This window comes from Cryptomeria japonica, chromosome 2, assembly GCF_030272615.1.
Source record: "Cryptomeria japonica chromosome 2, Sugi_1.0, whole genome shotgun sequence".
Taxonomy (NCBI): domain Eukaryota; kingdom Viridiplantae; phylum Streptophyta; class Pinopsida; order Cupressales; family Cupressaceae; genus Cryptomeria; species Cryptomeria japonica.
Window position 1 is genome coordinate 161,044,682 of NC_081406.1, and position 72,089 is coordinate 161,116,770.

General features: G+C 35.9%; 1 pseudogene; it reads left to right on the plus strand.

The window, feature by feature from the left end:
- Positions 1–32,425: 32,425 nt before the first annotated feature.
- Positions 32,426–46,804, plus strand: LOC131070556 (polygalacturonase-like; annotated as a pseudogene).
- Positions 46,805–72,089: the final 25,285 nt, after the last annotated feature.

Consider the following 72,089-nt stretch of genomic DNA (forward strand, 5'->3'; position numbering starts at 1 on the left):
GCACAAATATTTATTTCCTGAAATTTTTTTAATGAGGTATGCCTTTTGATAATTCCTTTGATGTGGTTTCACCTACTCTAGAATTTGATTATGCATGTCAATAGTTAGATCAATTTATGCTTATTGATTATTTTATTTGGAGAGTCCCCTTGAAAACATGCTTGAGGATTGGGCTACCAAGGCATGGACCCCTAATGGGATCCACCTTGTTGGTGTTCAATATCTTACCAAAGGCGTTTTTTGTTTTGTTTTATTTTGTGGAGGTTATTTTTCATTTGTTTTGCAGAGGTTAATCATTTCCAACTTATTTTTAAGAATTGTCCATGGTATGCTAGGTCATGCTTAATTTATTTTCAACCTTGGTCTTGAGACTTCATTATTTGTGATGATAAGAAACTCTAGGTCCTAGTTTAGGTTGATTTCATGGGTTTTTTTTCACCTTGTTGAAGCATTCTTTCTTCCATCGTAGCATCTCTTGGGAGGATGGTTTGTGTAAAACTAGATTGGTTCTATCATCCTAAACCCCATAAAAAGGGTGTGTATTGAACTACATTTGGCTCATGATATAAAGGACATGATTGATATTTAGATAGGAATTGTTCATCACACTCATGTGTTCTCTATTGAATCTACCTAATGCATGCTTTCATTGTCAATCTATTGAGGAAAAGGTTTAGGACTACCTCCTGACTGCTTTGAGAGCTAAAACAAGTCACGAGGTTGTATATCCTTCGAGTGCTTATTTAAAGGTGACCAATTCAAAATAAAAAAGGATGATGATGATTCTTAAAGGAAAGGCCACCTCATATATAATTTTGGCACCCAATCCTTAAGAACCTATGGTTTCTAACATAGCACGTTCAGTTCAAGGAAAGATTTTATTACGACCAAAACTATTGAGGCTCCACTTTGTCAACATATGGTTCAAACTCATCAACTAGCCTCAGTGCTTTCAACTAAAGTTAATTGATTATGTCATTCTCGTAGCCCATATAAGAGTATGGAGGAAGGCGAGATTGTTCAAGAGAAACAAAGTGGTGGATTGCCTAGGTTTCCACCAACTTCCACCTTCTTACATAACTAATTATCTTCCCTTGAGGATGATGATGGCTTGAAATAATATATTACATGATTTTTCTCTCATGGAATATAAGAGGTTTCACTAACCTTGCCAAGCAGTATTATATGTGGGATAATTTGAAAAACTATATTGGTATTGGTGTGATATCTTTAGGAAATCAAAATTTCTTCTTTCATACTTTCAGCTACATGTCAAGTTATTTGGCTAGCTATTTTGGCTTTCACTTCCAATCATGATACTACTCATGGAGCTATTGTTACTCTTGCTACTCCATGGTGGTATTAGTGTAGGAGTACCTTGCAATTTTTGAGGATCCAATATTTTGGTTTTGTTTTTTGTTGTTTTTCATGTTGTAATAAGGTCATGTAGACCATATCATATGGATTTGATTCATGATGTAAGGCTTGATGCAACTTTTTACTGTTTGTAGTCCATTAGGACCTAGTTGGTTAACTAGGGTCATATGGATATGGGGTGCCACCTATAGAAATGGTGTTTTTGAGGAATATGTTCCCTATATATAATGGTTATAGGGTATTTAGATTGTTTTTGTTCATATATGTTAAGATTGCCAAATATTGTTAAATTTGCTTAAGCAACTTTGCAACTTTTGTTGTCAAAACGTACCAATATTCTGTAAATCATGTTTCCAACACCTAACCAATCCTCTTTTTGGATGGGGAAGTTGGAGGAAGGTTTTCCATGGTCTATAAGACCTTCTGGATCAAATTTGTAATGTTGGTTGTTGAAAGCAAAAGACAAAATCACTTTTTTCCCTAGATTTGACTGCAAATCATGCGTTCTAGACATTTTTCCTTTCTTGTGTGGATTGGGGCTTGCTAAATATGTATATGGGGTGTTAGTAATTTGAGTTAAATTTTCTTTGAAACTAGTTTGAATACTTTTGGTTCTTATTTCAAGGAGAAACACTCAAATTTGTTCAACTATTTCAAGAAAACCCACAAACCTGGGGTTTTGAATAAAAAATGTAATAGCCTGACGTTCCCTCACCCAAAATTCATGAAACCTGGGGGAATGTCAGTTCCAAGGATATATTTTAAGATTATTTTGGTTTCAAGGAATTTTGTGGAAGGGGGCGTGAAAACCAAGTAGATTTAACCTGGCATCTCAATGTGACAAGTTACTCTTTGACTGGAAGTTTGTGTGCTGGGCAAAATCTTGAGAATACAGACCCCAAATATTGGTAGATTTGGTGTTTTGGAGTTATTACAGAGGTTTTACAATTAGTGGGAAATTTATTTGAGTGAGTTTTGTTGAAATGTGGTGATTGATCAGCAAAGCACTGTACACTCAACACGTATCCTTGCACGTTATAAGTGGTCGGGATGCTTAAGGCATTGTAAGGTTGATGTACTATTTTTGCTAGATAATAAGAAAGATTGGACGACTGTGTATGGTGGACGTAACCCATTATGGGTGAACCACATTAAATCTTTGTGTTATCTGTGTCCTGTTTTATTTCTGTATCTTTTGTATTTAAATCTGCATATAATTGTTAGTTCATATTTGCTTTGGATCTGCTTGAAACCCTAACAATTGGTATCAGAGCGAGGTATTCTGTAAATTGGCAGAACTCTCAGATTTGAGTGGGAGCAATGGAGGATTCCAAATTAAAGGTCAAAAAGTTTAACGGCCAGAATTATCAGTTATGGAAAATGCAGATGGAGGATTACCTGTATCAAAAGGATTTGTGGTGGCCATTGGAAGGAAAGGCAAAGAAAGTGACCACAATGTCAGATGAAGAGTGGGACATTTTAGATAGAAAAGCATTGGGATCCATTTGATTGTGCCTTGCACCGTCTGTAGCATTCAATATAACAAAAGGAAAAATGGTTGTAGATTTGATGGCAACATTGGCTAAGTTGTATGAGAAACCCTCATCTTCGAATAAGGTATTTCTTATGAAGCGTTTGTTTAATTTGAAAATGGGTGAGGGAGGATCTGGAGTGGAGCACTTAAATGAATTTAATACAACTACCAGTCAATTGTCTTCGGTAAAAATTACCTTTGTAGAAGAGGTTAGGGCTTTCATGATTTTATGTTCTTTGCCAAAAAGCTGGAATAGCTTGGTTATGGTTGTAAATAACTCTGTCTCTGGTAAAAATAATTTGGTATTTGATGATATTGTTGGTGTTATCATAAGCGAGGAAATCCAAAGGAAAAGCACAAGTGAGACTCCAACATCATCAAGTAGTGTTTTGAATGTGGAGAACAGAGGAAGATCAAAGGAAAGAGGAAAAGGCCCTTGGAATGAGAAGTCATGAGGGAAGTCAAAGAAAGGATGCTCTTAATCTAGAGGAAAGAAAGATTGCTGGTACTACAGAAAGCCTGGTCATCTAAAGAAAGATTGTTGGTCTCGGAAAAACAAAGAAGGAGACAAAAATGAAAATGATAGTAAGGAAGCTAATATTGCAAGTAATAATTTACAAGATGCTTTAATCTTATGTTTGGATAATGTTAATGATTCCTGGGTAATAGATTCTGGGGCTTCATTTCATACTACACCCCATAGAAAATATTTTCTAGATTATGTTCAAGGTGATTTTGGAGAGGTATATTTGGGTGATGATGAGCCTTGTCAAATTGTTGGAAAATGAAAGATAAAGATCAAGTTGCAGAATGGAAATGACTGGTTTCTGCAGGAGGTAAGACATGTTCCTAACTTAAGAAGAAATTTAATTTTTGCAGGGCAACTAGGTAGTGAAGGTTGCATAGTTACCTTCTCAAACAGTATCTGGAAGGTCAATAAAGGATCATTAGTAGTATCTAAAGGTGCGAAGGTAGGCACATTATATCTGTGTACTGGTAATAGTTACTCTACCTTAGCTGCTATAGATAAAGTTACTATAGGGACAACAACAATAGATGTTGCAAGAACAAATTCGATAATGTGGCACCATAGGATTGGGCACATGAGTGAGAAAGGGATGAAAATCCTTCACTCCAAAAATGTATTGTCGGGACTAAAGAAGATTGATTTAGAGTTCTGTGAAAAATGTGTTTATGGCAAACAAAAAAGAGTCAGATTTCTCAAAGTTGGGAAAGAGAAGAAGAGTGAGAAGTTAGAGCTTGTGCATTCAGATGTATGGGGACCGGCTTAGGTATCATCTCTTGGTGGCTCTTGTTATTATGTTATTTTTATTGATGACTCAACCAGAAAAACATGGGTATATTTCCTAAAACAAAAATCAGATGTTTCTGAAACTTTTAAGAAATGGAAAGCTTTGGTTGAGAATGAGACATGAAAAAAGTTGAAGTGTCTCAGATCGGATAATGGAGGTGAGTATTGCAGCAAAGAATTTGAAGATTACTGCTCCATAAATGGGATTAGAAAGTAGAAGACAGTTCTAGGAACTCCATAGGAAAATGGTGTGTCAGAGAGAATGAATAGGACTATCATGGAACGCGCGAGGAGCATGAGATTGCATGCTGGATTGCCCTTACATTTTTGGGTAGATGTTGTACATACTACTATCTATTTGATAAATAGAGGAGCTTCAACCCCTTTGGATGGTGGTATTCCAGAGGAGGCATGGACTGGTAAAAAGGTAAATTATTCTTTTCTAAAAACCTTTAGTTGTGAAGCTTTTGTCCATGTTGATAAAGAAAACAAAACCAAGCTTGATGTTAAATCTTAGAAATGTACCTTCATTGGATATGGGATAGATGAATATGGCTATCGGTTATGGGATTTTGAAAATAAGAAAATAACTAGAAGTAGAGATGTTATATTCAATGAGAAGGTTATGTATAAAGAACAGATGTAGGAAAAGAAGCATGAACAGGACAAGCAAGAATATGTGGTGTTGGATGAGATTCCTAAAATTGAAATGCTATAGGTACCTGATGCTCAGCAACAACAGAATGTCCCACAAACTCCTGCAAGTGTTAGATGTTCTACGAGGTCAAGTAGACCCCTTAAAAGATTTTCTCCTTCTTTGTATTCTATATTATTAACTGATTCTGGTGAACCAAAAGAATATAAAGAAGCAATGCAGGTGGATGCCAAACAACAGTGGGAGCTAGGCATGAAAGAGGAGATGGACTCCTTGATGAAAAATAAGACTTGGGACTTAGTCACTTTACCTGCAGAAAAAAGAGCCTTGCCTAACAAATGGGTTTATCGATTGAAGGAGGAGGAAGGAGGTCAAAAAAGATATAAGGCCAAACTTGTGGTAAAAGGTTTTGCACAGAAAAAGGGTATAGATTATGATGAAATATTTTCTCCAGTTGTAAAAATAACCTCAATTAGAAATGTACTTAGTCTTGTGGCTGCAAATGATTTACATCTTGAGCAATTAGATGTGAAAACAACTTTTCTCCATGGAGATTTGGAGGAGGAAATTTACATGTCGCAACCATAGGGATATGAGGTCAAAGGTAAGGAGAACTTGGTGTGCAGGTTGAAGAAAAGTTTGTATGGCCTAAAGCAAGCACCCTGACAATGGTATTTAAAATTTGATAGTTTCATGGCTGAACACGGTTATCATAGATGTTATTCTGATCATTGTGTATATTTTAAGAGATTGGATAATGGCAATTATATTATCTTGTTGCTTTATGTTGATGACATGCTTGTTGTTGGTTCTAACATGGAACACATAAATGATCTTAAACAGAAATTAGCTAGGTTATTTGCTATGAAGGATTTTGGTGCAGCTAAGCAAATTCTGGGTATGAGGATTACACAGGACAGAAAAAATAGAACCTTGAATTTGTCCCAAAGTGAATATATAAAGAAGGCGTTGAAAAGATTTAACATGCAAGATGCAAAAGTAGCTAGTACACCTTTGGCTAGTCATTTCAAATTGACTAAGGAGATGTGCCCAAAGGCATAGGAAGAAGTAAAGAAAATGTCTAACATCCTGTATTCATTAGCTATCAGCAGTCTGATGTATGCAATGGTATGCACAAGGCCAGCTATTGCACATGCAGTGGGAGTTGTGAGCAGGTTTATGAGTAATCCGGGTATGGAACATTGGAATGCTATGAAATGGATCATTCGATATTTGAAAGGAACCACTACGAAGGTATTATGTTTCAAAGGATCTAATGCTGCTCTGAGTGGATTTGTTGACTCTGATCTGGTAGGTGATATTGATTCATGAAGGAGCACTATAGGGTATGTTTTTACTATAGGGGGAACTGTAGTCAGTTGGATTTCTAGGCTATAAAAGGTTGTTGCACTTTCAACCACTAAAGCTGAGTATGTTGCTGCTATAGAAGCTAGCAAGGAGATGATTTGGTTACAATGTTTTCTAGAGGAATTGGGTCAGACACAGGAGGATCGCCCATTGTATACTGATAGTCAGAGTGCCATTCATCTTGTGAAGAACTCTTCTTTTCATTAAAGGACAAAGCACATTCAGCTTAGGTACCACTTCATCCAGACTATTTTGGAGGAGGGTCAGTTACGGCTTGAGAAGATTCACACAAGTGAGAATCCTGTCGATACGTTCATGAAGGCAGTTCCACAGGAGAAGCTATTTTCTTCATCAGTTTTTGTTGGTCTTCTTGACTGATAATTGTGGAATTTATACCAGTTGAGTCCTAGAGTTTTATCTAGTGGATGTTGCATGTACAATGGTGTCATGTAGTATCAGTCTCCAAGTGGGAGATTGTTCGGTGTGGAGCTTGATCAGTCTCCAATTGGAAGATTATTGAAATATGGCAACTGATTAGCAAAGTATTGTACACTCAGCACGTATCCTTGCCGAGTATCAGAAAAAAAATTTTGGGTATTTTTTTGATGAAAACTGACATTGTAATAAAACCCTAAAAAGGTCGACTTTGTTTTTGCCCTAAAAACGCATGTTATAAGCGGCTGGTATGCTTAAGGCATTTTAAGGTTGATGTACTATTTTTGCTGGATAATAAGAAAGATTGGACAACTGTGTATGGTGGATGTAACCCATTTTGGGTGAACCACGTTAAATCTCTGTGTTATCTGTGTTCTATTTTATTTCTTTATCTTTTGTATTTAAATCTACATATAATTGTTAGTTCATATTTGCTTCAGATCTGCTTGAAACCCTAACAAATTTTAGCATAGTCCCTTCAGAAAATGGGCCTAAAAGGGGCTTTAGGCCTAGTAGGATAGTCCATTTAACAAGGAGCAATACATAGTTTCAAGGTCTACAATTGTGGTGAGTTTTAGGCCTTGTGGAAACACTTCATAAGATGTATTAACGTTGGCATTGTCACCTTGTTGTTGGCTTGTATTGGTATTATCCCATTGTGAAGGCCTATTGGGCCTAATAGGGGTGTAGGGTGTCAAACTACACTTGAAGGGTTAATGAATGGAAAAGGGTTTCATTTGGGGTCTAAAATGTTGTCATAAACATGTTCCAATGTCCATTAAAGGCTTTCCTATACTATCCCATGTCCTACTCACTTTGGTCTTGTGAATGAGTAGAGAAACCTTGAAAATTTTGGATGATGATGGAACGTTGAATTAGTCCAACATGTTTGGTGTTTGTTCACTAATGTGTTGAGTCTTGTGAGAGGTTTGGAGTCTATTGTTTACTACCCAAAGTGGATCCAAGAGCTTGGTAATTATGTCAAAGTAGGTTCTTGTTTTTGGTGGTTGAACCTAGTGGTTGCCTAGTTGCCTCAAACCATCATAGGGCTCTTCATCATATTGGTATCAGAGACAATATTTTGGTGTTACAGTAATGTATGTCAGAGGAAGAGAAGAAACTGAGGCTAGTACAATGCCTCCCAATACAATGAGTCAAGATGCCATCAAGAATATGGTAGAAGAAATGCTAGCAGAGAAATTGAAGGAGACAAAGAAGTCTAAGGGTGAGGACAAAGAATAGGAGTCTGACTCTGAGGTAGAAGGGGGTGATGGTGATGTAAAAGAACCTCCTAAAAAGGAAGAAGAGATACCTACAGATCAAAAGGCATTTGGAGATGCTCTCAAATCAGTGGGTTGAGAAAATATAGAAGGATTGTTGGTATAGGAAGGAAGTATGGTTGCAGAAGAGTTGTTTTCTTGGATAGAGGCACTTGACAACTATTTTCAATACAAGGAGACCCTTGATGATAAAAGGGTCCATTTGGCTAAGTCAAAGTTGAAAGGGAGAGCCTTGGCTTGGTGGAATTACCTACAAGAGGAAAGAGTGAATGATGGCAACCGAAAGATAGTCTCATGGGATAGAATGAAGATTAGAATCATTTCTCGTATCCAAAAATGGGAGGAAGTATAAGATGGATCCTTTACTAGATGGGGGTACAAAGAAGAATGTTGGGTCAAGTCTTATGGTGGTGAGTGGAAAGGAGTTCATAGGCATCCTAAAAGTGGAGGGAACCATTGGTTATGCTCTGATTTTGAAGCCTAAAAATAGTCCTAATGAACCTAGTCACGATAAGGAGGAAAATCCCAAGGAAGTGCAGAAATTGTTAGAAAAGTATAAGGGCATAAAGGTGGAATAAATGCCCAAGAAATTTCCACCTATTAGGGACATAAGCCATCAGATTGAATTCATACTAGGGTCTACATTGCCAAATAAACCAACCTACAAGATGAAGCCTTCTCACAATGATGAAATTGCCGAGAAAGTGCAAGAGTTGTTAGACAAGGGTTTGGCAAGGAATAGTCTCAGTCCATGTGTTGTCCCAATAGTCCTAGCACCTAAATCATATGGCAAATGGAGGCTTTTGTACTGATTCTAGGGCCATCAATAGGATTACCATAAGATTTACGCTTCCTATGCCTAGAATAGAAGACCTAATGGATTGTTTGGGAAAAGCTTGTTACTATTCTAAGATTGACCTCCAGAGTGGGTATCATCAAATCATAATAAGGCAAAGGGATGAATGTAAGATAACCTTCAAAACAAATTAAGGTCTCTATGAGTGGATGGTAATGCCATTTGACCTATCTAATGTCCCAAGTACCTTTATGCACCTCATGAATGAGGTATTGAAATATTTCATTGGCGAATTTGTTTTTGTTTACCTTGATGATATTCTTGTGCTTAGCAAGACAAAGGAAGAGAATTTGGAGTACTTGAACTGGGTTTTGAGAAAGCTAAATGATGAAAATTTAATGATCAACATGGAAAAGAGTGTGTTCATGAAGGAAGAGCTTGTCTACCTTGGTTTTGTGATTTCCAAGGGTGATTTGAAGATGGATCTAGAAAAGGTGGAGGCTATCTTATCATGGCCAACAACTAAGACAGTAGGTGATGTGAGGAGCTTCCATGGATTGGCAACATTCAATAGGAAATTAATTAAAACTTCTAGTTGCATATGTGAACCCATCCTAGACACAATCAAGGGAGGTAAAAAAGGTAGGTTTTCTTGGACAAATGAATCAAATGAATCCTTGGAATATTTGAAAAAGAAGAGTAGCACAACATCCCATTCTTGTTTTGCCTGATTTTAACAAGTTATTCACAGTGGAGTGTGATGCTAGTAATCGAGCCATAGGGACTATTTTGAGTCAAGAGGGCAGATTGGTGGCCTTCTTTAGTGAGAAGTTAAATGATTCTAAACGGAAGTATTCTACCTATATTTGGATTTGTATGCAATGGTACAAGCACTAAAAAAATGTAGGCATTACCTTTTACCTAAAGATTTCATTGTTTATACTGAGAGTCATGCTCTCTATTTTTTGAATGGGGAGGAGAAACTCAGTTACAAACACATGAAGTGGGTTGAACATCTTCAATCCTACACTTTCACCATTAAACATAAAAAGGGGTAGGCTAATAAGGTGGCAGATGCATTGAGTAGAAGGGTGTGTATAGTGCAAGAAATTCAGTTACAAAGTGTGGGGATTGACTCCCTCAAGCATATATACAAGGATGATGAAGATTTCAATGAAATATATGAGGTTTATACTCAATTTTCAGTTTATTATCATTCTGATTTTTCTGAGTTTTTGTTGCAGCGGGGGTTGTTGTTAAAAGGGAGCCAATTGTGTGTTCCTAAATGCTCCATGATAGAATACATTATAAGGGAGAAACATAGTGGCAGTTTGGGAGGTCAGTTTGGGTTGGATAAAATACTTGAAGAGGTGAAGAGGTATTATTTTTGGCCAAAGATGCAATTGCATGTTAGGAAGTTTGTTGAATGTTGTAGCATATGCCAAAGGGCTAAGGGAACATCATAAAATATAGGTTTATACCAATCACTTCCTATTCCTAACAAACCATGGGAGAGTATCAATATAGATTTTCTTTTGGGTCTTCCAAGGACTCAAAGGGGTTTTGATAGCATTTTTGTTGTGGTGGATAGATTTAGTAAGATGGCTCGCTTCTTACCATGTAAATGCACTAATGATGCTTCCTATTTTCCTCGTTAGTTGTTCAAGGAAATTGTTAGGATACATGGTTTGCCTCTTAACATTGTGACTGACAGGGACTCTAAGTTTGTGGACCAGTTTTGGCGCACTTTGTGGAAGAAGTTGGGTACTCAATTGTCCTTTACATCAACTTACCATCCTCAGACTGATGGCCAAACTGAGGTGGTGAATAGATCATTGGGAAATATTCTTAGATATCTTAAGGAAAGCATGAAGAATTTTGGGACATGATCATTCCTCAAGCTGAATTCACTTATAATGCCTATGTTAATAGGAGCATAGGAAGCAGTCCTTTTGATGTGTTCTATGACATTCATCCATGGGGTATTCTTGAATTGACGGAACTCCAAGGATTGGACAGAAGAAGTGCTCAAGGAGAAGATTTTGCATTGGCTATGAAGGACATCCATGATAGAGTCAGAGAGACATTTCACAAGAATACTGAAAAATACAAAGAAAGGGTTAATGAGAAGAAGAGGGATGTGCAGTATAAGGTAGGAGACTTGGTGATGGCATATTTGAAGAAGAAGAAGAGGATTCCCAAGGGGCAGCCCACTAAGCTACTTGTGAAAAAGATTGGTCCTTGCCGGATTGTGCATATATTTGGTCCTAATGCCTATGAGATTGAACTTCCTCAAGGCTTAGGCATATCTCCTATTTTCAATGTTTCAAATTAATTTCCTTAAAAAGGTGATGTTTCAAGTTTATATGTACGTTTGCAACCAAATGAAGAATGAAACGATTCCCAAGGGGCAGCCCACTAAGCTACTCATGAAAAAGGAGAGGCTTCCCAAGGAGAATCCCACTAAGCTATGCCATATTTGAAGAAGGATAGGATTCCCAAGGGGCAGCCCACTAAGCTACTCATGAAAAATATTGGTGCTTGCCGGATTGTGCATAAATTTGGTCCTAATGCCTATGAGATTGAACTTCCTCAAGGCTTAGGCATATCTCCTATTTTCAATGTTTTAGATTTATTTCCTTAAAAAGGTGATGTTTCAGGTTTAGATGTAGGTTTGCAACCAAATGAAGATGGAGGTTGGCTCAAGGATCTACCCCCTACTCAACCCTTGAAGTTGGAGTACATTTTGGATACTAAAGTGCTCAAGAAAACTAGGAAGAAGACCTACAAGGAACACCTTGTCAAATGGGGTGGCTTACCTCCTAAAGATTCCACATGGATGAGTGAAGATGAAATTCTCAAGCATGGTGTTGCTATTGCAAACCTCCTTCCTCAAGAGACCTGAGTTTTCTATGTCCCCAAGAGTATCGTGCAGGAGCACCTTGCAATTTTTGAGGATCCAATGTTTTTGTTATTTCTTTTTTTGTTTTTCATGTTATAATAATGTCATGTAGACTATATCATATGGATTTGATTCATAATGTAAGACTTGATGCCACTTTTTACCCTTGGTAGTCCATTAGGACCTACTTGGTCAACTAGGGTCAAAAGTCACCCAAATGTGGATATGGGGTACCACCTATGGAAATGGTGTTTTTGAGGCATATGTTCCATATATGGAATGGTTGTAGGTTATTTAGATGGTTTTTTTTCATATATGTTAAGATTGACAAATATTGCAGAAGTTGCTTGAGCAACTTTGCAACTTTTGTTGTCAAAACATACCAATATTGTGTAAATCATGTTTCCAACACCTAACCAATCCTTTTTTTGATTGAGGAAGTTGGAAGAAGTTTTTCCATGGTCTATTAGACCCTCTGGATCAAATTTTTAATGCTGGTTGTTGAAAGCAAAAGAAGAAATCACTGTTTTCCCTGAATTTGACTACAAATCACGTGTTTTAGACATTTTTCCTTCCTTATGCGGATTGGGGCTTGCTAAATATGTGTGTAGGTTGTTATTACTCTAAGTTAAATTTCCTTTGAAACTAGTTTGAGGATTTTTGGTTCTTATTTGAAGGAGAAACACTCAAATTTGTCCAACTAGATCAGAAAAACCTACAAACTAAGGGTTTTGAATAAAAAAACATAATAACCTAGCATTCGCTCACCCAAAATTCATGAAACTTGGGGGCATGTTAGTTACAAGGATTTATTTTAAGATTTTGGTTGCAGGGAAGTCTTTGGAAGGAGGCATGACAACCAAGTAGATTTAACCTTGCATCTCAATGTGACAGGTTACTCTTTGACTGCAAATTTCTGCGCTGGGCAGAAGACAGACCCAAAATGTTGGTGCATTTGGTGTTTTGGAGTTGGTGCAGAGGCATTCCAACTAGTGGGAAATTTATTTGAGTGAATTTGAGCATAGTTCCTTTGTAAAATAGGCCTAAAGGGGGCTCTAGGCCTACTAGGACAATCTATTTTCCAAGGAGCAATACAAAGTGTCAACATTTGCAATTGTGGTGAGTTTTAGACCTTGTGGAAACACTTCATAAAATGTATTAAAATTGCAATTTTCACATTTTTGTTGGTGTGTATTGGTATTGTCCCATTGTGAAGGCCTACTAGGCCTAATCGGGGTGTAGGGTGTCAAACTACACTTGAAGGGTTAATGACTGAAAAAGGGTCTCATTTGTGGCCTAAAATGCTCTCATAAATATGTTCAAATGTCCATTTAATACTACGCTATAGTCTTCCACATCCTACTCACTTTGATCTTCTGAATTAGTAGGGAAACCTTGAAAAGTCTGGTTAATGATGGAACGTTGAATTAGTCCATCATGTTTGATGTTTGGTCACTGATGTGTTGAGTCTTGTGAGAGGTTTGGAGTCTGTTGTTGACTACCCAAAGTGGATCCAAGAGCTTGGTAATTGTGTCAAGGCAGGTTCTTGTTTTTGGTGCTTAAACCTAGTGGTTGCCTAGTTGACTCAAACCCTCATAGGGCTCTGCATCAGGTATTCATATATTATTGACCATGGATATAATCCTATCCATCAACTAGTTGGGATCCTCATGTCAATCAAAAATCATTATGTTGGGATAATTAATGTTTATTCTCCTAATGATGTTGTTGAAGATCTACCCTTTGACAATTGATCATGGATTTAATGCCTCCCAATACTTGGGTTAGGTGTAGGGATTTTAATATGTTGAGGTGGAATCTGACAAGGAAGGCTTAGTGCATTTTTGAGGTGTGGATTTACATGCATAATAAATTGGGGATTTATGATTCCAATTCTTATCACTACAATCCTCAAATTTTATGGCATGTGGAGAAATTTTTGAGTCAAAAATGATAGTCCTTAAATGACTTTATCATGCCATGATTATGGCTCAGTGATCTTTTCATTTAAATCTTATCAAGATCTTCCTATTGTACCTCTCCTTGAGGTCACTCTCTCTAACTAGTACCCCATTATGTTAAGTATTGAATGGTGTGTGGCACCAATCCAAGCCTCCAAAACACAATTTTCCTTGAATACCACTTAGATGAGTCACAAGCCCACATTGACTCACATACAATGGGTTTGGAATCTTGATTGTTATCCCACTCAATAGTCTGGGTGGATTGCATGGTGGAACAATGATATTCAACACAAATCATGCTTTCTTAACATTTATGGGTGACAAATTTCTATTTTCATTGATGATCCTACAAGTCTAACACCTTCAATCTCTAGCATGCCACTAAAGATCTCTTAGTTGATCCACTGTCGCTAACCTTGCAAGCCTAGTTAACCCAGTTATGGTAGCAAAAGAAAATTGTTGATGCTCATGCCACTAGAGGTGCCTAGATCATAGCCAAACTTCACTAGTTAAAAGTGAGTTAGCACACATTCTCCAAGATTTTGTACACCATTATGAGAAATTTTTTACAATACATGAAGCTTCTCTTAAGAAAGATAGGGCTCTCCAGGATTGTCTCAAAGTTGTGCCCTGTCAGTTCTCTAGGGCCTAGTTCAACTTCTATAATAGATTTCTCACCCTATAGGATTCAAAGGAGGCTATTAGTTCCATGGTAGATGATCGTTGGTTGTGATTTTTTCCCATGTGAATTTTACAAGGTCCTTTGATCATGTGTTGGTTCAAATTTATATAAGGTCTATTTGGAGGCTTCTCATAACTAGTCATTAAGAAAGTGAATCAAAAAAGGCAATATCAGATTTATACCTAAATGCAGTGACCTAGAAGATATTTGTAACTAGCAGCCATTCACCCTCCTTGACATCTCTTATAAGATCATGTGTAGCCCACACCTTATCTCCAAAAATATGGCATCTACTTCCTCAAATTGTTTGCCAAGAGTATATAGATTTTTTGTGGACAATATTATTGCTATCTTTTAAGGTATGGAATCGGATCACCACACTAAGAAAGCTTCCATCTTCCTCAATTTTTTTTTTCCCATATTATTCTAGTGGGCTTGGTCTCCTCTTTACGTGAAGACAAGGTTTTGTCCTTTGTGCTAAATGGATTGTCTAAGCCATTTCTAGGAATGAGGCCTAGAAGATTCTTCTCAGACATTTCATTTGTTCTAGCTTCCTAGCTCATAGGTTATCCTAGAAGGGATTGTCTTTTAGATCCTTCTTGTTATGCCAAAACCTATTCAAATAGAAGGAACTTTCATTGCCAAGATTATATGTTATGCCTAGGAAGTCGTCAAGCCTTGGCTTTGATGGGTTGGCTCTAGCTTTCAAAATGGATCATCTTTTAATCATCATAACCTTTGATGGTCTCCTCTCATTCATGTATATTGGGGCCTCCCCCTAGCTTGCTTTCCCTAGGTCAATTTATTTTGCTCGGGCTTCACTCTTATGCTTGTTATTTTGTTTAGTTGTTTCTTTGTTTTTAAGGCTTTTCTCATGTGACTCTATAACTAATTTTTGGGCTCTACTCATATGACATGTCCCTCTATATTTTTTGGATATAAATATTAGAATTCTAATCTAATATAGATACTCACATAGTATTCATAAATGTAAAATTAATAATTAATATTAGATAAATATAATTAAAATAATATAATTTTAAAATAACATTGATTTAAAATTATAATAATTAAAAATCACCATAAACATTTTTATTACAATATTACTTACTACTATATGACACTTGTTTCAATATTCTTTTATGTTCTGAAAATCTGTTTTAAGTATAAGAATATTGAAGAGAGAAATAGGAAAAATCAAATGATTTGGTATTATTCGATTGGGTTTGCATTTCGATTTCTGTGGTAGTCCGTTATTTGATAGGTAAGCTGTTCTATCTTGAAATGGTCCGTTTTATTGATACGTGGTTTCCATTTAGAGAATCTAAGACGATGAATACACAAGCATTCCAAAGCCATTCATGTCCTGATGCAGATCTAATTATTTAACGCTCACTCATCTCCTTCACTCATACCTTAGGTCTCTTTCTCTAATTCATATTTGACTGAATTAGTTAGGCTGTAATTCAGTCAATGGCTCGACCAGGTCAAAATCTTCATTTGAAAAATTTGGTCTTGGTGGCCTTTTATTTGATCATCATGGCAGTTGAAGCCCAGTTAATCACATCAAGTAACAGATATCTTAGGGCCTCTACAATATCTCTGGCTGCTACTCAGGCTAGTAATGGAAGAAGCTTTAACGTACAAAATTATGGTGCGGTGGGTGATGGAGAGCACGACGATACTGAGGTCCTCTTATCATTAAGATCTTATTTACTGCCACTTTAACAGTTTCTATCTTGAATAACAGAAAATTTACACCTTATTATTAAGGACTCCAAAATCTTATGTCTTATTAAAATTCTAATGGTTTTCAGGCGTTTACTCGTGCATGGAATGATGCTTGTAAAGCGTCGTCTGCAACTTTGAATGTACAAGACTTTTCTGGTTAACAATCTAAATTTCCAGGGACCGTGTCAGCCTAGTTTCACAGTTCAGGTCTAAAATTTGAACATAACAATGGATTTAATACATCTCATTTTCTCGATTAATTCTATGTTCGATCCTCATTCTGTAAATTTGTGCACTGATTCGAGAATCCGAGCAGCTGGAAGAGCACATATGTGTGGTTGTTGTTCGAGCATCTTCAAAAATTTACATTGACGGAGAAGGAAGTAATTGGTGGGGTAAACAGAAAAGTAGACCTAAAATTTTAGCTAAACCTGCACATTAAGGATCTAGCTGGAAAAAAAAAAACAGAACTTGCAGATGAAAGAAGAAAGATTAAAAAAAATAAAAAAATTGTAAAAACAGTTAGCTTACAATAAAACGAGCAACAACAGTTTTTCAATACACCGGATTAAAACAGAAAGTAGCGAGTATCATTAGCATTATACTTTGTCTTGTAAACCCATTTAACTTCAATCACATCCTTGCCTTTAGAAGTTCTACTAGATCCCAAGTTTGATTCTTTTCTATTGACCGAATTTCTTCATTCATGGTTCTAATCCATTTGTCATCTTAAATGGCATCTTCAAAATAAATTGGATCATCTTGTATTAAGAATGCAAAATTAGAGCATAAATCATCATTTTCAGCCTCTTGTATTTCATCATATATCTCCCTTAGACTTCATGTCTTTTTTGAAGTATTTATGGACCTTGATCTTAGTGATGCAAATGTTAGATTAGAAGACTCACTACTTTTATTACTTGATGGAGTAGTAGGATTTGGAATGGTAGGTTCCCTTGTAGGTGTTGTAGGAACATTTGTTTGTGTAGTAGGATTCACAATTTGAGTTTCATTCTCTTCATTCTCTTGTGGAACACTAGTTGCAATTATTGTTGTTTTATCTATGCTCCCATCCCATGATTCTTCTTCAATTGTAGTAACAAACTCAACATCATGGCTTATTATTAGCTTCTTTTTTATAGGATTGTATATCTTATATGCCTTGGATTGTTCAATGTATCCCACAAATATGCACTTCTCTCCTCTATCATCTAGTTTCTTTCTAAACTCTTGAGGTATCAATAAGTATGCCACACACCCAAAAATTCTCAAATGCTCTATATTATGGTTCCTTTTTCTCCAAGCTTCTTCTGGTGTTTTATTTACCACTACTTTTGTTGGACATCTATTTAATATCTATACCAAACATGCAATTGCTTCATCCCATTACTCATTTGGTAAATGTTTTTTTTTTATCATACTTTGTGCCATTTCCATAATTGTTATATTCTTTCTCTTTGCTACTCCATTTTTATGAGCATACCTTGTTGTAGATTATTTTCTTATTCCAATTTCTTTGCAAAAATTCTAAAAATCACTTGAGATATATTCACCACCTCAATTAGTTCTCCATTTTTTGATATAGTAAGCACTTAATTTTTCATATTTTGCATTGAACTCTTTAAAAACAAAAAATATGTTTAATTTATATTTCAAAAAATAAACCCACACTTTCCTACTAAAATGATCAATAAATGTCAAGAAATAAAGTATTCCACTTATAGATGGTGTTCCATTGATCCACAAAGATCTAAATACACTATCTCAAGTGGGTGTTTTTCTCTATAACACTCCCCAACTGGAAATTTGTTTCTATGTTGCTTTTCCAATATGCAACTCTCACATGTTGTCTTAAGTGGCTCTATTGGTGGCAATCAATATATCATTCCTTTCTTATATAACAAATGTAATCCATTGAATAAGAGGAATATGATAGCTCTAAGATACCTATGATAGACACAAGAGGACTATTAAAATCTTAAGATACTTATGAAATTCTTAAGAGACCCATGACAATCCCATGAGACCTATCATCATCAAAAGTGACTTCTAGAAATCCATAAAGCTAGGGATTTATATACTCCTTACATGACAAATAATGATGGTACACATGTCAAAAATTGATTGGTCATAACTTTATGTTATGAACAGTCGTAAATACTTCATTTAAAAAAACAACTATTTGTTCCCTAACAACACAACCTAGCTATGTTTTAGGTTTGACTAACCTAGGAAACTAGGAATATTTTATTTTATAATCATTTAGTCACTTTCATCATGGATTATCATTAATTTCACGTGAGTTTTATAAATATTATGTCGTATAATAGTTTGAGTATAAGTGATTTCAATGAATTCCGAGAACTAGTCTTGCATGCCTCGTCAATGATTCATATCTGGTAAACTTTAACTTCAATGAAGGCTTATTTTTTGAAAAGAATTGGAGAGAAATTATTGGCATTACCATTTGTTTTAGATAGGAAAGGGCATAAGATAAAATAAGTGTGCATTATTTGATAGAAGGATTCATATTGAATGAATATAAGAAAAGGTGTAAAAGAAAGAGATAGAGAATAGTTAGTGATAAAAAAATTGATTCTTGGGAACAACAATAATATAAAAAGGAGTACAAAGGAGATATGAGAGAAGAAATTTACATAGAATTTGTTGGCAACAATTAATTGCAATAGGGTTGAGTGTCATACAATGCCATTCTACAGTTCCTGAATTATTTTATAGTTTAGGTTGTTTCCATAAAACTCTCTAGCATGCTTTAGTGTATATAATGTAATAAAATATATATTTTTAGTATTGTTTTCTCTTTTTGGCATGGTTTCCTATTGATTTTGTAAACTTATTTGATTTATTTATATCATGAAAATAAATGTATTTAAAGACATTTTGATGCGGCTCTATTCTTCTTGTTTAATCGGTGTATGCAAAGAAAATTAATATTTCCTTTTTGTAAAATATGTCTATTAAAAAATTTGACTTTTTATGTTTCCTAAGTATAAATCTACCACTATTATCTAGGATTGTATTTAAAAGTCCTCATTTGGCAGCAAACTCGGTGATTTTATTAAAATTTCATCATGCAAAAAACTAATTATTTGTCAATCTCAAAATTCAATAGAAGTGATTATGATTATTGGTGCATTAAAATGATGACATTTTTTACACTAAAATAATTGTAGAAAATTTTAAAAATTAGGTATGAAGAGACAGTTGATTGGAATAAATTATAACCAATGATAAATTGATTAAGGAGGCAAAGAATACTAATGTAAAAGATTTATTTCACATTCGAATAGCTCCTAATAAGAGCTTATTCCATCAATTTTAGATTTATATATAGCTAAGACTACTTGAAAGAATATAAAAGAAATATCTAAGAATGATTGAAAGAATATAAAAGAATCTTACGAAGATAGTGACCAAACCAAGGTTGTCAAGCTACGAACCTTAAAAATGGAGTTTCAAAATTTAAAAATGTAGGAAGTTGAAATGTGAGTGATTAATATGTAAGGTTAAATGATTTAGTTAATAAAATGGCTACTCTAGGAAATATTGTGAACAAATAAGTTATGAAAAAAAATGTGTTGATGTCTCTAACAACAAAGTAGAACAATTGTATCATCATCATTGAAGAGAGGAAAGGTTTGTCTATCTTTTATTATGATAACCTTGTGAGATATCTTATTTCACATTATGAAGCATTGAGAGATTCATCTTGAGAAGTTAATGATAAATATTTTTCCTCTAAGTTAGATATTTCAAAGAAGGAAGATGTCAACACTAGCTCCAAAATAATCAAGATTGAGGGAAAGGAAAAATTAGAATTCTTCAAGAGGAAAAACAAGACAAAGTGGTACAAGAGGAAGAATTAGAGACAAATTTGATAAGAAAAATATCCAGTGTTTTTTATTAAAGTAAGTGGGGAAGGGCCCCAACTTGTTATACATTAGATGATATTCATCAAACATAAAGAGAAAATAGCAGGTTTATACATAAGTAACACTTTCAACAAGGCCACACTATTGAAATATAACTACATATAGAGATCTAAAATTGGGCCAAGAAGCAAGAATAGAGGAACAATGTGAGATCTATGAGAAGGTATACAATGAATCATTTTTATTTTTGTGAACAACTCTTCGTAAAGAATCCCTCATAAAAGAAGAAAAAGGAATATTGTTTTCTAAACCATGTGATGCTTCAACAGAGTCTGAGAGAGGAGCCACCAAACATAGGAGATGGATATGGTAGTCTAGGGAAAGAGAATTTAAGAGAAGTGAATGAATAAGTCGATTACTTGAGAGAGCCCCTGATTGATCCAACAAGTAATCAGTAGTGTTGGTGTTTCCAACTGATTATCTAAAATTCCCTATAAGATAGCAAATCTTAATCCATAAATTTTAGACAACTGATGAACAAATAGGATTTAACCAAAAGGTTGAAATAATATTTGAGATGGTGCCTAATATTCACCTGAATTATCAAAGATCAATGTCTAATCCAATCAATAGAGTCATAATCGTGAGAGCATTGAATATCTTCACGAATCTTTAACTGCTTAGCTACCTAGACCACACACATTAATGATTGACACCAATTAAAGTCAAGAAATCACTCTAAATTCTTCTTAGTGATCGCTATTACACCTCTCAATTCACTAAAATACATCCACAACATTTAATCCCTTCCATGGAGAGAACATATAAACATAATTCACTTCTACAAGATAAACTATAAAGACAAATGTTCCTATCCTTAACAGAAACAATTCATGTAAAATGAGAAGCCACAATTTGAGGTAAATATTATTTATTTATTCAAAAGAGATGATACATTCAAGAAAAACCCTAGTTCATGAGACAAAATGACCTTCTATTTCTCCAACTCAAACTTGCTACATTACCCACCCAATTACAAAATTCAAAATTTCAGAACCCCTTGCAAATGCTCTTGAATTCCCTTATGAAAAATACAGGAGAAAAAAAAGATTCCAACCAATTTTACAAGTTTCAAAATTCAATTTTCCTATACAAGAGTATCATGTAGTATGTATACAATTTCATATAGGACAAAACTGATTTGTGCTCTTAAAAAGAGAAATTATGAATATAACAATTTCTTTCAAATTCATCGCTTCCTTTGGCTTATTTTCCTCATGCGATGATCGGTGATGCTTAATGGATTATTTTATAGGACAAAATTTGTTATTGTTGTTTTGATGGTGAAGAGGAGTCTGAGTCTAGAGAACAAGAAAATTAGAAAGATGACACAAATCAACATCTTTCCACTAAGTAGGATAGGAATGGAGTCGAGACCAATGATGACAGGTAGAGGCTTGGTACTCCATATAAAAAATGGGATGATATTTGGATGAAATAGTTTAATACACCAAGTAGTGTCTCCATTTGAGCTCATCAACTTTAAGAAAATATCAACAGAAAGGGGTTTGGAGAGGTCTACATCCAACAAGGTCCTTGTGAAGGAGGTATGGGAGAACTGTTGGAAATATATTTGATGCTTGATTTTATAGATATGTAATAAGATGTATGAGGTCTTCTCTAAGTCTTGAATCAGATCACAATCAGCATAATTATATTTGGCGGCCACCTTGATAGGACTTATGCTTGTCCCTTGTTTAGGTTAACCTAGTTGATGTTTGCAGAGATGAAGATGGTATATATAGAAGATCAAACTAGTGTGATGGTGTGTCTTTAATGGTAATTATGTGGGGAAGATGATATATAAATTATTTGATGTTATTATCATTATAAAAGTTTGTGATGCAAAGATAGTGAATGTGGAAGTCATTGTTATTAGATTTTGTTTCTTGTAACAAAGATTCAAGGACAACTTCACAGTTGGACAATGACTTTGTTTTGTAGACTCAAACTTTTTGAATTTTCATGTATCTTGTCATTGAGTAGTGAGCTTTATCCTAGAATTCATTTGTATATTACCTTGGAGAAATGCTACAAGTCCTTTGTATCTTGCCCTTAGATAGTAGACCTTAGCTTGCAAGTCTTCTAGGTGGCAGTTTGCTTCCATTGTAGTGTTTAAAATAAATTATAATGATATCATATATATTGTGAGTTAACTCTCACCATGGTTTTTCCTTGTTTAGAGGTTTCCACATAAATCTAGTGTTCCCTTATGCATTGTGTTTTATGGTTTCATGTTGCATTTCTACTTATTATGTTTTTGAAGATTAATGGATTAAACTAAAAGTGTTTTTAGGACCAGACCAATTCACTCCCCTCCTCTCTAAATCCTAAAGTGTGTTCAATAGGAAGAGACTAGTATTAGGGTCAACTTTGATAAATCTGCCCAGTTTTTTGCCTCTGTATTCATGGGTGGCAGTGCAAAGAGAAGTGAGAGACACGTACCCAAGTGGGGGAAACCTCAATAGGATCAATTAGTATTAACAAATTAAATAACAAAGAACCAACAAGAATGAGAATAAATATCCATCTTACCTAACACAACAAGGTTCGAATATACAAATATCTAGGGGTGGAATAATATGAGAGACAACGACAATTCATTGAATCTTTTGGTTAGAATAATTTTTTTGTAATAATAAATGCAGTCTAAAATCTCCTTGCACAAAAATACCTCTAGAATAGAGGAGGAGCATCTGAGGCATTTTGTGAGAGGAACTAAAGGACTTGAGAGGGCTTTTTTGAGTGGGTCTACAAACATACTCTTGAGTGCATAATTTACTAACATGCAATCTTCCAAGGGATGTGATAGGGAGCTTGATAGGGAAGTGCTCACAAGGCTAATTTTCTCAAAAGGATCAATTTGTTAAAAAAGACTTATACATTTTGTTGTGTATGATTACTCAGTCTTTCTGATTATCATGATGCCAAGTACTCCAAAGTTTTCTTGCCTAGCAAACTCCCTTGCTGGTGATGACTCTTGCCCATGCACAAAACTGCTCAAAATACTTAACCCTTCCAACTACACTTGCTCTTACTTGGCTCTTGGGGCCTACAACCTTCAGTTTCAACATGTAATAGGGGTCTTCCACATGGAAATGGAGAGGCAATAAGGTATTATTCACCTTTGAATGCTCATAATCTTGCTTTAGGTCTATAACCCTCAACTTGTTCAAATTTATTAATAAGGCTCAACTACCCCCAAATGAGGCTGCACACTATCTATGGGTCCCAATTACACTTGTTGGACTATTTGAAATGTTTTCATTATGTTTCATAAGCTTCCAAGTTCCATTTTCCCATCAGGTTCTTGCATTCTACAAAAACTATCATTTCGTTGTGTGTTATGCAGCAGGGCTACTAGCCAGTAGAGGCCTAATTGGCCTTATTTTGCTCCCACCAGTCAACTATGGTCACTTTCACCACAAAAAATGTTTTGAATATTGTTTAGGGGGCATAAGCTTGAATATTTTTTAGGTTTTGAGTTCCATGGGGAGTGTTTGATGATTGTTCACCTTTTATGGCCCAAAAGGAGGGTTTAGTGAGGGTTTGGGCTTGTATTGTTTGATTTGTATTCCCCTGCATGAACCAAGGCCTAAAACCATTTGAGAGGGTCTACCACACCTTTGAGAACCCTGTCCAAGTCTCTACCACTTGCCATTTTGCTAAACACTTGGCACACTAATTGGAAATCAAAAAACTGTCACTATGACAGTCATTTTCACTGCCTGTTTTACCAGTCAGCAACAAAGCACTTTGGACCTGCAAACATGAAGAGTTTGGGATTGGGAAAATACCTCAATGAGGTCTTCACATAGGTAACACACCTCTTATTACAATTCCTTCAAGATTCAAGGCATGGATTATGCTCTTCAAGCATTCCTTGGGCATTTTGCAACATACAATTCATGAAAACAGTGAACTCACTATTGGATTACAAAATGAGAAAGATTTAAGGAGGAATAAGATAAACTCGCTTTCCAAGAAGATATTAAATGCCATTGGCCAAATATCTAGGTCCTTATTACATTCATTTGCTCACTCAAATTACCTTTGAGTTTTGTTCAAGCTACTAGCAAAATGATAAACAGTTGCCTAGTATTCACTCAGTTGCATATTCCAAACATATTATTTGGCACAAAAAAAAAAGGAAAGTACATTATATACACATGGATCAACTTGGAAGAATCCTCCCAAACCTGGATCAACCAATTTGACACATTTTACAACTCCAAACCCCTAGCAGGGCAGCAGATACACAGTTTACAAATATTTTTGAATAAGAACCTTGAAAATGAAAAATAAATGGAAAAATTACATGAGAAGCCTTATTACATCCACATCTCAACTTCCAAGAAGGTACAATATGGATTTGTACAGCTACAATACGGACTACCCTTCAAAAGGAATAAAAAACAGTCATAAAAGCCAAAAGAAACTTGTTTTCTATTAAGTTACTCTTGCAAATCCAATCACCAACCCTTTCCAAGGAAAAGGGAGGCCTTATATATTTTCTCCAGTTGGTTTCCATGCCCTTGTATAGACAAGAGGCTTCAATAATTACATTTTTCAAGAAAATAACAATTTTGACAACTTTCTTAAGCCAAATGACAACTTTTCTTACTCACAAAGGCACTTTTGACAACCTAGCCTTATCAACTTGCCTAAACAACTTAGACATGCTTAGAAACACTAAAAAAACATGTTTCAATGCTCTTGAAGCAATTAGGAGACCTTTTTGGCAATTTTTCACATTTTTGCCAAAAATTGTCAACTCAAGGCCTAAAAGGCAAAACTTGATCTCTAGAGCCCAAAATGAGATCAAAACCACTAAACATGGTCCAAAAAAACCTAAAACAATAAAAAAAACCTAACACAAGACTTTACAAACATAAAAGCATGAAATACCCAAAAAAGGGAGTTTGACTCAACTAGGTGCTCCTGCACCATACTTCCCCCAAAACAAAGAAGTCATGTGACTCCTTGAGGAAGAAAAGAAGAAGGAATGCCAACTTATGAAAGTTAGCTTCAGGTATCCAAGTTGTCTCTGAGATAGGCTGATCCTTCCACTTGATGAGTATTTTTCAGAACTCTGGAGTCTAGAACCTGTTCAGGATGGGGAAAAGAAAGAGAAGGGAGAGATAGATCAGAAAGGGAGTTGGAAAGATCTGAAAATATTTGAACCTCCTTAGGTGGCTGCCCTTTGAAAACAATCAAATCTGCAACATTAAAAATGGGGGACAAAGAAACATTAGTAGGCAAATCAACTTTATAAGCATTAGACCCATAGTTAGCCAAGATCTTGCAAGGGCCTATCCTCCTCATCTGAAGCTTGCTTGGAACTCCCTTCTGTAGCCTTGCCTTATTCAAATGAACCATCACATAATCACCTATGGCAAACTGAACATCTCTCTTTGTAGCATCCACTCTTGCCTTGACTTTTTGAGAGGTGCCTTGGAGAGCTTGTCTCAGTTGCTCATGAACCTCCTTCATGGAGTGAGCCATGTCATTTGCTGTCCCACTCTTATGCTACAAGTTAGTGATATCGCTCAACTCCATTATACCCCTTGGATGCATACCATAAACAACTTCAAATGGACTTTTACCTGTAGACCGATTAACATTGTCATTGTATGCATATTCTACTTGATGAATGAGCTGATCCCAACTTTGTCCATATTCCTTTGTCAAACACTTAAGCATGTTTCCAAGAGACCTGTTCACAAATTTTGTTTGGCCATCAGTTTGTGGGTGATAAGCTGAACCAAAAGAGAGTCTAGTACCCAATCTCATCCATAATGTCTTCCAGAAATGACCAAGAATCTTAACATCCCAATCTGAAATAATGCTAGTAGGCAAGCCATGAATTATAACAACTTCTTTGAAAAAAAAATAGGCAATATGACTTGCATCATGTGTTATTTTGCAAGGAATGAAGTGAGCCATCTTGCTGAATCTATCAACTACTACAAAGATGCTATCAAATCTTGATTGAGTTCTAGGTAATCCTACTACAAAATCCATGCTAATGCAATCCCAAGGCCTATGTGGAATGGGAAGAGGCTGATATAAACCAGCATTAGAGGATTTACCTTTTGCTTTCTGGCATACCAAGTACTTCTCAACATACCTCCTGATGTCTCTTTGCATCTTAGGCCAATAATAGAACCTTTGAACCAGCTCTAAGGTCTTATTGAGATCAAAATATCCACTTAAGCACCCATTGTGCTTCTCTTGAATGAGGTCCTCTCTCATAGAACCCTGTGGAACACACAAATGTCCACCCCTAAATAACAAACCATCCTGCAAAGTGAAATCAGCATATGCACCATGGAAGTTATTCTCAAAATCTGTACAAACTTTATAAGCTTAAGCAAAATCATTATCAGTAGGGTACATGTCTTTGAAACTATCAATACCAATGCTCTGAACTTGAATCTCATGAATAGTTAACAACCTTCTACTCAAAGCATCTACTACTTTATTCAACTAACCCATCTTATGCTTAAGAGTAAAAGTGTAATCTTGTAAGTATTCTACCCATTTAACATGCCTATGATTCAGTTTATCCTGTGAGTTCAAGAAACTGAGTGCCTAATTATCTGTGTATACAACAAACTCTTTAGGAAGAAGTTAATGTCTCCATTTCCTAACTGCTTGTAGTAATGCATAAAGTTCTAAATCATAGGATGAGTACTTTTTCTTTGCATCATTTAATTTCTCACTAAAAATTGCAACTGGTCTATTTTCTTGACTTAAAATAGCTCCTACTGCAATATTACTAGCATCACATTCAATAGTAAAAAGCTTAGCAAAACTAGGCAAAATGAGCACTGGTTGAGTAGCTACTTTAGTTTTTAGTAATTCAAACCCCTTATTTGCTACATTTGTCCATTGAAACTTTACCTTTACACCCCCTTTTATGGTGTCCAACATTGGAGCACAAATCTCACTGAATCCCCTGATGAATTTCCTATAAAACTAAGCCAAACCATGGAAGCTTTTGATATCACTGGCTGTCTTAGGAGTTGGCCAACTGGTTATTGCTGCAAATTTTGAGTGATCCATTTTCAGATTGCCTCCTAATACAACAAAACCAAGATAGACCAATTCTTGCTTCATAAAATCACATTTCTCAAGATTAATGGTTATCTGTTCATCAGATAACTATTTCAAAACATTAGCTAAATGTTGTAAGTGCTCTTCTTTAGTCTTGCTGAAAATAAGAATATCATCTAAATACACTACAAAAAATTTGCCAATGAAATCATGTAAAACTTCATTCATGAGCCTCATGAATGTGCTGGGAGCATTAGAGAGTCCAAAAGGCATGACTAGCCACTCATAGAGTCCCTCATTTGTTTTGAAAGATGTCTTCCACTCATCCCCCTCTTTGATTCTTATCTGATGGTAGCCACTTTTCAAATCAATCTTACTGAAATATTGTGTACCCCCCAAACAATCCATCAAATCCTCTATCCTGGGTATGGGAAATCTGTATCTGATGGTGATTGTGTTTATGGCTCTGGAATCTATACAAAGCCTCCATGTTCCACCCTTCTTAGGTGCCAACACTATAGGTACTGTACAAGGACTAATGCTTTTCCTAATCATCCCTTGGTCTAAGAGTTCTTGTATTTGTCTTTCTACCTCTTTGACTTTGTCAGGGGTCATCTTGTAGGCTTCATTATTGGGCAAAGAGGCTCCAGGAATGAAGTCAATTTGATGGCTAATGGCTCTAGCAGGTGGTAAGGCTATAGGTGTACCATCACTGAGTATTTGTTTGAAGTCATCAAGGATTTTCTGCACTTCATATGGTATCTCAACTTTCTTTTCTACCTTTTCTTCCTTAGGCTTCACTATGAGTGCAAATCCTACTCCTTCACCTTCTTCTATTGTTTTTATGAACTCTTTCTCATTCACTAAAAAGATATTAGGCACCTTATTGCTGCTTTCTCCTTCTTTAGTGAGGGATTGAATCTGATAGCTTACTCCATCTTTCTCAAAAGAATAGGAGTTTCTTTCCCCATCATGCTGTGCTTTTCGGTCAAAGTGCCATGGTCTACCCAATAGTAGGTGGCAAGCATCCATAGGAAGGATGTCACATAGGATCCTATCTACATATCCCCCAATGTGGAAATCTACCCAAGCTTGCTCATTTACCAACACATGTTGTCCCTTATTCAATCAGGTGACTTTATATGGCTCCTTGTGTTGTAACTTAGGTAGTTTCAAATTGCTTATTGCTTCTTCTGATACGGTGTTATCTATGGACCCTGAATCTATGATCACCTTACACACCTTTCCCATGATTTTACACCTAATCCTGAACAATGCTCTTCTCTGTGAGGCCTCTATACTATGTGTCTTCTTCATTAACACTCTCTTGATCATCGAACTCTCACCATCTTCTGAAGCTAGGTGGTTCAATGCTGAATTTTTGGTACTACATCCATCTTCCTGAACATAATTTACCCTCTTTTCACCTCCATAGGATGAACTAGGCTTATTTGGGCATCTATAGGCAAGGTGGCCTAACTTTTGGTAGTTGTAGCATTTCATGGTTGGGAAGTAGGACCCTCTCCCTAGTCCATTAGATCTACCCCTACTCGGGTTGCTTGATCCCCTACCCCTATAGTTGGGTTTGATTTGAGAATCCCCACTTTGCTCAATAAGATTAGATTCTCCCTAGGACAATTGATCTATGTTTCTTCCCCAAAAATTGCCTCTATGGCCTCTACCATCTCTTCCCCTACCTCTTCCTCTATTATTTTGTTCTTTCTTTCTCCTACCTTTCTCTTCCACCTTAAGTGCCAATTGATAGCACTTGCGTACGGTTTGTGGGCACAACAAGCTCATCTCTTCTTGGATGTTCCATCTTAACCCATTCAAATACCTTGCCACTTTGATACTCTCATCCTCTGCTACTCTGGATCTCATGCACAATTTCTTAAACTCTTCAGTGTAGATACTGACATCTAGGTCTTTTTGTCTCAAGTTTTGTCTTTTCTTGTGAAGTTGTATCTCATAGTCTTCAGGAAAGTAGGTCTCTTTTATTTTGGCTACCATTGCCTTCTAGGTGGCTAGTAGTTGCTTGCCTACTTTCACCCTTTCCTCTTAGATGAACTTCCACCATGTTAAGGCTGCCCCTCTTAGCCTTGATTTTGCTACCTTGACCTTTTGTGCTTCAGTCACTCCATCACACTCAAAATGGTATTCTGACCCTTCAATCCACTCTATTAGAGCATCTGGATCCATCTTCCCACTGAAAAAGAGCCACTCCTTCTAAGGTCTTACCACTCATAGCTCTCAAGGATTTCAAGAATGGTTCTTACTCAATGACAGGTTCGAGCATGGGGACTTCATCCTCTATTGCCATCATTTTACCCATATCTCCAACCTTATCCTAGAATTCTTCAGTTTTGACTACTACTACAGCTAATTTCATTGCTAGTTTCTCTAATCTCTCTCTGAGTGCCCTATTTTCCTCTTCTTGATCCTCAACCTTCTTAGCCAATTCTACATTGGTCACCATGTTTGCCTAATGTGTCTTTCCCCTAAATGTTTTGTTGGCTCTGATACCACTATGATAGGGAGCTTGATAGGGAAGTGCTCACAAGGCTAATTTGCTCAAAAGGATCAATTTGTTACCAAAGACTTATAGATTCTATTGTGTATGATTACTCAATCTATCTGATTTTCATGATGCCAAGTACTCCAAGGTTTTCTTGCCTAGCAAACTCCCTTACTACTGATGACTCTTGCCCATGCGCAAAACTGCTCAAAATACTTAACCCTTCCAACTACACTTGCTCTTTCTTGGATCTTGGGGCCTACAACCTTTAGTTTCAACATGTAATAGGGGTCTTCCACATGGAAATGCAGGGTCAGTAAGGTATTATTAACCTTTGAATGCTCATAATCTTGTTTTAGGTCTATAACCATCAACTTGCTCAAATTCATTAATAAGGCTCAACTACCCCAAAATAAGGTTGCACACTATCTATGGGTACCAAGTACACTTTTTGGAACCTTTGAAATTTTTTCATTATGTTTCATAAGCCTCCAAGTTCCATTTTCCCATCGGGTTCTTGCATTCTATAAAAACTGTCATTTTGTTGTGTGTTATGCAGCAAGGCTACTAGCTCGTGGAGGCCTAATTGGCCTTATTTTGTTCCCACCGGTCAACAATCATCACTTTCATCACAAAACATGTTTTGAATTTTGTTTAGGAGGCATAAGCTTGAAGATTTTTCAGGTTTTGAGTTCCATGGGGAGTGTTTGATGACTGTCCACCTTTTATGGCACAAAAGGAGGGTTTAGTGAGGGTTTGGGCTTGCATTGTTTGATTTGTATTCCCCTGCATGAACCAATGCTGAAAACTATTTGAGAGAGTCTGCCACACCTTGGAGAACCCTTTCCAAGTCACTAGGACTTGCCATTTTGCCAAACACTTGGCACACTAACTGGAAATCAAAAAACTGCCACTGTGACAGTCATTTTCACTGCCCCTTTTGCCAGTCAGCAACAAAGAACTTTGGACCTGAAAAAATGAAGAGTTTGGGATTGGGAAAACACCTCAATGAGGTCTTCAAATAATTAACACACCTCCTATTACAATGCCTTCAAGATTCAAGGCATGGATTATGCTCTTCGAGCATTCCTTGGGCATTCTGCCACATAAAATTCATGAAAACAGTGAACTCACTGTTGGATTACAAAATGAGAAAGATTTAAGGATGAATAAGATAAACTTTCCATCCAAGAAGATATTCAATTCCCTTGGCCAAATATCTAGGTCCTTATTACATTCATTTGCTCACTCAAATCACCTTTGAGTGCAAACTTTGAGTTTTGTTAAAGCTACTAGCCAAATGACAAACACTTGCCTAGTATTCACTCAGTTGCATATTCCAAACACATTCTTTCATACAAAAAGAAAGGAAATTACATTATATACACATGGATCAACTTGGAAGAATCCATTGGAGGGATCCCAGACCTGGATCAACCGAGTTGACACATTTTACAACTCCAAACCCCTGGCAGGGCAGCAGATACATAGTTTACAAATATTTTTGAATAAGCACCTTGCAAATATTACATGAGAAGCCTTATTACATCCACATCTCAAATTCCAATAAGGTACAATACGGATTTGTACAGCTATAGTACGAACTGCCCTTCAAAAGTAAAACAAAAAAGGTCATAAAAGCCAAAAAAAACTTGTTTTCTATTAAGTTACTCTTGCAAATCCAATCACCAACCCTTTCCAAGGAAAAGGGATGCCTTATATAGTTTCTCTAGTTGGTTTCCATGCCCTTGTATGGACAAGAGGCTTCAATAATTACGTTTTTCAAGAAAATGACAGTTTTGACAACTTTCTTAAGCCAAATGACAACTTTTCTTGCTCACAAAGGCATTTTTTACAACCTAGAGTTATCAACTTGCCTAAAAAACTTAGAAATTCTTAGAAACACTAAACAAATATGTTTCAATTCTCTTGAAGCCATTAGGAGACCTTTTTGGCAATTTTTTACATTTTTGCCAAAAATTGTCAACTCAAGGCCTAAAAAGCAAAACTTGATCTCTAGAGCCCAAAATGAGATCAAAACTACTAAACATGATCCAAAACAACCTAAAACAAAAAAAACAATGTAACATAAGACTTTAAAAACATAAAAGCATGAAATACCCAAAAATGGGAGTTTGACTCAACTAGGTGCTCCTGCACCAGGATGCGTGTTTTGCTAAGAGGGTGAGTCGAAGTTGTAAATATCCACAGTGATAGTACAAATTGGGGAGCCTTTACCAAAAGGGCTTTAAAGAGGGGAATTGTTGAAGGCTGCAATGGGCAAGTGTATTAGGTTTGAAATTTGAGGACTAGAGGCCATGGGTGGCAGAAAAAAAATTAATAGATAAGAATAGCTATAGAGAAATAAAAAATATTCAATGTTACCATTGTGATAGGTATGACCATTTTGAAAGAGATTGCAGATTGGAATCTTGTAAATTTTTAATCATTTTATGTAATCATTACACGTTCACATCAAATCATATCAAACACAAAAAATTGAACTAATCAAACAAAGTATCTAACTCTCGTTTAATACTAAAGTTGGATCTTAGTTTGATTATTTCCACTAATGAAATTATATTTATCTTAATTGCCAAAATATATTACCATTATCATGGCCACTTAGTTGGTTATCAATTAGTTAATTACAACCTAATTGGTTATCAATTAGTTACAACTACATTTTGGCTACAACATATATTATTCGATCTGCTACAAAGAGGAACTAATTGTGAAGAAGATTAAATTATGTGTCAACAAAACAAGTACTCAATATCCATTTCACTGCAAGTCACAACTTAGTAGTAATCAAACAATTTCTAATATAGTATATAAACTGGCTATAATTCTAACAGATTGATGGCTCGACTAGGTCAAAATATTTATGTGAAGAATTTGGTCTTGTTGGCCTTACATTTGATCATCATGGTTGTTCAAGCCAAGTTAATCACAGAAAGTAACAGATATCTTAGGGCTTCTGCAATATTTCTGGATGCTACTCGGGCTAGTAATGGAAGAAGCTTTAACGTAAAAAATTATGGTGCAGTGGGTAATGGAGCACACGACAATATTGAGGTCCCTTTATCATTTATTCTTTTGTTACTAATATTAGATATTATTTACTACCACTTGTACCATTTTTATCTTGAGTAACAGAAAGTTTACATCTTATTAACAAGGACTACAAAATATTGTATCTTATTAATATTCTAATGCTATTCAGATGTTTACTAATGCATGGAATGATGCTTGTAAAGTGACGTCAAAAACTTTGTATGTGTCGGGTAAAAAGACTTTTCTGGTTAACAATCTAAATTTCCACGGACCATGTCAGCCTGGCTTCACATTTCAAGTCTAAAATTTGAACATAACCCTAAAGGATTCAAAAACGATGGATCTAATACATGAAGTCCGTTTTGTGGAAATTTCATGTACATGTATGCTAAATTCCATTTGTCAAAATGTTGTATACATGTATGCGAAATTACTTACTTTTCGTTTAAGTTAATAACTATTAATTCATAGGTATACTTGGGTACTCCTATCCATACAAGATAGTTATTAGTCCAATTCAAGACAACATCTAAGAATACGGGTTGGGTATTTGTTCATTTGTGATAGAATCCACACGATTGAGATATGACACCTATCTTCCTTAAGCATGGGATAAGTATGTGCTCTTTATAGAGTATTATGACTCATTGGAACCATTTGAGTCCTAAGTTGCATCCTTAAAGACTATACTTCCCATCGGAAGTGGATCAAGGTGATCATCCTTAGACTTATTAATCATATATACAAGCTTGAATATATACAAGTTTGAAACCCACCTCAAAATTCGGCCTATGGCATTATGGATTCAAGTGATCCTTCCTAATCCTCCTTAGTATGAATATCTTCTATTCTATTATTATGTTAATAATTGAACCCCCTCACTCAATGATTATCTTGAGTAATTATTCACTATAATTCTTACAAGTCTAAAATCACATCTTTGATTACCTACGTACTAGGGACATAGTCCATCCCTAAATTGCCTATATACATTGCTTCTAAATGGGATAAAGAACTATTTAGTTCTATCTTCTAACTAAATTTGATATAAATTATATAGTGGGTATTCAACCCTTTCTAAAGTCATTATCCGAGACAATTCCTTTGTGGTCACTACACATGTTGGGATGCTCATAAAGTAAAAAGGTTACATATATTGGCCCCTTTCTTGTTTACCTAATTCCATTAGGTCCTAATCCTATGATCACATCACCCTTATCCTATGTGTCCAAATTAAAAAAATCATAAAATCCACCTAAAATAATTAATTTGAATAATCACATTAGGTTTATTAAAATTTATTAAATTAGGTTTTCAAGCTATTCAAAATTTCCTATCCCTTGGATCTTAACTTCACAATGTCCCTTATTACTCACTAGTGATTTATAGGGATGGTTTTATAGATGTCGTTATTCAAAATTTATTAGGTGATCAATGTAGTAGCTCAATCACGATGACATTACTCGTAAGCACTAGCCAAAGACATTGTTTATATTGAAAGTTGCTAGTTTTCTAAGTTTCCTACTCTTGAATTATGCTTACTAACCAATATAAAAAAAGTGCTACTTATTCATTCATCATAAAAAATCAATGATTCATTGAATGGGAAATAAATCTGATACATAACCTTTTAATGAGATAATTACATCAAAAAGCTTCAATTATTCTCTGCATAACTTACTATTCTAATTAGTGCATCTTTCAGTGGAAAGTGAAACTAAAGAAGTGACAAGTGCTTAACATATATACTTGAATGGATCATTTGTCAACAACACAACATTCAACGTTCACGATGAGTGGGAAGGCATGAAGTAGTGTTTCTTCTACTATTAGCAAAGATGGATAGGGAAATGCAGAAGAATTAGAAGATGAAGATGACAGAAGGTGAATGATGACAGTTGTTGTCTTGTTCTTGGTCCTCTTTTTTGGTTACTAGCAATTGTTTTTTCCTTGGCTATCAATCCTCTATTTTGGTTTGGGATCTAGGTTTTTTGAAACTTGGGTTCCTCTTCATTGGTGAGGAATTTTTGGTCATTCTTGTGGTGCACCCAATGGAGTGGGGGGTGGGCTTTGATTTCAGATGGAGGATCTGAAGCAAGGAAGGAGTGGTCTACTATATTGGTGGCCCTCTATTCTCTTAGTGCTTTTCTTGTTGTTTGCTTCTTGGTCTTCCCTATGTTTATTTAGTTGGAGTTTCCCTTAGTGGTTGTTGTTGATGGAGGGGGTCCTTTCATTGGGTTTTTTGTAGTGCGGCTTGGGGCCATTGCCCTTGAAGTTGGGGTTGCCCTCCCCCTTGACCAAGGTGACTTTTTTTCATGGAGGCTATGTTTCTTTGTCTCCTACCTATAACCAATTTAAAAAGAAAAAAAAATAATTATAGTTAAATCAATAGACCAATACAATATCTAAAGATCTGATCTAAATAATGCAAGGACATACGCTAACTAACTATATTATGCATCATTTAAGATATGATAAATCTTAAGGGTAGGATTTGCATTGTGATTCAATTAATGTTAACAATGTTTGTAATCTATTAATTGTATTCTTTAAGTATGTGTTTTATTAAAATTTTAGATCTAATCAATTTTTTTTTTAAATATTTGTATTTTTATTTAGTTATTTTTCAATTTAAAATATTTATTATTTATTATAAAAAATATTAAATTATTATTTTATTAATATTTTTCATTTTTTTATATTTTGACTTTGTACTTAGTTTATTCTATTTTTATTTTTATTTTTGATTTGTTTAAATTTTTTTTTAATTATTTATGTCTTTTTACAAAATTACAAATAATAATTAAAAGTTATTAAAGTTAATTTTATTTATAATTATTTATCTTAGAAAAATTCTAATTTATTTTAGAACAATTATATTTGAATTTTTCTTTTAATTTGTATAATACATTTAATCTCTCTCTCTCTCTCTCTCCTTCCTATCATTATCTCTCCATATCTATACCTCTCCCTCTCTCTCCTCTCTACGTTACTCCCTCTTTCTATATCTTTTTATTAATCTATCCTCTATCTATATATCTCTCTAAATATTGTTTGCACATTCCTCGTTACTCCTCCCCATGTATGTCTCAATTTATCTCTCACACTTTCACACACACTCCTTGTTTCTCCCTCTCTATCTCTATCTCTATCTCTCCTCCCTCTCTCTTCTCTCTATTGCCTCCTTTATCTCCCTCTTGATGGCTTTTTCTCTATCTTCCCATCTCTTCCTCTCCCTCTCTATCTATATCTTATTATCTCTATCTTTCTTTTTTAACTCATGTTTGGATCCCTATAAGTAGATGCATTAGGTTTATTTTTTAAAGAATACATATAATAACTAGGTTTATTTTTTAATAGAGATATTTGTATTTAATTTTTAAGATAATTTCATTTAAACTAAATGAAATCGTTATAATTGGTTTTATTATGTATATTTTGAGATAAAAAATAATCATTAAAATATATATGTTTATTTAAAAAAAAATATTAACAATATTATAAATGATAAAAAATGAAAAAATTATTTAAAATAGACATTTTAGTTTTTAAAATACAAAGAAATCCAAACAAAACCTAAACAATATATCATAAATATTTTTTATAATATCTTAAATTTAAAAATATAAATCTTAACTTTACAAAAACCAAGTCTTTTTTTTTAAGAAAAAATAATAATCACTTTTGACGTATCACTGAATACAATAGTATTGCCTACAACAAGTACTAATAATATAAAATCTAAAATTAATAATTAATAATTAGGTTTAAGATAAATTTTATTATTAGAATTATAACTATATATATTTTCTAATTAAATTATGAATATATTCTTAAGAAAAATGTATGTTTTCACTATAGTTTTTATATTATATTATAATTGTTAATATTATTTTATTGAAGTGAGAGTTATAGTGAATATTATAGAAATATAACTAAAAAATATAATTTTGAAATAACAATAATTTATAGTTATATTAATTAAGAATTGCAACAAATATTTTTATTACAATACTATAAAGGTGAGAACTCCCCACTAGGAGGCAATTGCTATAATTATAATTCTATCATTTTTTAATTAAATTAGCTTTATATTTTTTAGAAAAATATATCATTCCTATTATTTTAATTTTTTTTATAATATAATTATTTATATTATTTTGTTGAAGTAAAAGCTATAGCTAGTCTATTAGGGTTTTATGTTTTTTCCCGTCTCTTCTAATTTTTGGCATTTGTGTTCCGTCATACAACAAACATTGCAGAACTTTTTAGGTTAAAAAATGGCCATGAGTAGCTCCAAGATAGCAGTTGTTGCTTTGGCATCTGGCATGAATGGTTCCACCAATCAAGTAAGCACAAAGATTTGTTTCCTGAAAGTTTTTTAATGAGGTATGCCTTTTGATAATTCCTTTGATGTGGTTTTACCTACTCTGGAATTTGATTATGCATGTCAATAGTTAGATCTTTTTATTCTTATTTGTTATTTTATTTGGAGAGACCCCCTGAAAACATGCTTTATAATTAGGCTACCAAGGCATGGACCCCTTTTGGGATCCACCTTGTTGGTGTTGAAAACCTTAACAAAGGCTTTTTTTATTTTGTTTTGTTTTGTGGAGGTTAATCATGTCCAACTCATTTTTAAGAACGGTTCATGGTATGCTAGGTCATGCTTACTTGTTTTTGAACCTTGGTCTTGAGACTTCTTTGTTTGTGACGATAAGAAACTCTAGGCCATAGTTTAGGTTGAGTTCATAGGTTTTTCTTCAACTTGTTGAAAGTTTCTTTCTTCCATTGTGGCATCTCTTGGGAGGATGGGAGGATGGTTTGTGTCAAACCAGATTCGTTCTATCACGCTCATCCCCAGCAAAATGGTGTGTATTCAAATAGATTTGGCTCATGATATAAAGGACATGATTGGTATTTAGATAGGAAGCGTTCATCACACTCATGTGTTATCTATTGAATTTGACTAATGCATACTTTCACATTGTCAATCTATGGAGGACAAGGTTTAGGACTACCTCCTGACTGCTTTGAGAGCTAAGGTCACCTCACGAGGTTGAAGATCCTTCGAGTTCTTCTTTAAAGGCGACTAAGCCAAAATAAAAAAGGATGATGATGATTCTTGAAGGCAAGGCCACCTCACCTATAATTTTGGCAAACAAGCCATAAGAACCTATGGTTCCTAATTTGGCACTTGAAGTTTAGGGAAAGGTATTAGTACCACCAAAACTATTGAGGCTCCACTTTGTCAACTGAGGGTTCAAACTCGTCAACTAGCCTCAGTTCTTTCAACTAAAGCTAATTGATCACGTCAGTCTCATATCCCATCTAAGAGTATGGAGGAAGGTGAGATCTTCCAAGAGAAAGAAAGGGGTGGATTGTGTAGGTTTCCACCAACCTCCACCTTCTTACATAACTAGTTCTCTTCCGTTGAGAATGATGATGACTTGAAATAGTATATTACATGATTTTTATCTCATAGAATGTAAGAGGTTTCACTGACCTTCCCAAGAAGTATTCTATGAGGGATACTTTGAAAAATTATCTTTGTATTGATGTGATATCTTTAGGAAATCAAAATTTCTTCTTTCATACTTTCAGCTACATGTCAGGTTATTTGGCTAGCTAGTTTGGTTTTCGCTTTGAATCATGAGACTACTCATGGAGGTGTTGTTACTCTTCTTGCTCCATGGTGGTATTCTTATATTAATGACCATGCATATAATCCTATCCATCAGCTGGTTGGGATCCGCATGTCAATCAAAAATCATTATTCTCAGATAATTAATGTTTATGCTCCCAATGATGTTGTTGAAAGATGTACCCTTTGAAAATTGATCATGGATTCAATGGCCCCCAATACTTGGGTTAGGTGTAGGGATTTGAATATGTTGAGGTGGCATCTGACAAGGATGGGTTAGTGCATTTTTGTTGGATAGCTGATGAATCAGAGGTGTGGCTATACATGCATAATAATTTGGGGCTTTACGATCTTATTTACTGCCACTTTAACAGTTTCTATCTTGAGTAACAGAAAATTTACATCTTATTATTACGGACTCCAAAATCTTATGTCTTATTAGAATTCTAATGGTTTTCAGGCGTTTACTCGTGTATGGAATGATGCTTGTAAAGCGTCGTCTACAACTTTGAATGTGCCAGGTGGCAAGACTTTTCTGGTTAACAATCTAAATTTCCAGGGACCGTGTCAGCCTGGTTTCACAATTCAGGTCTAAAATTTGAACATAACCCTAAAGGATTCAAAAACAATGGATTAAATACATCTCATTTTGTCAAAAAATTGTATAGTTCTATGCAATTTGTATTTGTAGTAAGAATAGTAATCCTTCTTCAAAGTTTACCATACTCTAGATTAATTCTATGTTTGATCCTCATTCTGTAAATTTGTGCACTGATTCGAGAATATGGTAGTAACTCAAGACAAATTTTTTATTTTTATTTTACTAGGTCGATTGAACTATTGTTGCACCAGAAAATCCGAGCAGCTGGAAGAGCATATATGTGTGGTTGTTGTTCGAGCATCTTCAACAATTTACATTGACAGGGAAGGCACTATTTACGGAAAAGGAAGTAATTGGTGGGGTAAACATAAAAGTAGGCCAACGGTTAGTAACCATTTACACTGCTGAACTTCTCTCTGTGTTTCTAGTTTCTGATACAGAATATATGTATAATTCTACCTAAACTAGAACCTGAATATATGTAAAAATTTTCCTAAACCTGCACAGTAAGGTTCTAGTTTGAATTTTCAAACAGAATTCGCAGATGAATGAGGAAAAATTAATAAAACCTGTAAAAACAGAGTATTTTTTTAATTAGCTTACAATAAAGCAAGCAAAGGCAGTTTTTCAATACACATGAATAAAACAGAAAGCAGCGAGTATCTTCCATAAAGCATGAATAAAAATAGGTCCGTAAAGCATGGGAAAAAACTACTTACATGGGCTAAAATTATAGATGCATATCATATGACTTTCCTTTTTCCACAGGCCATTCAATTCAATGATGTGAAAGGGAGTGCACTGAGTGGACTGAAGGTGACAAACAGTCCTCAATTTCATGTCACATTGACAAATTGTGACACTGTCCAGATCGTGGGTATTGCCATTCAGGCACCAGAAAGCAGCCCAAACACTGATGGAATTGATACGTTCGAATCCACAAACATGGTCATAAAAGATTCCACTATTGGAACAGGTAAAGGAATGAGGAATGTGGAATATTTTCATTTTCAGATTTTGTTTTAAATAAAACAGTTTGAATTTCCAAGGGTGAATTGTCTTACTGATAAATATTTTGGATCATAAATAGTTTGGATTATATTTCATGATTCATCAGTAACATTCTTTGGTTATTAAAGTACACTCTATGATACATCAATGATGTTATTTGATTACAAGTTAAAAAACTGATAAAATAAAATGGATGTGACTATTATAATTAAAAAAATTCATATCATAGATTAATTATGAACTGAGATTTTTTCTTTTATTCTTAAATATAATATTAAATAGCAGAGATTATATGTGAATAGAGACATATGAGTACATGGAAGTTTGATGACTGCAGGAGTTGACTGTGTGGGGATAGGTAATGGGTCTTCAAATATTAACATCAATGATATCACATGCGGTCCAGACCATGGAATAAGGTGATTAACGCTCTAAATAAACACAAATCCTTCAACAGCTAATAATAATTTATGTCTGTCTAAATATTTTTATCTTTTTAAAAATAAATGGTGTAAAAACTTTATTGAAACTCAAAAACAAGAATTACAAAGAGAGCCAAAGCCCCGGGCCCCAGGATAGAACCATCAAGCCAGCCTCGCTTCAACCAACTACATAACCATCCATATCCTCAGTAAAAATCTTCTGCATGTCCTGAGATTGATTCTCGGAGAGATGCTCCCAACCTTCAACTTTCCAAACACTACCATGTTCTGAGGCCCACTTTGCCAAACAATCAGCTACTCTATTCCATCCGTGAGGGATGTGGATGAAAGATACCTGCTCCATTAAAGAGCTAATATGTAGAATCTGCTGAACAATCCTTGCCAACTGCCACTGGATCCCATTCGTCTTCTGCTCATTCAACAAGTTAACAATGATTTATGAATCTGATTCAAAAATCACTTGCCTTTGTCCTTGTTGCCAAGCCCACTCTAGGGCGTAGAGAATAGAAAATCCCTCCATAAAATTATTAGAGTGCCTCCCTTTATGAACCGAAAAGAGGAAAACTACCTCCTCCCTACTATTCTGCGAACACCACCAATTCTAGCTGGGCTTGGGTTACCCCTAGATGAGCCATTAGTGTTAATCTTGACAATCCCATCTTGAGGGGGTATCCACCTTCCCACCCTTTGCACCTTCTTCGTAGCCCATCTACCTCTCCTGACACAAGTTGAGGCAAGAGACAACTCCTGCAGGCCAAACCTACTCACAATGTCTGCCTCATCTCTTCTCAGTGGAAAATTCACCTCACATTTAGCTTCCACTATCTCCCAGATCATGGCAATGATCCTATTCCAAACTTGTTGAACAAACAATCTAACCTCATGAAAGATCCTTTTGGTCCTCTAGAGCCAGATCTGCCACAGAATGAAGATGGGCCCAATATACCAGACAATTTGGAGGAAGGAGGACAAGATAGGAGGTCTACCCAAACTACTTCAAAACTCCACCAGAGAATCCGCGTGGACACAAGGATGCTTCCACACACCCCACTAATAATACCAAATAAGCATAGAGAAGGGACATCTGAAGAAGAGTTGTGAGCAATCTTTCTCTCAATTACCATACAAAACACAAATAGAAGGCCTTAGGAATCCCCGCTTGTAGATATTGTCCTAGGTAAGACATCTATTCAAAGCTAAGGTCCAAGTAAAGCAGTTACACTTTGGCCAAGAAAAATTATTCCACACTTGTTTCCACCAGTTCACCTCTCCTTCCTTAGGTCCTTGGTTCAACAATTCCCGGTATCCACTAGCCACCATAAAAACTCCCTTAGGATTTGGAGACCAAGCAAGCCCATCCCTTCCCTTGAGGAAGCTACAATGTCTACTCGTTAGAATACCCTGCAACTCTGCACACTCTTCCTCCATTCCTGCAACCGGCCACTCATTAGGAGCCTTCCACCGCACCAAATCCAGCTTACCACACCTATACACAGCCTTAAAGTCACTCACCCTTGACCATCACGCCTCCAAAAAGCTTTGGCTCAGATTCCCAAGGTGAGTAAACTTATCAAGGATGGGAGGATATCCATCCCAAGAATCGTTCTAGAAAAGGACCTCTTCCCCCTTCTACAAATCCAAAAAATCCCAAACTTAATGAGAGCAGCCCCCCTCTTGAGAGTGTACTAGATCGAAGAGCCCTTTCCCTCAAGCGAATACCTTTGGATTTCCTCCATTGGGATCCTCGACATATATTTGTTGGCCAAAATCCTAGCCCAACCTCAATCCTACTCCACACACTACCTCTAGTACAATTTAGCAGCCAGTGCTTCCCCAAAAAGAATAGATTGGCTTAAACCAAGGCCCCCTGACTGCTTTAGGCTACACACTAGGTCCCAATTGACCAGACTCCATTTGGATGAGGAAAGATTGCCTGCCCATAAGAATTGCCTAGCCAGAGAGTCCAAACCCTTCAAGAACCACTTAGGGGCCACATGAAGCATACATCGATAGATCAGAAGAGCCTCAACCATCGACTGAATTAGTTGAACCCTCCCTGCAAAGGATAGCCATCTGTGAGTCCAATGATCAACCTTTGTGTGAAATTTATCCGAAATGCCCTGCCAAGATGCCCTAGGAGGGTTGCCAGGAGAAATAGGAATACCCAAATCGATCAAGGGCAAGGAGCCAACTTGGAATCTCAATATAAGAGAAATCCTCCTTTGAATAGTTTCAGGAGTATTAAAAAAGATGATAGAATATTTATCCTCATTGATCAGCTGGCCTGAGGCTGCAAACCTTTCTCAAATTAGTAGCTTCTCTGACCCGAGCTAGCCCCATAAGGGTCGTGTCATCCACAAACTACAAATGTGACTGCGGCTGCGGGTCATTATCCCATCTCCAACCCTGAATAATACCCATACCCACATTATGCTTAATCAGCCTCCCCAAACCCTCAGCCAGAAGAATGAATAAATAAGGTGAGAGAGGGTCCCCTGGAGAAGACCCCTGGAAGCACCAAACAACTCAAGATGGTCTCCATTAATAAGCCCTGAGAAAGAAGTAGATGTAACACAACTCATAACCCACTAGACCCACTTGTCAGCAAAACCAAAGGCCCTAAGGATATTTTGAAGGAAGGACCACCGGACTCTATCATACGCCTTAGCCATATCTAGCTTGATAAACATAGCTTTTTCCTTGGATGAATCCATAGAATGAATATTCTCCGTAGCAATGACCACACCATCTAGAATTTGGCAACCTTCCACAAAACCACTTTGCTCCTCAGAGATGACATTCCCCAAGCACTTCTTCAATCTATCTGCTATCAACTTAGAGATGATCTTATAAACCACATTGTAGAGAGATATAGGGCAGAACTGTCCTAACCGGTTGACCCCATCACACTTGGGAATTAGAGCAATGAAAGCCACATTCAATGCCCGAAGCATCTGCTTGTTCCTCTAGGACTTCTAGACTACATCCAATAAATCCAGTTTGATAATATCCCAGAACTCTTGAAACAATTCCACCAGGAACCCATCCGGTCTAGGAGATTTTCCTCTCCTCATCTAAAAGACAATCCTCTCAAGCTCATCCAATAAAATAGGACATAAAAGTTGCTCATTCATCTCCCTCGTGACTAGAGATGGAATGCAATCAAGAACCTGATTCTCTACCATTGAATCCCCGGGGGGTCCTCCCTGAATAGGGCCTAAAAGAACTGTAATGATTCCCTAGAGATCTCCTACAAGGATAAGCACTGCTCACCTCTATCATTAACTAGAATAGGGATGAAATTTCCATGTCTTCTTGCTTTCACTGAGTTGAAGAAGAAAGTAGTGTTCTTGTCCCCCTCCTTCAACCAATAAATATGAGCTCTTTGCTTCCAGTATATTTCTTCCCTGAGCTCCCATTCCTCAACCACCTTGACAGCTCTATCCTCCTCCCTAAGCAACTCCTCAGATAGTCCATGCTCTTTGATTTTGCTAGAGATCCCATTCAACACAAGTTGAGCAGCATTCTTCACATGAAAAAAATTCCTGAAACCCTGGCGGTTCCACTGTTTAAGCTGAAACTTAACAAATTATAATTGCTTGGCAAAAGAGTACACGATAGTGCCAAATGGAGGCTTCCCCCTCCTCCACCACTCCGCAACAAGACCCTACAGAGAAGGATCCCGAAGCCACATAAGTTGGAATTTGAAAGAAGGAGAGCAAGCTACCCGAGCCGAAGAAGAAACTAGCTTGATGGGCCAGTGATCTGACCCTCTCTAGTCAAAAATCTCGGTACTAGTGGACCACCCTCCACCAATCCAGAAACTAGAGACTAGGAAATGATCCAACCTCTCTGCAATCCAATACTCTCCTATTCTCCTATTGTTCCAAGTGAACAAACCATTGCCAGGCTTAATGTCAACAAGCTACAACAAGGATATATTATCCTGAAATAGGACAGAAGAAGGTTCCAATCACATGAGACCCCCTTTCTTTTCACTCAACTCAAGGATGGCATTGAAGTCGCCTGCCATAATCCAAGGATAAAAAGGGGCCAGCCTTCGCATACAAGAAATACGGGACCATAAGTTTTGCTTACCGTGAAAATTTGTAGCGGCATAGATTTTACAAAACAAGATGGATTCCCCAGTCTCAAGACTAGAGATGACCCCGGATAAAGAAGATCTGGAGGCAACCCATCAGACCGGGCAAAATCTTAAAGGGTTCCAAAGACATGCCACCCCTCTAGTGGATCCAGCTGCCCCAACACACTGACACTCACCTCTCCCCCACAACTTTGGCACTACACCCATCATACTCTCTACAGACAGTTTAGTTTCTTGCAAAAATAGGACATCAGGTGAATGATTCCTAATCAAATCCTGAACAACTTTTTGTCTAGGGCCACTATTCAAGCCCCTCACATTCCATGAAAGAGAAATCATTTAGGGGGATTGGAAAAGTGAGAATCCAAAGTCTTTACTGACCCTGACTCAACCAAGTTCTCCCCCATCAATTTGATCTTATCTAGATCCTTCTTTCTGCCAACCTTTGAGCTCTTCTTTGAAGCATTTTTCTTAATATCTTTCTAATGTAGACCCAAGAGAGTGGAGGACTTATTACTTTTCCCTCTAGCCGAATCAAATTTCAAATCTATCGGAGAACCCTTCCCCTCAACCAAATTCTCCTCCAAACCAGGAGTGAGTCCCAACTGGACCCCTACTGGCTGATCCATCTCCATCTGTTGGCTTCCAACCACTAGCAGGGCCTGGGTAGAGTCCTCAATTGCACTTTTCGGAACCCCCCCTGATGTACCTTAATCTAAAGGGGTTAACCCCAGATTTACTTCCTAGTAGCTAAGATCATCCAGGACCTCGAATCTGTTGAAGGAATCCTCCCCCTGTCTCTCCTATAAGGGCCTCTTTTGTCCTTGATTCCTGTTCCTTGTCTTAACTGCGACAAAACCATCAGCACCCTCAACCTCAACCGACATGACAGCTTTCCCTTTCTCAGCCCTATCTGGGCTCAGGTCTGACTGTTGATATTGGCATACCGCCAATTTATATCTAGGAAATTTATGCTATAAATAACCATACTCATGACACAGACGACACCGAAATGGTAGAGTCTCATAATCTAACTATTGAACCCAAGAATAAGAATTTGCACACATATCTATAGCAACTGGTAGTTTTACTAAGATCAATTTCAACACAAATGTGCACGAAGGTCATTACCTTTCTCCCCAGGGTTTGCGTTGAATATCCCACTGGCCTTCCTAACAGAGTAGCAAGCATCCATAGCACATCCTCTCGACAGCATTCCACTAGAAAACATGGTAGCCGAACCCACACTAGAACCCTATTTGGGAGCTCCTTAGAAGGATTAAACCCTGCATGCAAAGGTTTGATGAATAAACCCACTTGGTTGTAAAAATATAGGTTGCCTTCAAATACCCTATGGTGATCCTCCATGGAATTGAAAGTAACCATGAAATAGTTATTCGCCAAGAGCATAATCCCCATTTACCCTTTCGGTGCCCAAGTCCTCTATGCCCAGTTTTCCAAAAACTGCAAGGACACCCTCATTCCCAAAAACTGCAAGGACACCCTCATTCCCAAAAACTTGCAATAAAGGGAGTGTTTTGAAAAATATTCAATGTCTTTAGCTATCATCTCAGGAGGAATAACCAATTTCAGCCTCTCACTGCATCTCTCCAAACATCCATTAATCTTCATAATGCAAAAACTACCAGCGCTCCCAGTCCCAAAATCAGATGAAAAAATATTATTGTTAAAAGTCTTCATACTCTAAAGTTGGGGTTTTGAGCCCACCGCAGCCCGGAAATCCATAGCTGACGCAACTAGCGAAGGCTCACCACCAAGACTCGACATCAGAAAAACAAAAAATTAAAACACGAGGGCCAAGCCCCCACACCCCAAAGGGGCCACACAAGGAAGCATGGCTCCCAAGGCACCCACCCTCCAACACCATCGAGAGGAAGGCCTGCCGACACCCCCAGACCCACGGGAAAAGAACCGCAGCAACCTGGATCCCCACCCCCATGTAGCTGAAGCCCAACCCTGTGCAGCCTCAGCCCCACCATCGTGCAGCCTCAGCCCTGCCTCCCAAACCCCCGCAGCACCCCAGTCACCCAGTGCTGAGCGAAGGAATACCCCCACAACCACTAAGCTCCCCCAACACCTTGGAAAACCCTTCCCCACCGCACTTGCAAACAACCCACACACGAACTAGGGCCACGAAACCCTAGCTTGGCCGCTCGAACACCCCTGCACGCATGCCATCGATTCAAAAAATATTGGTCTGTCTAATTATGTTAGGCATGAGAAATTCTTTATTTAATTTGTATAATATTCTAGCATTGGAATTCTTGGAAGAGGAAACACAAAAGCAGATGTCCATTCGACTCACATGAATGGTGCCAAGTTGACATTAACAACGAATGGATTAAGAATCAAGACATAGCCAGTATAATAATTATTTCAATAATCTCAAATTGAATCATTGTTGTTTTAAAAATAACAAAAAAAAAATGCTTCTATATGCTGAGGATAGATGAAATATAGAATTGCAATAAAGGAGAACTACAAGAATCATTGCATTTATTTTTACTTTCATGGGATTTTCAACAGATTACACTATTTGAAATGTTCATTGACAAACTGTCTATGATATAACAGGGGGGTTTTGGCGTGGCAAGTGATATAACATATGAAAATGTCCAGATGGAAGACATAAGCAACCCAATAATAATTAACCAATTCTATTGTGACACTGGGTCTGGTTGCAAGTCTCAGGTAGACATCTGATCTAAATCCTTAATTAAACTCAGTTCTTGCTTTCAATACAATTGAGATCTGATTCGGAGTTCACCTTTTCATTTGATGTAGGGTTCTGCTATGAAAATCAGTAATGTAGAATATAGTAATATCAGGGGCACATCAGCAACAGAAGACAGAATCACATTGTCATGCAGGCAAAGCGGATCTTGCACGGGCATAACAATGCAGAATATAGATTTGCTAACTCGCTCGGGGCGCAAGCCGCTTGTAATGCCCAACACGTAGAGGGTGAAAATTTGATTCCTTCACGTTGTCTAGGTAACAATGTCCAATGATATAACAGAGCTATGAAGTTGTCTCTAATGTAGTAACCTCTTTCTTAAATCCCTAAAAAGTAATGTAGTCTTTAGAATAGTTAGCAATTAACAAGTTGGATCTCCGCTGATGGAAAAGGCCATTGGTTTTAATATTTTTCTTGTCATTTCTTTTCCAAAGATAATGGAAACGGGAATGTACCTAATTTTTTTTAGTTAAACTTAAATGCAGTTCGAGTACACTCATTTCCATGACAAATCTTAATTTAAAAATAATTAAATTTATTTCGCAATTTTTTTCACATTATTAAAAAGTTTTCTAGAGAATTATTGATTGATATATAAAAACAAGACAACCTTTTTGGGAAGCATCAATTTGTTCTAAAACTTAAAAGAATGGAATTAACAAATTCTTCATATTACTTGGGAAAATTTGTCATGTTTTGTTGGCATTACAGTAAGAAAGATTGTTGGCATTTCAATATCAGGAGATTGTTGATATTCAATAAAGATATTGAGAAGGTTGTAGAAGATTATTGATATAACTGAAGAAGGATGATAACTATCTTTATAACATTATTTTGTCATTGATGTCAAGAAATTGATTAGTTTATTCAGTATGATGTTGCCATACCTTGAGAAGATTGATTTGAAGAGAATTAAGATGTCGGTAAAAGACACAGAAAGAATGTGATGAATAAAGAGGAGGAATAAGTTATTCAATGGGCAACTATTACCGAGTTAGACAATGATGAGATCATGATGTGTAGATTGTTTTGATATCCTACATATGTTGTTGATTGTAAAGTTATTACTATACTATGTCACCGAGTAAAGAACCTAGTCGGTAAACCCTAAGGAACCTAGTTGGTAAACCCTAAAGTTATCGATATCGGTTAATGAAGGCGAAATGTCTACCGAGTAAAGTTTAGTATTTACCGAGTTGCAACCGAGTTATGATAGTGCACATTGGATGGATAAAAACATTATTTAATGAAGGACAATGATTAGCTGGAGATGTATAAATGATTGGTATGTCGTGCATGAAGTTTGTTAAGGATCTATGGCAAAGGAAAATTGGCAGGAAGATCTACAGCACAGATTGAACCACAATAACCTTATGCAAGTTCCAAGAAGGGAATGAAAGTCCCTAGGTAAGGTAAAACATTTTCAAATTAGAAGGATACATTGAACCTAGTCAAGTTTAAAGATCTGATGGCTAAGATTGATCATGAGAAATGTGCTCAAGGAGAGTTAGCGGTTAACAATTGTTTATAAAGAACCAATTGTTAATAAACAATGTATGTGGGCAAGTGTAAGCACAGGAATGCTACATAGTGATTACCGAGCACAAAAGCTTGAGGACCTGTTTGAATAACAGAGTAGAGAGCCTAGCAGAGGGACAAGATAAGTCCTATGACTAGATTGTTTTCCGCAAATAAGAATTTGCTTTAGCATTTTAGATGTGAAGTTGCAGATAGATTTGTATTACTGTTATTTTGTAAGTGATAGAAAATCTCTTAACCAAGTGGACTTAACAGTCTTATTTGTAAACCCTCTAGAAAGGTAACATTCTAAATGAGTGTTTGAAATCCTTTGACAAGGTCACTTCTAACAAAGTGAAGACCCTAACAAATCTGACGAAAATCCCTTAACCGGGTCACATCTAGCAATGTGTTTGTAATCTTTAACAGGATTTGCTTTAAATCGAGCATACTCTAGAAGAGTATATTTCTTAGTGGGTCCGGAATCCCACAGTGGTTTTTCCCTATTTGGGTTTCCACGTTAAATCTGGTGTTATGAGTGTTATGATGATTATGTGTTTATGAGTTTCCATGTTTAGCAGTTTTTGGTTATGTTGCTGAAGTATAAGTTACCAAGGTTGAATCTATTGATTTTATGGAAGTTGAAGTTTGTATTATTCACCCCCCCCCCTCTCGTCTTGTTAGCTATTGGCATCTGTACTTTACCTTAAGTATCAGAACTATCAGCTAGTATCAGAGCTTTGGACTCCATAAGAAAAAGTTTAAAGGTACTTGAGGCAAAGATCCGAAGATGTATAAAAGGGATGCACTGAAGTTGAACAAGTCAAGTTTCTCCACATGGTGGAAAAGGATGAAGCTACATTTACCTGAAATTGGAGAATATGCAATATATTATCTGGAGAATGATTACATTGCACCGAGCACCAACCCTATGACCTTGGAAGAGATAAAGGCAAAGCAAGAACATATTCAAGCTATGATTGAAATAACATCAGCATTGACCGACTCAGAGTTTAATGATCTAGAAGGCTGTAATGATTTAAAAGCAATGTGGACTAAGCTCATATCTATGTATGGAGGTGATGAACATGTTCAAAGAGCTAAAGTAGATAGTCTAAGAGGACAACTTGAATCCATGAGAATGAATGAAGGTGAGAACATAACACAATACAGTACAAGAATAAAGGAGATTGTCGATTAAATTAAAGGAGCAGGTGGAACTATTGAAGAAAAGGATATAACAAGTAAGTTGTTGAGAACCTTTCTACCAACTTATGCTATTAGAGCCTCTCCAATCAATGAATTAAGGTTTGTACCTAACATGTCAGTTTCTTTGGATGCTACTATTGGTAAGCTACATGCATTTGAGTTAAGTAATTTTGATAATAGTGGGTCTTCAGTAAATAAAGTAGAATCTGCATTCAGTTCTTTTCATATTGGAGAATGTGTTGATTACAATGATAGAATGAGTAAGTACTCTAAAGGGAATCACAGTGGAGCAAGTGAAAGATTTCGTAAGAACATGGAAGAAGTGCACAAACTATATGAAGAAATCAAGATGCAAGAAGAGTTTGAAGCATTATTATCCAGAAGGTTACCGAGAGGAAAAGGTAAGTATAAAGGAAAGCTACCTTTAAAATGTTTCAATTGTGATAAAATAGAACATATAGCTTCTAACTGCCCTAACAAAGAATCTAGTGAAAAGAGAGAATACTGAGATAACAGGCAGAAAGATAACCAATACAGAGGACATCGAGACTTCAGAAGGAGAGATAGAAAGACATGTCTAGTAGCTGATGAGGAATCCAACGATGACAAATCTGATGAAACTGATACAGAGGAAGTTGTTTATGTTGCTATTAAGGATGGATCTGATGAAGAAAGGTATGCAGAAAAAGCCCAAGAAAGGTATGCAGAAAAAGCCCTAATATCTCACATAAATAATAATGATTCTTGGATCATAGAAAATGGATGCTCACATCACATGACAGGTGATAAACACAAGTTTGTTAAATTAGAAGACTATGATGGAGGCTATGTAAGATTTGGTAATGATGCACCATGTCTAGTGAAAGGTAAAGGATCTATAACACTCCTTGACAATGCTAAATGTGATGATGTATACTGGGTTGAAGGATTGAAATACAATTTTTTGAGTGTAGCACAGTTAAACAATACAGGATACCGAATAGAATTTCAGAAAGGAATTGTCAAAGTTCATGACAAGCATGGAAAGTTAGCTACTACTGGGACACAAATAAAAGGTAATACATTTCATCTTGACTCAACTCAGAACAAATGTCTTTATGCAAAGATAGATGATGCCTGGTTATAGCATAAAAGGTTTTGTCATGTAGATTTTGATAATCTGATCAAAATAAGTAAGAAGCACCAAGTAAGAGGTCTACCGAGTCTTGAAAAACCTGAGAATGCTATGTGCTGAGGATGCCAGATGGGTAAGATGACAAGATCAATCTTTACAAGTAAGTCCTACACTTCTAAAGGAATTTTAGATCTAGTACACACTTATCTTTGTGGTCCTATGAAAGTTCAAAGTTATTATGGTGATAAATATTTCATATTATTTGTGGATGATTACTCAAGGATGATGTCAGTCATGTTTTTAAAAGAAAAATAAGAAGCTTTTCAAATGTTTAAATGGTACAAGGCAAGAGTTGAAAATGAAATAGGAAGACAACTGAAATGTCTTAGATTTGATAGAGGAGGAGAATTCACTTTTGATGAATTTAACTTATTTTGCAATGATCATGGTATAAAGAGGCAAGTATCTGCATCGAGAACACCTCAGCAAAATGGGATAGCCGAGAGAAGAAACAGATCAATTGTGGATTATGCAAGAACCTTGATGATAGAAAATAGGGTACCTCAAACATTTTGGAGAGAAGCAATCAGCACTACAGTTTACACCCTAAACCAAGTTCAACTGAAGAAAGGAACTATGAAGACACCATATGAGATCTGGTATGACAAGAAACCTAATGTAAGTTATTTTAAAATCTTTGGAAGTAGATGCTATGTTCACAAAGAAGATAGAAATGGAAAGTTTGATTAGAAACGTGAAGAAGAAAATTTCTTGGTTATTCTTCTAGAAGTAAAGCATTTAAATGTCTAATCAAATCATCTAACAAAATAGTGGAAAGTGCAACTGTGAAAATTATGAAGGAAATTCCAAAGAACGAGAAGATTATGAAGAATTTGTTTATGTTCAACCGAGAAGTCCTACCGAGAAAGCTGCTAAAGAAAATGAAGATAATGTCCAGTTACTGAGTGATGAAGAAGATCATATAGAACCTATCGAGCCTATATTAGCCAAATATGTCAGAAGACATCATGCATCAAGTTAGATTATAGGAGATAAGGATGATCCAGTGATGACAAGAAACAAACTGAGACAGAACACATGTCTGATATCTGAATTTGAACCGAGAATAGTAAAAGAGGCATTTAACATTGAAGATTGGGTAAATGCTATGATAGAAGAGATTGATTAAATCAAGAAGAATGACACATGGGCATTGATCCCAAGACCAAAGGACAAAAATGTAATCGATACTAAGTGGATTTTCAAAAACAAGCTAAATGAAAAAGGTGAGGTCATTCGCAACAAAGCAAGACTAGTTTGCAAAGGTTATGCTCAAGAAGAAGGAATAGATTATGGTGATACTTTTGCACCTATGACTAGACTTGAGGGAGTAAGAACATTGTTGGCATATTTTGCTTTCAAAAATTTCAAGGTATATCAAATGGATGTTAAATCTGCATTTTTTAATGGTATACTAGAAGAAGAAGTTTACATTGAAAAACCTAAAGGATTTGTTGAATATAGGAATAAAGATCAGGTATGCAAACTGAACAAAGCCTTTTATGGTCTAAAACAAACACCTAGAAGATGGTATGAAAGATTGCATTCTTATTTAATCAAGATTGGTTTTATAAGGACAAGTGAAAACAACAATATGTACATGAAGAAAGCTGAGGACAATGGAATACTGATCTCAGCCATATTTGTTGATGACATTATATTTTGTGGAAATGACTCCTTATGCAAATTTTTTGGAAATGAAATGAGCAAAGAATTTGAGATGTCACTAATCGGTGAGATAAAGTATTTTATAGGTTTACAGATACTGCAAATGAAAGATGAGATTTTCATTACTCAATCCAAGTACATAAAGGAAATCTTGAAGAAATTTAGAAAGGAGGATTCTAAACCAGTAAGTACTCCTATGACTACTAATTGTAAACTATCAAAGAATGATGAATCTGCATCTATTGATGAGACACTTTACTGATCTATGATTGGGAAATTAAAATATGTTGTGTATAGTAGACCGTATATAGCACATGTAGTAGGTATTGTAGCAAGATTCTCTACAGATCCTAAGGAAACCCATATGATAGCAATCAAGAGAATTTTCAGATACCTAAGAGGCACTGAAGATTATGGCTTAGTATATGAAAAGAGGAATAATTTTGATTTAAAAGTTTATACTGATGCTGATTGGGAGGCAACATAGATGATAGGAAAAACACAAGTGGTGGAGCTTTCTTTTTGGGAGAAAGACTAGTAAGTTGGCTTAGCAAGAAACAAGGATGTATTTCTTAGTCTACAGTAGAAGCTGAATATGTTGCTGCGGCATTGAATTGTACCAATATAGCATGAATAAAACAACGGTTGGAAGGTATAAATGAGAAAGTTACTGAGCCAATAACTATATTCTATGATAATACTAGTGCCATTAACATTTCAAAGAATCCAGTAATGCACTCTAAGACAAAGCATATATCTATAAAGTATCACTATCTTAGAGAAGAAGTTCAAGAGAAGAAAGTTGTGCTAGAATATATCAGTTCAAAGGAGCAATTAGCAGACATCTTCACAAAGCCATTGCCAAGGGACATTTTTGAGTATCTCAAAAGCAAGTTAGGGGTCCTACCCCTATCTTCTACTCACTGATTAAGTTCGGTGAAAGAATCAATTCGATGAATCTACAGAATATTATGTGTGGATTGATGCTGATTTATGCACTTTAGAAGGTTTTCTAAAGGTGTGTAGGAAAAAGTGAATAGAGGCAAGTTGATCTGACTGAGACTAAGATGATACACAGCAAGGCAAATCACTTCACAGTGGAAGAAATCGTGATTTAGTTCTTTTACTTTTTGGCATTGTTGTCAAAGGGGGAGAAGACTATAAATGGTTGGAAGACTAAATGGTTGACTAAATGGTACAACCCTGAATGATGGAAATAACAGAAGATTAAGGACAAGGGGAGAAGATTGAAAAATAGAAAAGACTAAATGCAAGACAATAGATCAAGGATAACAGGAGAAGTCTAATAGCAATCTGAATTTGAATCAATTTGAATATCTTGTTGGTATTACCTTTTAATTGTTGGTTTTGCCATCAATGCCAAAGGGGGAGCTTGTTGGCATTACAGTAAGAAAGATTGTTGGCATTTCAATATCAGGAGATTGTTGATATTCAATAAGGATATTGAGAAGGTTGTTGAAGATTATTGATATAACTGAAGAAGTATGATAACTATCTTTATAACATTATTTTGTCATTGATGCCAACAAATTGATTAGTTGATTCAGTATGATGTTGCCATATCTTGAGAAGATTGATTTGAATAAAATTAAGATGTCGGTAAAAGACACAGAAAGAATGTGATGAATAGAGAGGAGGAATAAGTTATTCAATGGGCAACTATTACCGAGTTAGACAATGATGAGATCATGATGTTTAGATTGTTTTGATATCCTACATATGTTGTTGATTGTAAGGTTAATACTATACTATGTCCCGAGTAAAGAACCTAGTCGGTAAACTCTAAGGAACCTAGTCAGTAAACCCTAAGGTTATCGATATCGGTTAATGAAGGTGAATATCTACCGAGTAAAGTTTAGTATTTACCGAGTTGCAACCGAGTTATGACAGTGCGCATTGGATGGATAAAAGCATTATTTAATGAAGAACAATGATTAGCTGGAGATGTATAAATGATTGGTATGTCGTGCATGAATTTTTTTATGGATCTATGGCAAAGGAGAATCAGCAGGAAGATCTACAGCACAAATTGAACCGCAATAATGTTATGCAAGTTCCAAGAAGGGAATGCAAGTCCCTAGGTAAGGTAAAACATTTTCAGATCAGAAGGATACATTGAACCTAGTCAAGTTTGAAGATATGATGGCTAAGATTGATCATGAGAAATGTGATCAAGGAGATTTAGCGGTTAACAATTGTTTATAAATAAGGAATAGTTAATAAACAATGTATGCGGGCAAGTGTAAGCACAAGAATGCTACATAGTGATTACTGAGCACAGAAGCTTGAAGACCTGTTTGAATAATAGAGTAGAGAGCCCAGCAAAGGGATAAGATAAGTCCTATGACTAGATTGTTTTGAGCAAATAAGAATCTTCTTTAGCACTTTAGACGTGAAGTTCCAGATAGATTTTTATTACTGTTATTTTGTAAGTGACAAAAAATCTCTTAACCGAGTGGACTTAACAGTCTTATTTGTAAACCCTCTAGCAAGGTAACATTTTAAATGAGTGTTTGAAATCCTTTGACAAGGTCACTTCTGACAAAGTGAAGATCCTAACAGATCTGAGGGAAATCCCTTAACCGGGTCACATCTAGCAATGTGTTTGTAATCTTTAATAGGATTTGGTTTTAACCGAGCATACTCTAGAAGAGTATATTTGTTAGTGGGTCCGAAATCCCACAATGGTTTTTCTATATTTGGGTTTCCACGTTAAATCTAGTGTTATGAGTGTTATGATGATTATGTGTTTATGAGTTTGCATGTTTACCAGTTTTTGGTTATGTTGCTAAAGTACAAGTTACCAAGGTTGAATCTGTTGATTTTATGGAAGTTTAAGTTTGTATGATTCACCCGACCCCTCTCATCTTGTTAGCTATTGGCATCTATACTTTATATTAAGTATCAGAACTATCATTTTTGACTCATCAATCAAACTATATGGATTAGAAACATTCTTTGAAGGGGAGAAAGAAAGCTAGATTACCGCAAACAATAAGAAATAACAAAACATAAAAACAAGTAATGGTTTATATTAATGCTTTTTGCCAAAGCATAGTTGCCAATGCTCTCTTTTTCATTATACATTCATAAGAAAAGAGTATTCATGTCTTGTTAAAAGAAAAGAGTATTTTCATTGCATTCCCTTTCAAAACAAATTTTTATCCAAGGCTATAGGAGAAGCTTCAAGAAAACACGCCAAAAAATGGACAATTCTAGGTTCATTGAAGAGTGTAAAAGAAGAAATAAATGTGGTGTTTGGAGTAGATGAATGAAATGTAGCAAGGGAAATTAAATGTGCATAGGTGGAAGTCCACATATGCCAACAATACCCCTTAATCTTCACTGTTGTGTATATCTGCAATACCAATTTCTTCCCAATGATGCTCAGAAACATTCTTTGCAAGCAGCTTTGTGAAATATCTACTAGTTGTTCTTCTGACCCGCAAAACCAAATATATATTTCAACATTATTCATAAATTTCAGAATATAATGATATCGTGTATCAATATGCTTTCTTCATTTATGATAGACATGATTTTTAGATAAAGAAATTGCTTAATTATTATGACAATAATTTTTTGTAGGTTCTTCTTGTGGATGCCTCAAATCTGAAAGTACTCTTCTCATCCATAGTGCTTGATAACCTTCTAATGTTGCTGCAACATATTCCACTTCAGTTGATGAGATGTCATAACTGGTTGTTTCTTTGATGCCCAAGAGATAGCACCCGATCCTAGATGAAAGATATATCTTGAATTTCTTAATCTATCATCCATGCTACCTCCCCAGTTGCTATCCATATATCCAATCAATTTATAATCATCTAAAGATGTATACAAAATTCCAAAGCTCTTTATGCCAACTATATACCTTAAAAATCTTTTTCCAACTTTCCAACATGATTCCATTGGTTTGTCCATAAGAATCTAGAAATGAGACTAACCCCATACATGATATCTGGTCTTATGATGGTTAAATACATGAGGCTGCCAACTATTCTTTTGAATAAGGTTGAATCAATACTCAGACTATTGTCATCCTTGCTATGTTTTAAACCCAATGCGATTGGTTTAGGGTTTGGTTTCACATTTGTAATCTTAAATCTCTTCAATAAATCATTAGTATATCTCTATTTATATTGACATATAAAAATACCGTGATCATTTTGACTTACCTCTATCCCAATAAAATATCTCATGAGCCCCATCAAATTCTCTTTCCATGGCTTCCTTGAATGAGTTAATTGACATGTAACTTGTGAGTATCAAATCATCTACATGCAAAAAACTATCAATATTTCTCTTCCATCATTCACTTTGACATACAAAGTTAGTTCATTGCCACACTTGCTAAGCCCATTGTTCACAAAATAAGAATCCATCCTACTGTACCAATCTAGGAGCTTGCTTCAAGCCATAGAGTCTCTTTTTCAATTTGTACACTTTATGTTCTTCTCCCAGAACTTCATAATCGGGTGGCTGATTTATATACACTTCTTCTTTCAAAAATGTCATTCAAGAATGTTGATTTAACGTCCATTTCATAAACCTTCCAATTATTTTGAGCTGCTATAGATAAGACCATTCTAATAGCATCCGATCTTGCCACAGGTGCAAAATTTTCATTGTAGTCTATGCTTGGCTGTTGTGTGAAGCCTTTATCTACTATTCTTGCCTTGTCCTTTTCTACTTTTCCATTAGCATTATACTTTGTCTTGTAAACCCATTTAACTTCAATCACATCCTTTCCTTTAGGAAGCTCGACTAGATCCCAAGTTTGACTCTTTTCTATTGACCAAATTTCTTCATTCATGGTTCTAATCCATTTGTCATCTTAAATGGCATCTTCGAAATAAATTGGATCATCTTGTATTAAGAATGCAAACTTAGAGCATAAATCATTATTTTCAGCCTCTTGTATTTCATCATATATCTCCCTTAGACTTCATGTCTTTTTTCAAGTGTTTATGTACCTTGATCTTAGTGATGCAAGTGTTAGATTAGAAGACTCACTACTTTTATTACTTGCAGGAGTAGTAGGATTTGGAATGGTAGGTTCCCTTGTAGGTGTTGGATGAACATTTGTTTGTGTAGTAGGATTCACAATTTAAGTTTCATTCTCTTCATTCTCATGTGGAACACTAGTTGCAATTATCGTTGTTTTATCTATGCTTCCATCCCATGATTCTTCTTCAACTGTAGCAACAAACTCAACATCATGGCTTATTATTAGCTTCTTTTTTATAGGATTGTATATCTTATATGCCTTGTATTATTCAATGTATCCCACAAATATGCACTTCTCTCCTCTGTCATCTAGTTTCTTTCTAAACTCTTGAGGTATCAGTAAGTATGCCACACACCCAAAAACTCTCAAATGTTCTATATTATGGCTCCTTTTTCTCCAAGCTTCTTCTGGTGTTTTATTTACCACTACTTTTTTTGGACATCTATTTAATATGTATACCAAACATGCAACTGCTTCATCTCAATACTCATTTGGTAAATTTTTTTCTTTTATCACACTTTGTGTCATTTCCATAATTGTTATATTCTTTCTCTTCGCTACTCCATTTTTTTTAGTGTACCTTGTAAATTATTTTCTTATGCCAATTTCTTTGCAAAAATTCTAAAAAATCACTCGAGATATATTCACCACCTCAATCAGTTCTGTATGTTTTGATATAGTAAGCACTTAATTTTTCATATCTTGCATTGAACTCTTTAAAAACGGGAAATACATTTTATTTATATTTCAAAAAAAAAACCGACACTTTCCTACTGAAATGATTAATAAATGTCAAGTGGATGCTTTTCTCTATAAGACTCCCCAACTGGAAATTTGTTTCTATGTTTCTTTTCCAATATGAAACTCTCACATGTTGTCTTAAGTGGCTCTATTGGTGTCAATCCATATACCATTCCTTTCTTATATAACAAATGTAATCCTTTGAATAAAAGGAATATGATAGCTCTAAGATACATATGATAGACACAAGAGGCCTATTAAAATCTTAAGATACTTATGAAAGTCTTAAGAGACCCATGACAATCCCATGAGACCTATCATCATCAAAAGAGACTTATAGAAATCCATCAAGTTAGGGATTTATATAATCTCATTACATGAAAATAATGATGGTACACATGTCAAAAATTGATTGGTCATAATTTTATGTTACGAATAGTCATAAATACTTGATTTAAAAAAAAACTATTTGTTCCCTAACAACACAACCTAGCTATGTTTTAGGTTTGACTATAAGTGATTTCAATGAATTCTGAGAACTAGTCTTGCATGCCTCGTCAATGATTCATATCTGGTAAACTTTAAATTCACTGAAGGATTATTTTATGAAAAGAATTGGAGAGAAATTATTGGCATTACCATTTGTTTTTTATAGGAAAGGAGATGAAATAAAATAATTTTTCTTTATTTGATAGAAGGATTCATATTGGATGAATATAGAAAAAGTTGTTAAAGAAAGAGATAGAGAATAGTTAGTGATAAAAAGTTTGATTCTTGGGAACAAAAATAATATTAAAAAGAGTACAAAGGAGATATGAGAGAAGAACTTTACAAAGAATGTGTTGGCAACAATTAATTCCAATATCCTATTGAGTGTCATACAATGCCATTCTAAAGTTTCTCAATTATTTAATAGTTTAGCTTGTTTCCATAAAAATCTCTAGCGTGCTTTAGTGTATATAATGTAATAAAATTTATTTTTAAGTATTGTTTTAAATTTTTGGCATGGTTTCCTATTGATTTTCTAAACTCTTTTGATTTACTTATGTCATGAAAAATAATGTATTTAATGACATTTTGATGTGGCTCTATTCTTCTTGTTTAATCAGTGTATGCAAAGAATATTAATATTTCCTTTTTGTAAAATATCTCTATTCAAAAATTTGTCTTTTTTGGTTTTCTAAGTATAAATCTACCAATATTATCTAGGATTGTATTTAAAAGTCCTCATTTGGTAGCAAACTAGGTGATTTTATTAAAATTTCATCCTGCAAAAATTTAATTATTTGTGAATCTCAAAATTCAATAGAAGTGATTATGATTATTGGTGCAATAAAATGATGACATTTTTTACACTAAAATAATTGTAGAAAATTGTAAAAATTAGGTATCAAGAGCCAAATGATTGGAATAACTTATAACCAATGATAAATTGATTAAGGAGGTAAAGAATACTAATGTACAAGATTTATTGCACATTGTAATAGCTCCTGATAAGAGCTTATTCCATCAATTTTAGATTTATATATACCTAAGAATGCTTGAAAGAATATAAAAGAAATATCTAAGAATGATTGAAATAAATAAAAGAATCTTATGAAAGCAGTGAGTAGATCAAGGTTGTCAAGCTACAAACCTTGAAAATGGAGTTTCAAAAAATTTTAAAATGTAGGAAGCTGAAATGTGAGTGATTAATATGTAAGGTTAAACAATTTCGTTAATAAAATGGCTACTCTAGGAAAAATTATGAACAAATAAGTTATGAAAAAAATTGTGTTGATGTTTCTAACAACAAGGTGGAACAATTGTATCATCATCATTGAAGAGAGGAAAGATTTGTCTATCTTTTATTATGATAACCTTGTGAGATATCTTATTTAACATTATGAAGGATTAAGAGATTCATCTTGAGAGGTTAATGATAAATATTTTTCCTCTAAGTTACATATTTCAATTAAGGAAGATGTCAACACTAGCTCCAAAATAATCAAGATCAAGGCAAAGGAAAAATTAGAATTCGTCAAGAGGAAACACAAGACGAAGTTGTCCAAGAGGAAGAAGTAGAGACAAATTTGATAAGAAAAATATCCAATGTTTTTATTAAAGTAATTGGGGAAGGGTCCCAACTTGTTATACATTAGATGACATTCATCAAACCTAAAGAGAAAATAACAGGTTTATACATAGGTAACACTTTCGACAAGGCCACATTGTTGAAATATAGCTACATATAGAGATCTAAAAATGGGGCCGAGAAGCAAGAATAGGGGAACAATGTGAGATCTTTGAGAAGGTATAGAATGAACCTTTTTTATTTTTGTGAACAACTCTTCGTAAAGAATCCCTAACAAGAGAAGAAAAAGGAATATTGTTTTCTAAACTAAGTGATGCTTCAACAGAGTCTGATAGAGGAGCCACTAAACATAGGAGAGGGATATGGTAGTCTGGGAAAAGAGAGTTTAAGAGAAGTGAATGAATAAGTTGATTACTTGAGAGAGCCCTTGATTGATCCAACAAGGAATCAGTAGTGTTGGTGTTTCCACCTGATTATCTAGAATTTCCTATAAGATAGCCAATCTTAATCCATAAATTTTAGACAACTGACGAACAAATAGGATTTAACCAAAAGGTTGAAATAATCTACACTTTAGGCTCTACAAGACGTATGGGGGTGACACTTAGCAATATTTAATGGATTTGTAAAAAAGTGGACTAATATTGCTAAAAGGCAGATTTTTCTCATCGAGTATCAACTAGATTATCCTAAATTTAAACCTGAACTAGCAAGATCCATAGTTATTTATCACTATTGGGTACAATTAAGAGAAATATCTAACCTACGCCTACTATTACAAATAGAAAAGAAAAGAGATCAATAATATTTGATATGGTGCCTAAAATTCACTTAAATTCTCAAAGATCAATGTCTAATCTAAGCAACAGAGTCATAATTGTGAGAACATTGAATATCTTCACCAATGTTTAACTACTTAGCTACCTAGACCACACACATTAATGATTGACACCAATTAAAGTCAAGAAATCACTCAAAATTCTTCTTCGTGATCGTTATTACACCTCTCAATTCACTAAAAATACATCCACAACATTTAATCCCTTCCATGGAGAGAACATATAAACATACTTCACTTCTACAAGATAAATTGTAAAGACAAATGTACCTATCCTTAACAGAAACAATTCATATAAAATGAGAAGCCACAATTTGAAGTAAATATTATTTATTTATTCAAAAGAGATGATACATTAAAGAAAAACCCTAGTTCATGAGACAAAATGACATTCTATTGCTCCAACTCAGACTTGCTACTTTACCTACCCAGTTACAAAATTCAAAATTTTAGAACCCCTTGCAAATGATCTTGAATTCCCTTATGGAAAATATGGGAGAAAAACAAGATTCCAACCAATTTTAAAAGTTTCAAAATTCAATTTTCCTATACAAGAGTATCATGTAGTATGTATACAATTTCATATAGGAGAAAACTAATTTGTGCTCTCAAAAAGAGAAATTATGAATATAACAATTTCTTTCAAATTCACCACTTTTTGGCTTATTTTCCTCATGTGATGATCGGTGATGCTGAATGGATTCTTTGATAGGACAAAATTTGTTATTGTTGTTTTGATGGTGAAGAGGAGTTTGAGTCTAAGAGAACAATAAAATTAGAAAGATGACACACAACATCTTTCCACTAAGTAGGATAGGAATGGAGTTGAGACCAATGACGACAGGTAGAGGCTTGGTACTCCATATAAAAAATTTCATGATATTTGAATGAAATTGTTTAATACACCAAGTAGTGTCTCCATTGGAGCTCATCAAATTTAAGCAAAATATCAAAAGAAAGGGGTTTGGAGAGGTCTACATCCAACAAGGTCCTTGTGAAGGAGGTATGGGAGAAGTGTTGGAAATATATATGATGATTCATTTTATAGATACATAATAAGATGTATGAGGTCCTCTCTATGTCTTGAATTGGATCACAATCACCATAATTATATTTGGTGGCCACCTTGATAGGACTTATGCTTGTCCCTTGTTTAGGTTGACCTAGTTGATGTTTGTGGAGATGAAGATGGTATATATAGAAGATCAAATTGGTGTGATGGTGTGTCTTTGATGGTAATTATGCGGGGAAGATGATATCTAAATTATTTGATGTTATTATCATTATAGAAGTTTGTGAGCAAAGATAGTGAATGTGGAAGTCGTTGTTGTTAGATTTTGTTTCTTGTAACAAAGATTCAAGGACAACGTCACAGTTGGATAATGACTTTGTTTTGTTGACTCAAATTTTTTGGATGTTCATGTATCTTGTCATTAAGTATTGAGCTTTAGCGTGGAATTCATTTGTATCTTACCTTGGAGCAATCCTACAAGTCCTTTGTATCTTGCCCTTAGATAGTAGACCTTAGCTTGCAAGTCTTTTAGGTGGCAGTGTGCTTCCATGGTAGTGTTTAAAATAAATTGTAAATATATCATATATATTGTGAGTTAACTCTCACCATGGTTTTTCCTTGTTTAGGGGTTTCCACATAAATCTAATGTTCTATTATGTATTGTGTTTTATGGTTTCATGTTGCATTCCTACTTATTATGTTTTTGAAGATTAACAGATTAAACTAAAAGTGTTTTCAGGTCTAGACTGATTCACCCCCCTCCTCTCTAAATCATGAAGTGTGTTCAATAGGAAGAGACTAGTATTAGGGTCAACTTTGATAAATCTGCCCAAGTTTTTTGCCTCTGTATTCATGGGTTGCAGTGCACCAAAAGTGCAACGAGAGGTGAGAGACATGAACCCAAGTGGGGGAAACCTCAATAGGATAAATTATTGGAATTAAATGATGGGGTCCAAGGGTAGAGAGATACAACATGAGAGTCCCATTTGTAGACGCCAATAGAAATGTAAACATCCCTATCATTAGTATTACCAAATTAAATAACAAAGAACCAAGAAGCATGAGAATAAATATCCATCTTACCTAAAACCACAGGGTACGAATATACAAATATCTAGGGGTGGAATAATATGAGAGACAACGAAAATTGATTGAATCTTTTGATTAGAATAATTTTTTTGTAAGAATAAATGCAGTCTAAAATCTCCTCGCCCAAAAATACCTCTAGAATAGAGGAGCAGCATCTGAGGCACTTTGCAAGAGGAACTAAAGGACTTGAGAGGGTTTTTTTAACTGGGTCTGCAAACATACTTGAGTGCGGAATTTACTGACATGCAATCTTCCAAGGGATGAGTGGTTTGCTAAGAGGGTGAATCGGAGTTGGAAATATCCACAGTGATAGTACAAATAGGGGATCCTTTACCAAAAGGGTTTTAAAGAGGGGAATTGTTGAAGGCTACAATGGGCACATGTATCAGGTTTGAAATTTGAGGACTAGAGGCCATGGGTGGCAGAAAAAAATTCAATAGATAAAAATAGCTATAGAGAAATAAAAAATATTCAATGTTACCATTGTGATAGGTATGACCATTTTAAAAGAGATTGCAGATTGGAATCTTGTGAATTTTTAATCATTTTACATAATCATTACACGTTCACATCAAATCATATTAAACATAAAAAATTGAACTAATCAAACAAAGTATCTAACTCTCGTTTAAGACTAAAGTTGGATCTGATTTTGATTATTTCCACTAATGAAATTATATTTATCTTAATTGCCAAAATATATTGCCATTATCATGGCCACTTAGTTGGCTATCAATTAATTAATTACAACTTACTCGATTATCAATTAGTTACAACTACATTTTAGCTACAACATATATTATACGATCTCCTACAAAGAGGAACTTGTAGACACCTAAAATTGTCATGTCTAATTAAATAAATATCTTTATTTATTTAATTATTTTAGCCGAATTCTTCTATTAATTAAATAAATCTTTATTTATTTAATTAATTCATTAACCTTTTCCACCCATGACACATGTCATTCATCTCTTAATTCATACACTACCTACCCTTTCATTATTTTCTTATTTCTTTTACTTACCCTCTAATCATAGCCGACCTCTATTTACACCTCTCAATCTTATTCCTCCATTTCTTATGGTGTCTTCTATATAAGGAGATGCTTCCTTCATTATCAAACCCTGGCTAACTCAATTATGCACTTAACTATACTACGCTTTTCATATGTGATCCTACTTCCAACCACATTCCGTTCTTTGTTGAGCTCTTGTGCACATAAAATCTGAGAGCAAATATATCAAGCAAGATCAATGGAGATAGGAAGAATGGAGATCCGAACCCTATTGGATATGTGATGGTATAATCCTTGTGATTTCATTTCATTTGCATTGTCTTAGGTAATCTTCATATATTATGGTGGATCTTTGTTGTTGTTAGGCTAGGGTTTTGTGGTTGAATTCATTTAGTCTTTCAATATTATTGTTTATCCATTTTTACCGTATACAGAACTAATTGTGAAGAAGATTAAGTTATGCGTCAACAAAACAAGTACTCAATATCCATTTTGCTGCAAGTTGCAACTTAGTAGTAATCAAAATAATTTTTAATATTAAAGCTATGAGATTTCCACAATCCATCTTATATTCTTATGAATTTTATCTGGATTCAATTGTGTTTATTTTTTTCCCATCAACATTTCGAATCACACTCTGTGATTCATCATCAGGATGAAAAGAATTACAAAGACATGAAAGATGTTGTGTTGCAGATTTGAGATAGAATATAAAGAGATGAGGGGTAGGGGAGGGCACGAGGATCGAGGAAAAAAGAAAAAGAAAAAGACCACCAAAAGTTAGGAAAAAAAAAACCCCTAGGAATAACCACCCGAAGAAAAAAAAAAACGGGGGGGGGGAAGCCTAGCATTACAAACATATCTATTAAAAACAAGAAACAATAAAAGAACTAAAAACTTTATAAATTTATATATATACACACACACACACATATGCATATGTATATATACATATAAATAATACAAAAATGCAAATAAACCAAAAGAGGAAGCAGGGGACGCTCAAAGGAAAAAGATAAAAGAAAGAGGGTGAGAAGTCATGGCGGGGGGCAGGGATGATACTGGAGGACAAAAAGTAATGGGTGCCATGAGATACTATAGTTTAACCCATCATCGTGATTAAGATTGGAGGGGTGATGAAAAATAGCAATGGCCTCTTTAACTTTCCTTTTGAAAAAGTTGTTCTCCCTACACAATATCTTAGTGTCCTCCAAACAAATATGATGCTTGGTAGTTGACGAATGCTCAGCTAAGGCTGATTTGAGGGCACGTTCATGCTTAATGTCAGCGCTATGCTAATTTATTCTAGTCATGAATGAATGACCTATTTCTCCAATGTATGGGGTTCCACATGAGCATACAATCTTGTAGACACCTAACTCTAAAAGGGCATCCCTAGTGTCCTTAAGCGGGGGAGCATGCCTCTTAATGGTAGAAATAGGTTTGAAGGCACAATGGAGACCTTTTTTTCGAAGGATTTTTGAAATCTTGTCTGATGTGCCTTCAACATAAGGGAGAGAGACAAACGGGGCTAGAGAAAGAGAAGAGGGTGAGGGGTTAGAGATGGAGAGGAAATAAGATTTGGCTTGGAGGAAGGCCCTAGTGATATGTTTGTTCAAGTAGCCATTCCATCTGAAGACTTGACGAAGATGGGAGAGCTCTTGGTTTAAGTTATCCTCGTCACAAATCTGATGGGCTCTTAAAGCAAGCATTTTGAGGATCCCAACTATCTGGCTAGGGTGGTGATGAGAAGCCGAATGAAGATATAAGTCAGTGTGGGTAGTTTTGCGAAACACCTGATGACCAAGGGATCCATCGGGTTTTTTCCAAATTAAGACATCGAGAAAAGGTAATTGGTTGTTAGATTCAAGCTCTTTGATGAAGGTGATAGAAGGAGAAACATTGTTGAGGTGAGCATGAAACTCCTCTAACATGTCCAAGCTGTGTGGCCAACAAATATTGGTGTCATCCATATATCATTTCCACCACTTTGGCTTGAGGGGCAAAGGATGTAAGGCCACTTCCTCAAAATGTTCCATGAATAAGTTGCCTATAACCGGCAAGAGAGGGGAGCCCATGGCTACTCCATCAACCTGTTCATAGATAACACCTTGAAAGGAGAAAAAGGTTGACCTTAAGCAAAGTTCCACCAAAGAGGCGATCTCCTCATCAACCTTATGCTTGACAATCTTGATGGAGTCAAGAATAGGGACCTTGGTGAAGAGGGACACCACATCGAAGCTCACAAGAGTGTCTTGAGTGTCCAATTTGGTGTCCTTGATAAACTGGACAAATTGTTTGGAATCTTTGATGAACAAGTTGGAGTTACCAACCAGCGGAGAGATTAATTTGGCAAGAAAAGAGGCTAATTTGTAAGTCGGAGACCCAATGGTATCAATAATGGGTCTCAAAGGAATATTTTCTTTGTGAATTTTTGGGATCCCATATATACGTGGGGTCACTTCTTTAGCAGGAAGAAGATGAAGTTTGGTAGAATCATCCAAGGAAGAGTTGGAAATAGCAGATCTAACTGCTTCAAAATCTTAGGGCATGGGTTACGAGACAAAATTTTGTAACTACTAGAATCCGAGAGAAGGTCTTCCATTTTGGCCAAGTAATCAGGTTTGCTCATAATGACCATGGTGTTACCCTTGTCTGCTCTTGAGATGATAAGGTCATTATTACACATGAGATTATTGAAGGCCGTTATCTCAACTTTAGGGATGTTGAATTTAGGAGGTTTAGCATTACGGAGCGCCACGGCACAATCTTGTCTAACCTCTTCAGCAACATCAAGGGGAAGGGTGTGCACCGCATTTTCAATCTCGACAAGGAAGTCGATGTGCGAAAGTTGCGGGGAGTCAAGGAAAAGTTGAGACCTCGCTTGAGGAAGTTAAAGGCGAGAGGATCAATGGGGGCGAGAGAGAGGTTGACGACAAGTTTGGACTCCCAATTACTAATAGGGTTGAGATTAGTTGCAGATTTGGCTTTTCTTAAAAGGTGCAGAGACTGTCGTCTGATCCCCTCCTTTGTGAAAATTTCTCACCATCTTTGGAGTCCCTACACCAAACACATATTCTCGCAGCCATGTCTTTCATTGCTCAGATCAATTATTAAATCCACAAGGAGGGCTATTGATTTTTTAAATTCTAGGTTACTTCCTCTTCATCTAGAACTTGCTTCCTCTCTTCGCCTAGATCTTTGGCTTCATTTGGACCTAACCTCTTTCTCTAGGGCTTCGGGCCACAAAGAAGAGTGTGTCAAAAGAAAAAAGAAGAAATTCTACACTCTGCAACGTCGACAACATGGGAGCCATTCACCTTCTCCGTCTGACTTTCTTTACGCAGCTTCCTCTATTCCGCATCATTCTTCTCCATCTTTGTCTAGCCCCCCTTCTATTGTGACTTCTCCTGCCTCCTTCCCTTTTCCTCTGCCCCCTCCTTCCCTCTCTGGTGACCAAATCCCCTTTGCTTGTGTTTCATGCTCATCTCCTTCAGATATTGTTTTTTCCTCAATGCATCTATTAGTAGCTGAAAGCGTAGAATCTGCTTTCCACCTCTTTTGCGGAATTCAGGCATCCATTGACTCAGCTCGTGGGGACCTCGAAAGATCATCAACTCATCCTGAGGATCAGGAAAACAAAGCTAAAACGGTGGTCCATCATAGTCAATATCCCCAAACATCTATCAACTCGGTGATAGTGGTTGTCTCACGGTCTTCTATTCGTCCCATCCACTCCTATCCACTGCATCATTACGTTAAGCTCCCTAAGGACAGTGCAAACATCACCATGGAGATTGGAGATGCTGCCACACCTCTGGGTACGCCCACTGCCATCACTCAACCTGCAAAAATCCAACAGCTTCTCAGCAACGGCTCTTCTTGGTCACCTCATGGTACATTATCCTCTTCCTCGATTGGCCAATCTCACGTCTTTTGCTTTAATTGCTCTGCCATTTCTTGTTCTTGTGATTGCATCGCTTGTAAGCTTTTCCAACCTTGAGCCCTTCCTTCATTGTCCCATCATCCTATTGAGACATGTGAGGACAATCCTTCATGCCTGTGTGTCCAGCCGTACCTTTCTCTTCCTATGGAGTAATTGGACACATACCCCGCTGCTCATCAAGCCCCACCTACCTCCTTTTGTACCATTCCCCTAGTTGAGAACTCCACCCACTCCATGAAATCGTGTCCTTCCTCTTTCTCGGTGGTTCCTCCATCTGTCTTTTTAGCGTCTATGTCCCCCTCCTTGTTTGGCTTCCCTCTTTCGAGGTCCGCTCCTAATCTCAACCCTATTAGTAATTGGGAGTCCAAACTTGTCATCAACCTCTCTCTCACTCCCATTGATCCTCTCACCTTTAACTTCCTCAAGCGAGGTCTCAACTTTGCCTTGACTCCCCGCAACATTCCGCACATCGACTTCCTTATCGAGATCGAAAATGTAGTGCACACCCTTCCCCTTGATGTTGCTAAAGAGGTTAGACAAGATTGTGTCGTGGCGCTCTGTAATGATAAACCTCCTAAATTCAACATCCCTAAAGCCGAGATGATGGCCTTCAATAATCTCATGCATAATAATGACCTTATCATCTCAAGAGCAAACAAGGGTAATGCCACGGTCATTATGGGAAAACCTGATTACTTGTCCAAAATGGAAGACCTCCTCTCGGATTCCAGTTTTTACAAATTTTGTCTCGTAACCCATACCTTAAGATTTTGAAGGCAATTAGTTCTGCTATTTCCAACTCTTCCTTGGATGATTCTACCAAACTTCGTCTTCTTCCTGCTAAGGAAGTGACCCCATATATATATGGGATCCCAAAAATTCACAAAGAAAATATTCCTTTGAGACCCATTGTTGATACCATTGGGTCTCCGACTTACAAATTAGCCTCTTTTCTTGCCAAATTAATCTCTCCATTGGTTGGTAACTCCAACAGGTTCATCAAAGATTCCAACTAATTTGTCCAATTTATCAATGACACCAAGTTGGACACTCAAGACACTCTTATGAGCTTCGATGTGGTGTCCCTCTTCACCAAGGTCCCTATTCTTGACTCCATCAAGATTGTCAAGCATAAGGTCAATGAGGAGATCGCCTCTTTGGTGGAACTTTGCTTAAGGTCAACCTTTTTCTCCTTTCAAGGTGTTCTCTATGAACAGGTTGATGGAGTAGCCATGGGCTCCCCTCTCTCGTTGGTTATAGCAAACTTATTCATGGAACATTTTTAGGAAGTGGCCTTACATTCTTTCCCCCTCAAGCCAAAGTGGTGGAAACAATATACGGATGACACCAATATTTCTTGGCCACATGGCTTGGACATGTTAGAGGAGTTTCATGCACACCTCAACAACGTTCTCCTTCTATCACCTTCACCAAAGAGCTTGAATCTAACAATCAATTACCTTTTCTCAATGTATTAATTTGTAAAAAACCTGATGGATCCCTTGGTCATTGGGTGTTTCAAAAAACTACCCACATTGACTTATATCTTCATTTGGCTTCTCATCACCACCCTAGCCAGAAAGTTGGGATCCTCAAAACCCTTGCTTTAAGAGCCCATCAGATTTGTGACGAGGATAACTTAAACCAAGAGCTCTCCCATCTTCATCAAGTCTTCAGATGGAATGGCTACTCTTATTTCCTCTCCATCTCTAACCCCTCGCCCTCCTCCTCCTTCTCTGGCCCCGTTTGTCTCTCTCCCTTATGTTGAAGGCATATCACACAAGATTTCAAAAATCCTTCAAAAAAGGGTCTCCGTTGTGCCTTCAAACTTGTTTCCACCATTAAGAGGCATGCTCCCCCCCTTAAGGACACTAGGGATGCCCTTTTAGAGTCAGGTGTGTACAAGATTGTATGCTTATGTGGAACCCCATACATTGGAGAAACAGGTCGTTCGTTCATGACTAGAATAAAAGAGCATAGCACTGACATTAAGCATGAATGTGCCCTCAAATCAGCCTTAGCTGAGCATTCATCAACTACCAAGCATCATATTTGTTTGGAGGACACTAACATATTGCATAGGGAGAACAACTTTTTCAAGAGGAAAGTTAAAGAGGCCATTGCTATTTTTCATCACCCCTCCAATCTTAATCGCGATGATGGGTTAAACCTTAGTATCTCATCTCTTGCTAGACTATTATGACTCATTGGAACCATTTGAGTCCTAAGTTGCATCCTTAAAGACTACACTTCCCATCGGAAGTGGAACGAGGTCATCATCCTTACATTAATTAATCACATACACAAGCTTGAAACCCACCTCAAAATTCTACCTATGACCTTGGGGATTCAAGCGATCCTTCCTAATCCTCCTCAGTATGAATATCTTTTACTCTATTATTATATTAATAATTGAACCGCCTCACTCAATGATTATCTTGAGTAATTACTCACTATAATGCTTACCCCTCTAAAATCACATCTTTGATTGCCTGCGTACTAAGGACATTGTCCATCCCTAAATTGCCTATATACATTGCTTTTAAATGGGATCAAGAACTATTTAGTTCTACCTTCTAACTAAATTTGATGTAAATTATATAGTGGGTATTCAACCCTTTCTAAAGTCATTATCCCAAATGATTCCTTTGTGGTCACTACAAACATTGGGAAGCTCATAAAGTAAAAAGGTTACATATTGGCCCGTTTTTTGTTTACCTAATTCCACTAGGTCCTAATCCTATAATCACGTCCACCTTATCCTATGTGTCAAAATGAAAAAAAATAGTTAAATACAACTAAAATCATTAATTTGAATACTCACATTAGGTTTATTAAAATTTATCAAATTAGGTTTTCAATCTATTTAGAATTTCCTATCCCTTGGATCTTAACTTCACAATGTCCCTTATTACTCACTAGCGATTTATAGGAATGATTTCATAGATGTCGTTGTTCCAATTTTATTAGGTGATCAATGTAGTAGCTCAATCACGATGACATTACTCATAAGCACTAGCCAAAGACATTGTTTATATTGAAAGTTGCTAGTTTTCTAAGTTTCCTACTCTTGACTTATGTTAACTAACCAATATAAAAGAAAGTGCTACTTATTAATTCATCATGAAAATCATTGATTCATTGAAAGGAAAAGAAAGATGATACATAACCTTTTAATCAGATAATTACATCAAAAAGCTTCAATTATTCTATGCATAACTTACTATTCTAATTAGTGCATCTTTCATTGGAAAGTGAAACTAAAGAAGTGACACATCCTTAACATATATACTTGAATGGATCGTTTGTCAACAACACAACATTCAAGGTTTGCAATGAGTGGGAAGGAATGACGTAGTGTTTCTTCTACTATTAGTGAGGATGGATAGGCAGATGCAGAAGAATTAGAAGATGAAGATGAGAAAGGTCGAATGACAATAGTTGTGGTTTAGTTCTTGGTCCTCTTTTCTAGTTACTGGCTATATTTTTTCCCTTGGCCATCAATCCTCTATTTTGGTTTGGGATCTAGATTTTGTGAAACTTTGGTTCCTCTTCATTGGTGAGGAATTTTTGGTCATTTTTATGGTG